We start from the raw sequence: 72,089 nt of genomic DNA on the forward strand, positions 1-72,089 counted from the left end.
CAGAAGCTGTTTCCTTGGGAGCCGAGAGGGGTGGAGTAAGCCAGCCCCTGCTTTCTCTCTCTCTCCTGTATAATCATTGATGATTCATATGAGTCAGCACAAGTGATTATGCTATTATTCCTTGTCCTTTATATTAAACAACAATAACTGCCATTAGATTGTATATCCTATAACAGGTGTCTCCAACCCACAGGGCCACTGACCAGTGGGACTGGGGGGCACAGCAGGAGGGGGGGCAGGCAAGCAAGTGAAGTTTCGGTCACATGCCTGCCTGAGCTCTGCCTGCTGGGCCCCATCCCCAGCCCCACTCCGCACCATAGAAAATTATCTTCAGAGAAACCTGTCCCTGGTGCCCAAAAGTTGGGGCCTGCTGCTCTCTAACATTAGTAATAACAAAAACAATCCTTTATTTTAGAGTATTACTTTACAGTTATAAAATGTTTCCCATTCATTAACTCATTTAATCTCAAAATAACCCTATTAGGTGGTCAGGGAAGTTATTATGACCCTCACTTTAGATAAAGAAATTGGGGTTCAGAGAAGTGAAATTATGTTTGAGACCTGCCCAGGTTAAAAGAAGAAAAAGGAGGAGAAGAAGGAGGTGGAGGAGGACAAGGAGAAGGAAAAGAAGAAGCTCTGGCTGCTGTAGTTCAGCAGATTGAGCACAGGCCCACGAACCAAAGAGTCGCCAGTTTAATTCCCACTCAGGGCACATGCCTGGGTTTCAGGCAAGGTCCCCAATTGGGGGTGCATGAGAAGCAACCACACACTGATGTTGCTCTCCCTCTCTTTCTCCTTCCCTTCCCCTCTCTCTAAAAACAAATAAATAAATTATTTTTTAAAAAAGAAGAGGAGGAGGAGGAGAAGAAGAAGAGCAGGAGGAGGAAGAGGAGGAAGAAGAAGAGGAGGAGGAGGAGGAAGAGAAAATTAAAAAGCAGGACAGGAAGTCAAACCTTCAGACTCCTTTTAAACTGTTTTTTCTCAAATAAAAAATGTATTCCATTATCTCCTCCTGGATTGAATAAACCCTACCCCACAGTGCAGAGCACAGGAATACCCATTAAGCACTCTTAGACTATATGATCTTAATTTTCTGGGCTTTTTAAAGGGCTACAGGATATTTATACATATATAAATATATATACAAGGTATTTATAAACTGAAAAGTGCTGGTTAAATGTAAGACATTATTGTCCCATTTTTCTTATTTCATATGTCTCACATTCCTAAGACACAGCACAGGTCTTTACAATACTGGTGGAGTTTGGGTTTACTGACCCATTGTTTGTGGATTTCACATTTGTCAAGTAAGAGCAAAACCAGACTTCAAGGAGCAATTAAGCCATCATAAGCCAGGTCAGATATGCTTTGTTAAAAGGGATGGGAGCCAGACATATCCAGCTATGTGTAAATTATCCATGTCTGTTATGAAGATTGTATCACCACTCTTTGTTCAACTTGACCCCAACTATTAGCCTCAATTCCTCCTTGGGCCAATACCCTTCACTTCCACAGTTTAGGCCCATATGGCTAAATTTCTCATTTCTGTTAGGGATTCTGGTCACCTTGACCTGGGCCAAGCAATTTGTTGAATTTTATTTAAAGGTAGATGATTTGTTTTCCTCAGTAAGCAAGTCTAATTTACGGAGACTTCAACAATGAGAAGATTACAGTCCACTCATGAAAACAAAGGCAACAGCACTGCTCTTTGTGTTAAAACTGCAAATAAGGTGGCATAGTAGAAGGGCATGGCTTCCTCAGTCAGGAAGAACAAGGTTCCATTCTCGGTCCTGTGTTCTAAACTTCAAGGTCAAAGTATGCTGTATAAGAGCTATTTTTTATGGAATGCTTACTATATTCTAGGGTCTATATTAGTCTTTCACCAAGAGAATTTCACAATGTCTCCATTAAAATATGCATTCGTTCACTAAGTATTTACTGAGCAACTACGAGGTTGAAAGCACGGGACTCATGGCATTGAGCCTGATACTGGTCGTTCATTTGGGAAGACACATACTGAACGAGAAATTACAAGTGCAATAAATATCGGTAGTGAGAAACTCAGAATTCTGTGGAACCGTGAAATAGAGGTACCTGGGCCAGTTTGACAGTCAGGAAAGACCAAAGGAATGAGTGAAAATTAGCCAGGCATAAAAAAAAATGGGACAAGGGAGGGGCAGGGAAAAGGAAGTATGAAACTTATGCAAGAAGAAAGTGTGTGACCCATCTGAGATCATGAAAAAAGTCCAGAATAGCTGGGGCATGGAAAACAGGGACCATGACAAGGGGGTGTGACTGGAGAGGTAGACACAAAGCTTTGTTAAACATATAAAGAATTTTGGATTTTATCCTTGGAGCCATAAAGCCATAAAAGGATTAAAATAGGGCAGCTGTAGAATTAGATTTGGGATTTAAAACGTTCCTTCTGGCTACAAGAGAGAATGCTTTTGAGGCAGGGTGAGGAGAAGACAGTATAAGGGAGCAAAAGTGAGAGGTAGACAATTGCCTGAAATGGTAGGGATAGAGAGAAGCAGACACACTTGAAAAGTATTTGGTACATAAGCAACAGGACTTTACTGATGGTGTGTTGAATGAGAAAGCTCTAAAAAAGGGGCAGAAGTTTTGCCCAAGGGTCAGACTTGATCCATTGGATGGTTCCCTTTATGAAAGTAGAATACACTAGAGAGGAAACAGAGTTTTCATGGAGGGAAGGGAGAGAACTGTGGGCATGAGAAAAGAAAACTGGGAGGAACAACTGGGTAGCGTGATAGATTGTGCAATTCAGGGTTCCAGGGCAGGAAAAGAACGCCTCAAAACCTCTGGCTATAAGAACCTGTGGGGGTTTCAGGAGTGGAAGAAACTTCCAGCCTCACAGGAGAGTTCATTGGAGAGACCCACAAGGCCCTAGAATGTACACAAACCTACCTACCCAGGGATCAGCACCAGAAGGGTCCAATTTGCTTGTGGGTAGCAGGGGTGGAGGGGTGGGAGAGTGACTGAAAGCCAGATGAGAGCCTAGCAAGTGGTACTGCTCCCTCTCGGACTCCTCCCCACATACAGTGCCACAACCCAGCGAGCAAATTGCCCCACCTTCCCTCTTTGGACAGGATATGGCTGGTGTCTGGGTGTTCTACACCCCACAACTTCCCAGGGAATTGAAGAGTAATCAAGACCTGACCTCCAGCTTAGGTCTGGTTCATGACCATTTCCCTTTGCATTTCTAGCTCTCTAATTTCAGCAAATATTAGCCAGTGAAAAGCTATTGATGTTTTCCTCTTACACTCTAGATACCTGATTCATTTAATTCTTTAAAATAAACTTTTATTGTGGTATGAGCCTCAACATGATATCCACCCACTTAAAAAATTTAAGTGCACTATGCAGTATTGCACAGCAGATCTCTAGAATGTATTCTTCTTGCATAACTGAAATCTTACACCCATTGAACAGTGTTGAAGAAAGTTATATCAGATAATCGGGACGGCGTTAGACTCGAGGATTATGGGCCCTTCTTCCATCGTGTGTGCCCTGGGGCAGCCTGGCTAATTACCTTTAGCTTAAGTTTCTTCAAGGACAATAGGAGGATAATGACCATTTCCCTGCCTGCCTCACATGGTTATGATGAAAGTCATATGAGACCACATTTGGCTTCCCAAGTATTATTACTACACATTTAAGCACTCTGAGGTGCTATAATGCTAATGTGTTAGAAGTATTTACATATTGGGAGGAATAATAGGATAAATCAAAAGTCAAAAACTGGTGACTCATAAGAACCACCTAGCCACTAGGTGTGTTTTATTTGGCCTGTGCGGTGTTTTATGTATTGGAGCCAGCACTTACAAATAAGGAGAATGGATAGTTTAAAAGAAAAAATAACAGAATTCCGGTTTATCTTGAAAACTGGAGATCTAGCAACACAGGGACTGCTTTTCCCAAGGGCAACATTTGGCCAGGGCTGAGTAACACCTGCTCTTTGGACAACTCATGAGCTCTACCGTTCACTGCAGTCCCCACCTGTCACACAGGTGTACATACACTTACACACACCTGTTGCACTCCTTTCAGTTCATTGCCTGAATCCAGCAGCCATTTCTCTTGTGACCTCCTGGTATAGTTAAAACAGAGCAAGAAAATCCTTGGTTCAAATCCTGGCTTTTCCATTTAATACCTAGGTAACTATAGATAAGTAATTAACCCATCTGAAATTCCCAGTCTTCTCACTTTGCATACAGACACAAAGTTATCTAATACGTAGAGTTTGTGAGATTTAGATTTAGTGTTCACACAGTGTCAGGCATGTCGTCATTAAGAAGATGTCATGTTATTTGAAATAGAATTTATACTGGAAGAAAATTACAGCAAAAGGAAGGTATCTTTAGTGGTAGAAATTTAAGCATGGGAGAAAAGATATTTCAGATGCAGCAATGTCAATATACAGGACCTGAGCTTTATGGGAGACAATACAGTTGCTGCTAGAGTTTCAGTGATTAATACAAATAAATAATGAGGTGTCACAATAGCCAGACTGTCTTTGACAACCCTCAACTTTCATACTGCGGTTACAGAGACCTCTCTGTGTGTTTGTGTGTGTGTATTTGTTTCTCCTTCCCAACTCTTGTGTTTTCTTATATATTGTGCTCTTCTCAACCTTGCCAAGCCTTCTGCACCTCAACTTTCAGGATCCAGTGTGCATGTCCACTTTCTGAGACATCATCCCTGACACCCTCAGGTGAGATCAGCTGCCCTGTCCCATGTGTCCCCATGGTGCCTGAAATTTTCTTCTATCACTAACAATAATTACACGGGACAGGACATTTTCTTCATTCTGTACCTCACTCAATATTGTGAGGCCCTCAGGAACAAGAACACTGTCTGTGGTTACTAATTTTATGTGTCCAATTAGCTAGACCACAGTACCCATATATGGTCAAACATTATTTTAGATATTTCTGCGATGTTTTTGCTGACATAACATTTAAATCAGCAGAGTCTGAATAAAGCAAATTACCCTCCAAAATGTAGATGGATTTTATCCGAACAGTTGAAGGCCTGAAGAGAAAAGACTGGCCTCTCCGAGCAAGAAGGAATTCTGCTTTTGGACATGAACTGCAAACTCTTCCCTGGGTCTCCAGCCTGCCAAACCTACTCTGCCAATTTTGGACTCGTCAGACTTTACAATCTCGTGAGCCAATTGCTTCAAATGAATCCTCTCTCTCTCATCTGACTAACACAATGACACAATGTCCTGTTAACCTTTATTCTACATTGGCAACATGCAGTAAGCACTCAAGAGTTGTGGAATGAGTGAGCAAATAAATTGATGTATGACTGTATGATATCATGGAAAGAATTTTTCATTGCATGAAAGGTTAGGTGAGTCTATCTCTAAGTTCTCTTTTGACTTTAAAAAGTTACGATTCCATTCTCATTCACTTAGTGGAATAGCTTTCTGCTCTGGAATTAAAAAAAAAAAATTAGGCCTCTTCCTTGAGGGCAAATAAATTTAAATGCTAAATCCACCTTTTCAAGTGCAGTGCCTGATACTTAGTAGATACTCAGCGAGTCAGTAGAATGAGATTAGATCCCTCTGCACTATTCCTGAAGGTTCTGTCTGTCAGGTTCTAAAGGGGTCTCCCAGACCCCTCAGGTCTCTTAAGAAATAACGAGCTGTTTTTGCTCATTTGTTATATTTTCATAGTTTTTAATGCATTGTATTGATTTTTGCATAACATGTTTAATAAAAATCCTTCTGAAGTTTCTTACTGCCAACTACCAGTTATAAACATTAAAATAGATCAAGGCCAATGTGGAGGCTATTTTTTAATTAATTGAATGGTGATGAAACCAGTAAAATAAAGTCAAACTGTCTAAATGGGAAAGTTCAAACTTAAAAAAATCATGTGGACTAAATAGTTTCCATTTGCTTAATACATTACTAATTGTAAAATACTGCATTTTTTCATGGCATTTAAACAACTGAGCTATATAAGGTATCATTGTTAACCTCATTTTATGAGTCACAAAACTGAAATCCAGAGTTAGTAATAACTAACACATATCATGTTTACTATGGGCTAGACACCGTTACATGTTTTAAATATGTGAACTCATTAATCTTCTTAACAGTCACAAGAGACAGAACTATTACTTTCCTCATTAAAGATGGAAAAACTGAAGACAAGAAAGGTCAGGCAACCTGTCTGGGATGGTTCATGTCACGCCATGTAGCAACCTGACTGCATCCCGGCACGTCCTGCTCTTTGGCTAAGCACTATATCTGGGTGTGTTTGCAAAGGTGTTTCCAGATCAGCATTTGAATCGGCCAGTAGACAGAGTGAAACAGAATGCCCTCCCTGTTCGAGATGTGCATCACGCAATACTTTGAGCATCTCACAAGAACAAAAAGACAGAGGAAGGAAATATTCGACCTTTTCTGCCTACTTGTGCTAGGACATTGGTCCTCTCCTGCCCTCATGCTGAGACTTACAGCATCAGCTCCCCTAGGTTCTCAGACCCTCAGACACTGTCTGAATTACACAGCCAGTTTCCTCGCTCACAGAGGGCAGGCGGTAAGCCTTCTCTTAATAGGATCTGTATCTCACTGGTTCTGTTCCTCTGGAGACCCCTGACTAATACACTGTGCAGGGTCAGACAGCCCGAAGTTACACAGCTAGTCAGTTGGGGGCCGAAACTCAAACCAGATTTGTTGAGTCCCAAATTCCTGTTCCTTGGATCAAGCTACCCCCAGATCTTTTTACCACACATGAAACTCTTAGGCAAAGGTCTGAGGCAGCTAATGGGCTTGATTTGCGTTTTTCCTCCAATAAATCGCTTGGAAGTACTAGGTAGGAAACCCCCTTCACTATTAAGTCATCTTAGACACAGGAAACACAAAGTCTGTCTTTTTTCTTTCACTCACCATATTTGTATGAGAATTATTTTCTGGACACGGATGGAGGTTCCTCACTTGGTGCAGGAACATTGAAAAGGGAGGTCAGTCCAGGGTTCTGACCTAAGGGACACCAACATGTGGGCTTGTGTCCCATGCATTTGGGGTTTCGGTTACACTGGGGTTTGAACAGCTCCACTTCAAATGCTTTGGTAGGTTTAATTGAAAGGCATGTTAGTCTTTTTGTTAAAAAAAATAACCCAAAAGAAAGAAAAGATTTAGGGTTCAAGGAATATTTCATCTCCGTGAGACCATTGAAAGTCTAAAATATTTCCCAGCAAGATCCATTTGTTCAGCTATTAATATACTTTATTATTTTTCCACCATGGCAAGAATCTAGCTGTTCCTCTAGTCATATGTCTCTTCAATGGAAAAAAGAAATCATTATCATTTCAGGCTTCAAAAATCCTATTTTCCTTTAAGTGAACAGAAAAGGGGAGCAAAAACAGGCTTTGCTATGTGCAAAATCCAAACTGAGTAGGTAGGCTTAGTTTTTTATCTCTGTTTCCCATCTATAAAATTGAATTGAAAATCAGAAAAGACAAATTTAGAAAATACAACTGACCCTAAATAAGATTAATATGAAGTACTCAGAGTGAGTGACCTTTGATTTTAAAGATTAATTTTGAACTTCCCATGATGATCAACAATATTATATATTAGGATCTAAAAAAATCTTGTTTTATTGCTCTTCTTTCCCAACTAGGATGCAAGTTCCATGAGCTCAGTGAGGTCATTACTGGCTCCCCAGACACCAGAAATCCATTGGATAACCACCCCCCCACCACCACCACCCTAAGCTAACCACAGCGCTAAGGGCCTGCTACCATCCCCACCCCACCCCGGAAAGAGGCCCTTGAAGCCTGGGAACCCAGGGTCTTGTCCATCAGGCACAGGGAAGTCACAAAACTCAACCCCAAGCACCCCTTTCTGCCCTTCCTCTGGGCCCTTCNACCACCCTAAGCTAACCACAGCTCTAAGGGCCTGCTACCATCCCCACCCCGCCCCAGAAAGAGGCCCTTGAAGCCTGGGAACCCAGGGTCTTGTCCATCAGGCACAGGGAAGTCACAAAACTCAACCCCAAGCACCCCTTTCTGCCCTTCCTCTGGGCCCTTCTGTCTCTGTCTTCCCCTTGGTGCTCAGGCCTTGCTTGGCTGGGTCTTCAGCTGGCTCATGGGTCAGGGCACCCTGACACAGCAGTCTCTCTGGCATCCCAGGAACTCTGCCTGACCCATCTCGGAGCTTCTGGAAGCAGCAAGCTACTCACTCACCACAGGCTGGAGGAGAAATATCATCCATAAACAACCCTTCGGCACAATGGAGATAGGGTGAACCTGTTCATTCTGGGGCCCCTGACCCAGGGGGAGACACAGCTTCAGCACACACCTCTGGCCTGGCTCCTCTGAACCGGTGTCTACAGGCCAATCCCAGCATTACTTCACCTGCAAGGGAGGAGGGGAGTGAACCCAGAGACAAGGCAGGACTGAAACAGACGGGGGGAAGGGGCACAGAAACATCTCTAAAAGAAAAGGAGGGCGGAAAAGGGGAGACCCTGCAGGCTTCCAGTTCTACCAGCTGATTCTAATTTCAGCTGCCCTTCTGTTGCTATCCTCATCTTTCTGTGGTATGGTGTCTGCCCCTCCCATCCCCTCCCCCACAGCTTATCCCCCTTCCACTACCAAATCCCCTCTGCCAGAAAACCCAGCCTAAGACGTGCCTATTTGCCTGGCAACTCCATGCGGACGCCAGGTCCAGACCTCCAGAGCACTCACTCTCATAAGACCTGTGAGCTGTCAAAGGCGCTTGCTTACTCAATTAAGGGGTAGCCTTCATTCCAAGAAGGCCACCCTGGCAAAGCCCCAAGTGCTCCAAACCCCACCCCAACCCCCAGCTTTGATGCTCTGATGACCCTATTGTCAGATCAATAGCCCATCTGCTCCTTGGAGGAGCTTCAGCCATCCTGCGCTAAATTAAAACAGATAGGATCAATCCGCGGTTAATTTCTCCCAACCAAACAATTTATCTCCCTTTTGGATTCCCTCGGAGGGTGAATTATATAATCCTGACACACCATTAGAGCTCCCTGACCAAAGAAAGCCCGGCTACAATGCTTGCCTGCTCTCTTTATCAGCAGCTCCACAGTGTGACAAAGCCAGAGATTTATCTGAGAGTGTTACACAGACCTGGCCTGAACTTTGCTAGGTCTCTGCCAGGGCACGTGGAGAGGGAAAGGATCTGAATACCAGTGCATGTTAATAATCTTGCAGGAGGAACTGAATCCACATTTGGTAAGCTGAACATAAGCCTCTATTTTTGAAGACTCAGTTGCCATCATTGCTGTACAGTATTTGCTTCAGGTAAAAAATCAGGACACCTTGTACCAAAATGTCACTGGAAACAAAGGCTCTAAATCTCAGCTGGGACAAACTGGAGGTAGGACATAAAGAAATGTGCAGGGTCTGGCACAAATAACACCCCTTTTTATTACAAAATCTTTTATTACAAAATCACAAGCATGTAATTGTGTAACATAACATATCACACTCAAGCACACCATGTGACATTTTAGGTGAAATGTTCAAATTAAAGCTATAAATTATTACACCCATAATATTACCCTACCAACCACACTCAAGCAGACTTTACTTCTGCCGGACCCTATACATTCATAATAATAGACATTGTTAATAATAATATTATTATTGGGCACTTCCCATATGCTAACCCACATAATGCTAGAGGCTGTGTAACTGAGGCCTAGAAAAAGTAAGTGACCTCCAAGTTGACAGAATGACTAGGTGGTACAGTCAGAGCTTATTACCAAGAGGCGTGAGCAGAGAGAGGCTGCTCTTTGTTAAAATACTGGGGTAATTCCAGACTGGTTGATTAATAGCAGCTGCTCCTAAGCCCCTGAGTGTTTCCTTCTTGAAACCCAACAGACTCACCACACCTAAGTCCCTAAAAACCAGGAAGCCTGGCTTCCCTATAACATGGTAACTCAGGTGGTAACACGTGGTCCATTAAAAGGTCTCCGGGATGTGGCCCATGGTTAGGGCCAATATCTGTAATAGGTTTTTTCCATTTTTTATTTATTGATTTTAGAGAAAGAGAGAGGGCAACATCAGCTTGTTGGGCCAACATCCATAATGATTTTTTTTAATTTTTAATTTTTGATTTTAGAGAGCGAGGGGGAAAGAGAGAGGGAGAGAGAGACATAGACATCAACTTGTTGTTCCACTTATTCATGCATCCTTTGATTGATTCTTGTATGTGCCCTGACCAGGGATGGAACCTGCAACCTTGGTGTATTAGAACAACACTCCAACCAACTGAGCTACCCAGCCAAGGCTCATAATAGTTGTTATACTCTGATTAATGCCAAGGTTTGTTCCCAGGAATCTTCACTCAAACTCATGCTCTTAATCAAATTTCTCTTATTCCCAAGAGGAAAGTGGACCAATGGAAGGAAGTTGGGAAGATGCCAAGTGAGGGTGGAGGACAGATCTGGTAAAGCACCCACGAGCTCAGTCTGGCCCACCAGCGGTTCACCTCTCTGGAAGGGGTTTCTGCAACAGGGTAAGAATAATAATAGCCAATACCTATGGATCACTTACATTGGTCTGGCACTGTTTGAGCCCTTACAATTATCATTTCATTTGATCTTCTTGGGAAAGCTACTATCGTGGTATCTCATGAAGAAAGAAGTGCAGATGAGGAGGAGTACTATTATTCAGATGCACAAAGAGGGTCAGAAACTTGTCCAATGTAACAGAAATAATAAAAATGATGCCAAGAGTCAAACCCTCTAGCTTCAGAGCTCACACTATCAGCCAGTTCCCCATCTTGCTTTGCTGAAGAAGGAAGGAAACATGAAAGAAAGTCCCTCCTGGAGTGAAAGAACAGGCAATGAGTCATCTCGGGGACTTGTTTTGGTAGCATCAAGGCTACTTGCCCTCAACATTAGGACAATCCTGGGGAAAGTGAAAATTTCCCAACTATGCCTAAACAAGATGCTATGAACTTTTCAGTTTAAAAAGTCCCTGCTTTGATTAAGAGAAATCAAGCTGGATTTTTGTCACTTAAAACAGAAGGAGTCCTGTATCATACAACTATATAATCCACAGAGGGGAAAATTAAGAATAGCCAAGACCAGTTTGCTAAGATCTGGAAGCCAGCTCAAAATAGCTTGGTGAGGAACACCACTCATGAGACATCCCAACGAATAGTGGCTTTATCTTTATCAAACTCTGGCCAACCCTAGCACAAGAAATACCCTTTAGATGTTTATAAACATCTGAAGTGGTAAAAGAGCCTTAACTCATCATCCCTAGAAAAGCTTGGGAAGAAAAAATGACATAAACTTGTTCAATGGGGAGAAAGGCAGAGGCTGAGCTCACAAACTGGGACCATAAAGCAGCAGAATACTGTAGGCTGTTTAATGGGAGAATCCAAAGGTGCTTTCTAGTTGTGTGTGTTATTCTGCACCAGTCCCGTCCAGTTGGAAAAACAGATGTTAACAGAGACAATTAATATGGGGATTTGGTTTAAAAGTTATTGGAGTACTTACCAGTCAAAAGTTGGAGATGAAAATACGGCAGCCAAAAGCTACATTAGGGTTGATCAAAGGGAAGGGGTGGGGTTATTGGAGGCCAGAAGCTGGGAGAAGTTGGTGCAAGGAGCTGGGACTCTGCCTGTCTGGGGTGGGGCAGAGGCGGGAGGGGGGAGTGCTACCTGGCTGCTTCTTTCCTTCCTAAGCTTGGAAGAAGGGCCCTGCAGAAGTGAATTTCAGTCCTGCAAGGAAGGACACTGCCAGGCTCCCTCTAAGGAGTTCAGTGAAGCTAGGAAAGAGGCTGGAAACTGGAATTTACTGTTGCCACTGGGATGGAGAGCTGCTTCTGGAATAGCATGGAGAGCAGCTACAATAAACAGAAAGAAGCAAGTCCCCATGCCCTTCTCCTGTTCCAGTCTCTCTCTAGGACCCCTGTTGGGAGAAAGTAACAGGGAGCCGGCAACAAAGGAGAAATAAAATTTGCAGAATCCAAACCCTACCCTTGCAAGCAGAATATGGAACTATGGACTTCTAGCTGAGAGACAATGATTTAAAAACCAGCATATCCTTACCCATCCAAAAATATTATATTTTCAGACTATAAGACACACTTCTTCCTCAAATTTAGGAGGAATAATAGTTGTTAATGCTGCTGTTGAGTTCTGTTTACATTTACATTAGTGAAATATTATGTTATTTATGTTATTAAATATTTTACCACATTTTTTGCTTCAAAAATTTTTTTCCTATTTTCCTCCTCTAAAACCTAGGTGCATCTTATAGTCCAAAAAATATGGCAGTCTAGCAGGCAAGGTTGCAGAATCATTTCATTCTGAAAACCATTGTATTTGATAAAATAATAATAACGATGATGGCTAGCAGTCATTGAGTAGTACTTGATCTATGAAAAGTATTGTGCTGTGTAGATAACATAGAATAGTTAATTAATCCTCACAACCCCATGTGCAGATATCATGGGATTCTTGTTTTATGGACAAGAAAACTGAGGTCAGGGATGTTTTCAAGATCACTCAAAATTCAAGCCTTTTAACCCCTAGTCTACATAATTAACCATCACACATACCTAGCCTAATTCCTCTATCCTAGGAAGCCTTTCCAAAGTGCTATTGCCCACTAGATTTGATTTCTCCTTCCTCCACATTCCTTCCTATTCCAGTTTTAGGTTATAGTGCCTGTCACTTGTTGAACTTATTTAAATCAAATCAGCACAGCCTTTGATTTAAGATCCATGTCCTTTTGACTCTCCTAATTGAAAGACAGTACATGTATCCACAGACTCCTTGATTAATCTTTTTTAAGATTTTTATTTATTTATTCTTAGAGAGAGGGGAAAAGAGGAAGAAAGAGATGGAGAGAAACACTGATGTGCAAGAGAAACATCAATCGGTTGCCTCTTGCATGCATCCCAACCAGGGGCCAGGCTCCCAACTCAGGTGTGTGCCCTGACCAGGAATCGAACCAGCAACCTTTCACATTGGAACAATGTGGAGCAATGCCCAACCAACTGAACCACACTCCAGGGTTCTTTGAGTAATATTTTTGGAGCCTTTACTTTATAAAAATCCCTCTTTGTCTCCATCTCTAGTTACTATATGAGGTATTCTGAACTTTATATGGATTATAGTCATGCACATATATAATCAGCCTTGGAAATGTTCAAGAACCACTCATGTCCCACATTGGACATCAACAAAGCCAAAGATGATCCGAGATTCTCTAAATTCTTCTGTCTACTGAGTTGCTCTTAAATAGAGTGAGCTATGTGCCCAGTTATCTCAACCATAAGACAAGCACAGAATTCTAGTCAACTCTAACCAAACCCCAGTAGGAAAAAGCTCTTCAACTTATTCTGCTTTTTCTTTCTTTTTTGTGTACTAAATCACAGCTTCTCCTGACATCAGAAACAGGGTACCTGGCTAGTATCAGATCCGGCAGGAGTGTGAGAATTCAATACAACACACATGCTGCTAGAGACCCGGTTTAGCCCGAAAAGGCTGTAGCTTGGTTATTCTAAACACCATAGGCACATAGCTAACATTTCAGGTGAGCCTATCTCAGGAAGAGCTTTAAAGTGACCATAGGGAAACCTGGCTAACAGATCTCTATGACCCACAACCAATTCATTCAAGGTCACAGAGACCAATACATCATTTAGACAAGCCATTGACCTCCGTGTACCTCAGTCTGACCCTCTCTAGCACAATGTCACCATTGTTGATTAGTAGGGTGAAACCAAGAGAATCTTACACTGAAAGTCAGATTCTGGGTTCCAGGCCTATATCCAAACCTGCTCCCTGACTCTGGAAAAGCCAATTCTCATCTCTGAACCTTCCCATGCATCAAAATGAAATTCTTTCACCGGTTTTGATTATCTGGGTTCCTTTGATTTCATGGCCATGGTGGACACAAATACAAATATGGATGCCTCCATCCCTTAAGACTAAAAACTCTCATTGTTATCTACCAGAGTCACACCCATGGAACTGTCGATGGAGGGATCATGAAAGCTCAGAGCCTAAAGGAACTCCTATCTAGATAGTGTGACAATTTAAGTTCTTCAAGCAGGTGTTCAGCCCAAAGTCACACCATGGGAGATTTTGGACTTCCTCTCCAAATGGCCAGTGCTGTGCTATTTATTCCATAATCACTGTTTCTAAGCACAAATGGCAAAGTCCAATAACAATGCACTATCATGCAGCAGTCCTGTCTCATAATGATACCCCAAACTGTAGGGCAACAAACACCTAAGCAATATTCATTTATTCAACAAATATTTATTAAGTGCTGATTCGATTTGACTTGAATTTTGTTTGTAATGCCAACAGCCAAAAACACAGCCTATGCTTAATCAATCTTCTGTGTTTGGGACACTGACCATCAGCTTGGCCCTCTTTGGCTACATAATCATTTGGTTGCTTGCAAGAGCTTGAATTCCAGAAACCACAAGGAGTGTGGAGTTTTTGCCTGTGCCAAACAAGTGTTCTTTGTGATACTGGAGAGGTAGTTAACTTCCTTGTTCTTATAATCCCTCTCAGAATTCAATTCCAAAATTGTTCTAGGAATCCAAGCTATGTAATGATTTCAAGTGTTTTAAATTGATTGATAAAAGTAAAGTTGGTCCAATCACTGGATCGAATCCTATTCCTTGCAGTGAGGGAAGAGTTTCCTAAGAAGGCAATGTGGGAGTGAAAGAGGAGCCGCCGCTCGGCAGGACCAGAAAAGTCAGTGGCCCTATACAGAAATGCCTTGTCCGAATGTCCTCCCCAAGTCAGTTATCTCTGTGTTCTTTTTCCGATTCACTGTTTCAAATCAGTTATTTATTCTTTCAACAAATTTCTATGAGCATCTAATATGTGCCAAGCACTATTCAGCACTGGGAACCCTGATATGAGTCAAACAGACTAGCTCCCACCTCCACAAATCTCATGTTCCTGTATCACCTCTGAGGACCAGTGGATGCCCTCCCTCTCACCAAAGCCAAACCCATCCCTCTGCCGCACCACGTTACTCACCTTGGACAGCCCCTTCCAAGTTGTGTCTCGATTGTGTGCTGTGTCAGTTGCCCTTTGAAATTTGGACCATCTCAAGGGCAGGTACAGAGAGTAGTTTCCTCTGTATCCCCTATGCCTAACATGAAATCTGTCATAGAAGTAGCAATCCAGCCTTACCTTACTCATCTAACTGATTTGTTTTGATTTCAACTCCCACTGCTATGATTAGACTGGCCTAAACCCTTCCCATCCCCCTGTGTATCCTCACCTGCCAAGAACATCAGTATGAAGCAGAGGACAGGTTAATAGTATTTCGGTCTTGGAAGCACACAATGCTGTACAGTTACATAGTTAACTCACATGTATAAATTTGTGCTGTCTCCCTGAAGCATAGAAAGGACAGCTGTACAGAGAGAAACATGTAAAACTCAGTGGGGAAAGGATGCTTCCCTTGGTCCAAGGCTGAAGGTAAAAATGAAGAGAGACACAGGGATAGTTATAGACCATTAAAGAGTCATGTTCCCTTCCTCTAGTTGACCCTTATGGTAGCTTGTTTGCTCAGACAACAAGAGCATCCTGAGGTCTGTGCTTTCTCAGAAAGTGGAAGTTAAAGTTACAAGGGCTACTAGACCTAGAGGCCAGCTGGGAATGCAGACAACCATTGGTGGAGGCATTTGCAACCAATGCCATCCAAGGTTCAGCAGAGAGAACAGTGGGCGGGTGGTTCTCCATGCAGGGCCCATTTCAGTCTCACATTCCCACTCAGAAAAAGGAAAACTATCAATTGTAGCAGACATAGTGGACAGATGGGTCATCCGGAATTGTCCAAGTCAATATTGGCTCATATTGCACTCTAGATAAATTGCCAGTTATGTCCCTAAGGTATATGTTTTGTCCCTTAATTCAGATCATGCCAGCAGGGCTGATGGAGAGGAGCGATGTCCCCAAGGAATAGCCCATGAATTGGGTAACCTGGAAATGCTGGCGAACAATGGTGGAGATGTAGGTATTAAATGCGAAACAATCCTAGAGGTCAGGTATTAATGGTCCTCATTTAAAAATAAGAAGAGGGGAACTTGAAGGTGTTCGTATCTTGCCCCAAAGCACACAGCTTATAAGAGCCAACCCCGACCTAGGATGACTAAATTCAGATTTTACCTCCTGCCACAGTCCCAGAGCAATCTTTGTCAACCTTCACGTTCAACAAACATTTATTAAGAGATTCCTTTCTGAAACTCGGAGCTTGGTGAGCTCAAAAGAAACAGAAACCATGGGTGTCCCCTCCTTCCTTCCTAATCGGTTAATGCATTCAGAACGTTAACTCGCACCTTCCTAATAGATTAAACTCCCCAGGCATGGTCATTCCCAGACAGCAAAGATTGATATGATACATCCAAAAAATAAAAAAGGCTTCAACTGGCTGTCAGAACTTTAATTAAAACACTTATAGATCAACTTCACGGCAGCAAATTGTCTGTGCCACGATTACTATAGCAAGATGGATGTTGGCTGGGAAAACAGACAGGGAACTCTCCCCTGCGCTAATGTGTAATTTCATAGCCATTGATTTTTTACTTTGGAAATTCTTCCCTGGCTCCTGGGACCTGGAACTTGTTCTGGGTGACCTGGCAGCAATGTTACTTTTTTTTTTCTTTTATGAAAGTGGAAGACAATTTCCTAAGCCCATTCATATTTTTTTCTTCGTTGTCCTGACTCAGAACCAAGCTGAAGCTGGGTGAGATCGCTGAGGGTTTCAGCTGGAAGCTTCTGAGAGCAAAAGGCAGGGAGTAGGATTATGAGTAGGGAAAGGAAACCATACAAAGCAAAAACAAAAACAAAAAAACAGAGGAAGGAAATGAGTAAGAAATGAGGAAGACAACTAGGAAAGGTGGGCTGAATATCTTTTTAAGATTGTTAAAAACATCTGAAAAGAGACTCATTTAAATTACAACTTCAAGGAAAAAATTATTACAAATTAATTGGATGACATTTTCAAAGCATTTATTAAATTTGCTGAACAATATTGCATTTGGGTAATGGCTCAGGGGTGGCCTGTCCTGTTTCTGGGTGCAGATAGGATGAAGGGAGCAGTAATAACTGATATGTCACTCTCCTGCCTCCCTTTCTCACACTGCATTTCAGCTCCATTCACAATGTCACCATCTCCCAACTAAGAGACCCCAGCAGGAACCTTGCACTGCTCTTGAACAAGTCTGTCTCTATTGCACTTGGCATCTCTGTGTTCTCACCCTTGCAGGTGCCAGCATCCAGGATGGATGTGGAGTCAACAAAAGGGTCTTCACCATTGTACCTGCCAGTGCCCTAGGACATGGGGATGATGTCCTCAGCAAGGGTGCTGCTTCCAAAAGCTCCTGCAGTTGCCAGAGTTCAAGGGACCCGCAGAAGGCATGTTCCATGAATCAAGGGATCACCGGCCCCCCCCCAAAAATGCTTCGACCCCACTCTGTTCACATTCCCTGACACGTACCTTCAGACAGGTTATTTTACTTTCCTAACTGTAAAGCAGGAGTAAGGAATAGCTGCTCCACTGTGCTAGAATGAGGGATAAATGGATTGACATCAGCAAATGCATCAGGAGCACAGACGGTGACCGATCTCCACTGGCACCCCTCACCTCCCTTGCCTTCTTTTCCAGGAATAAGAGAACTGGACATCAAGCAAAGACACTTGGATCCCTTTGTCTCACAGTGCTTTAAGGAAAGAGTTCCTTTAGCCTCTTCCTGGGTGTGTGCTAGGCACTGAATATTTGCAGGCCCCCCAAATTTATATTTTGAAGCCCTAATCCCCAAAATGCTGGTATTTGGAGATAGGGTCTTTGGGTGGTGGAACCATCATGCATAGGATTAATGCCCTTCTTAGAAGACACGAGATGGAGTCTCTCATAGCCACGGGATACGGAAAGAAGGCAAGAAAGCAGCCATCCGTAAACCAAGAAGAGCTCCCACCTGAACCCAGCCATACTGGCACGCTGATCTCAGACTTCTCAGCCTCCAGACTATAAGAAATGAAGTTTTGTTATTTAAGTACCCAGCCTATAGTATTCTGGTATAGTTACCTGAGATGAAGAAGACAGCTGTCTCTGTGGGACTCGAGGTTGGGGCAGGGACAGATCTCTGCAAGGGACACCATGATGACCTCTTTTCCAAGGTCTCCCACCAACAGGCAGGGACAATTCACACACACACACACACACACACACACACACACCACTTTCTTCTTCAGTCCACAAAAAGAAAGAGAAAAGACCCTAAAATGAGCAAGACAAAGCGAACATCGTGCTAATTGTTTTGTACCATCTGCATGTGAGGCGTGCCCAGAATTTCTGACTCTCAGTTCAGGCTCAAGGATGCCTCTTGCAAAATGAGCCTCCTTCCTTCTCACTCACTGTGGCTGAAACCATCAAGCCAGAGCCAGGCCGCTCCACGTTAAAGTAAACCTGGGTCCCCAACCACACTCAGCCAGGTGATTCAAACACACAGCCCCTCGCCCACTGTGATCTCTCTAGGCGGCTGAACACCTGTCCTTCACTTTAGAGACATATAAACCCAGCACGAACTCCTGCAGACACAAAGCAGCCGGCCATCTGCACAAGGTGGGAAGGACACTGGTTCAGACTCTACTAAGAGGCGGATATCATTATGTAGCAACTGTCCCATAGTGACAGCACCATTTATACCAGTCCTGCTGCCAGGTAGAGTTAAGAAAAGAGAAGCACAGTCAAGGGACATGGCCAAGTTCGTACATGTAGAAATAGAGCTAGGCAAAAACTCTGACCCTAAAACCCATGACTTACCTCTTAGAGAAAAGAGAAGAATGTAAAAAGAGAATTGAGGGGGCCTGTGTACTTGGCTGCAAATATAATTACCTCTTCATTTGCATCTATCACTAACTGAAATTTGGCATTTCCTTCAAGTTTGAATGTAAGCAACAAACCACAGAGCTATTAACAGTAACTGTAACTGACATCCAAAGAAATCACAGGTATTTTCATATCACACTACACTGTTGCAAATATCACAAAATGTCATTTATACTCATTACCACTTTGGAATTATGCTAGTTATTAAACTTGCTGCCAGGTCTTGTTATTTGATGTGTTAATAAAGAAACCCACGTGTTAGTACAATATAACACAAATGCTTTTCTAATATTTTGATGGCTGTATTTAAATGGAATCAGTTTTATTTTCAATTCTATAATATATATGGAATAATATGATACATATTGTAATAGGTGTTTTAATACATAGTATTCACATTAATTATAGTATGTATTATTGATATATTTAGAAATATTCTCGAAACAGGTTTATAGGCTTTACCTAACTAGCAAAAAGATCCACGGACAAAGCAGTTTAGAATCTCCACTATAGAGAGTTTTTTCAGGAGAGACAGCTGGGTAAAGACACCAGGGTTGGGGGGACACAGAGAAGTTGGAGGACACGAGGCCACCGTGCCCTGGGAGCAGTCATGATGTTCGTATGTAGGTGGCAGCGAGCAATGACAGGCTTCTGCGGGTTCATAGCATTAACTCTCCTCCAATTTGTAATTAAGATTCCGGTATGAAGATAATATAAAATGTTTTCTTGTTGGGCCCAAGCCCGGTCACCAACCTGCAGCTACTGTTTAGAATCCCAAACGGACCTTTAGCAAAAATTCTCGACTTTCAGCCCATTTCAGCCCCCAGGCAGCATTTGGGCTTTCTGGTTCCCTTCTGGGTCTATGACTAGCCTAGTTAAATCACTCATTTTTTGTTTAATTCAACAGATTTCAATTAGGATGCTAGGGCCTCATAATTGCTTGATATTTTAACTTTCTCCAAAATCATTAGCATCTTAACTGAGGCCTCCAGTACTTTGAAGCAAGGGTCAAAATCTCAAATGCCGTGCACTAAGCAGAGGGCGTGACTTGGCTACGGAACCTTCAGACACATTGCAGTGCGCATGGGGGTTTGCCAGAGTCCTTGTCCATCTCCTCATCTGTGTGCTGCTATATTGGAATGCTGACCAGTGTTTCCGGAGCTTCCTATAGGAACCTGAACTCCAGAACTTTGTATACTATATGCGGATTTTTAAATGCTATCAGCCAAATTCAGCCAGCCATTGAGGGGGCAACCACTGGCTTAATAATGCCTGGGCCAGGAGAATCTTTCTAACACCAAGGACTAATCATTTTGACATTGGCCTCCCTAGGTCCCTCTCAAGTGCAAGAGCTGAGCAGCACTGGATGCAGTCTTTCCTATGCACAATCACATTTGCCCTTAAAGAGTTAGAAGGAGTGTTAGAGGCTCCATTCTACAGACTAAACACTGACGTTCAGAGGGGTGACGTGACAAATGCAACATCAGAGAGCTAGAGAGGAGCCGAGTTCATCTCAGATGGTCTCACTTCCTAAAACACCCACAGAAGGTCAAAGAAGAGACTTCCTGGCTTGGGCTGGCCATTTCTGGCCTCTAACTTTCACAGAGATATATTGAAATAGCTTTAAACAAAAGCCCAGTGACATACAATTTTGGCATCTCGTACACTTGTTTCAACTGCCTCTAGTATGTTATGTTCTAATCAGTTGGTTTCATGCTTTTCAAACGTTTGTCTATATCCTGGTGTGCTCTGATCAGAAAGGTAGCATGGAACAACTTTGATTTTTCCATTTGCTCAGAGATTGTAACAGGTTGATCACATCAGCAGGGCACTGTGAGTCCCTCCCCCATGCCTCCTCCTCAGAAATATCACCACCGCTTGCCTGCTTCTCTGGAAACGGCCACTTGCCATCCTGATAAACCTTCGGTTCCCAGTGTAACCCTGATGCAGTTCCCATTTTCCCACCGAATTCAACTGCCCAAATTTGGAGTCCGTACTTGACCACAAGCAGATTCAATATCACTTTGTGGGATTTTCCCAGCTTTTCCTTGCATTAGGGTTGCAAAGCTTGTAACACCAGCTGTGTCTGAGCCAGCCCTCCAAAAAAGGCAACTGTGCTCCTGCATAGAATCACGAAGCAGAGGCTGCTGCCAGCTCCGCTCCTCGAACGGCCTTTTCAGGATTCTGGGGCTGCTTCCAGCCCTTCCTCCCTCTTCCCCTGGTTAATGATAGGGCCCCTCAAAAGGCTCAGAATCCTTTAAAAGACCAAAGAAAAGAAGAGAAAAAAATAATGCGTGCTTTTCCTCTCTCATTTTTCTGGGACTCCATTTTTATTTTCTTCATCACCAGGACCTTGAATCATTCTTTTATTCATTTAATCAATACACATTTATAAATTGCCAACCATGTCCCAGGCATTTATGCTAGGGTTTGGGAAAAACAAACGAAACAAGACAGGCTATTATTTCTGCAGGGACTCATCAAACCACAGGAGAGGCAGATATGGGATACTAGTAACAATCTGACCCGTCCACGGTAGCATTTACCTTACCCAAAATCCTTGAGGCCAGAGAACTTTCAGAATTCAGAAATTTTCAGACCTTAGTGAAAGGGTCAGGCCAGTTCCTAGCCCATCTGTTCATGACCCAGTCAGGCCAGTTTTCTCACCTACCACATTGCCCATGACTCAGTTGTCCCGACTTGCTTGACAGCCCGAGGCTCCATCGGAACTCTTTCCCACCACACAACAGACACCTGGCGCCAGCCACCGTGGCCAGGGGTCAGACTGACCCTCCTATACCTGGGAACAGGCCACCCTTTACCTAACCTTTATCCTGACTCACACATCCTGAAACCCTAAGGCACCCGCCTGGAAGAACAAGAGACTAAGCCCTCCAATATTGCCCCACAAACCCCACACCTTTTCCTTTCAAAACCCCACTCCTGCCTTCCCCTGGGGCTGCAGTCAGTCCCAACTCGGCCCACCTCTCTGCGCAGCATCAGATAAAGGCACTTGGATCAGATCGCCCAGTTCCCCCCACCTCGTATTTCTTACACATTTCTAATACTTAGAGATTTGATAGGATGTATATATTGTGTATTTCACAGGACCCTGTTATCAACTCTAACTTACACAACACTTACAAGTAGCCTCATATCAGTTAGGGTCATCTTTTGCCCCCAAATTTATTTTGGCTCCCAACGTACAATTTCAAAGACCTTGAGGTTTTGGAATTGCAAGTAAAGGATTGAGGAAGTCTAACAGCACTTACTGAGTGTCAGCAATGCCCCAGGAAACCGGCATGCCTTATGTCCTCTAACCCTCTGAACAGTGCTTTAAAGTAACTATTACCCCAGGGTAGTGTCCTCTCTATTTTAAGAAAAGGAAGCTGAAGTTCATGGAGGTTAAATAACTCTCATAAGGTCACAGAACAAGTCAATGGCAAGCCCTCGTCTGTTGGAACCAGAATCTGGGATGTTTCCATGAGGCAAAACCTCTGTCTTTCTTGGGAACCACTTTGATTCCACCAAATGCCCCTCCTGCCCTTTCCATTTCCGGTTCCAAAGGCCTCCCTGTGTTCCCAGAGGAGCCTCCAGGGCAGATAAATCCCACCAGGCAGGTTTATTCCAAGTGACACACCCCAACTGACACTCCTTGGTTTGCTCCTTGTGCCTCATTGCAAAACACTTTGGAATCATATCTGTCTGGGTTTGAATTTCATTCCTGACTCTAACTCGAGCTTGGGAAAGTCACTTAAGCTCTCTGAGACTATTTCTTCACCCTTAAAGTAGAAAAAAATAGTCCATATTATTAGAGTTACTCTGGGGATACAATGAGCTAATTTATACAAAGTGCTGACTACGATCCCTAGAAGACAGTAAGTGCTCAACAAAGCGTAGCAACTACTGTTGTCATTATTGTTACTTTCGTTATCATTATCACTGTAAAGTTATTGTTTGAATGCGTTCAGGGTCCCAGGGAGCATGCAAAGTGAATTAGATGTAGCAGCACAGAGAAATGGATTCCACTCTCGGGACCTGCCAAGCTCGCTGCGTTTTCTGAAGAAAGCTGATTGTGTGATCTGTGGCACTGGGAACCACGCTGATGAGTTCAAGAGCAGACACTTCACCCATGAGCAGTCGACTCTAGTGGCTTCTGGTTTTGAGTTCTCTGGGTACAGAGCACTTGCCCAAAAGGCACAACAACTGACTGAACCCATCAGAAAGTCTTCCTGAAGGAAGGTTGGATGTGAGATATATGAAGGCAAAGCAGATGGCAGTGGAATCCGAACCCAAGGGACAGACCAGATAGGAAGCAGAACCTGGGGACAGTGAATACAGACTCTGTTGGGGAGCAGAGGGTCACTATCAGGGGCACAAAAGAAGTCAGGTGTATGTCTATATCCTCAGGAACATGTGGACAGAGAAAGCACTGCAGGCCAGTCACCAAAATGCCAGCGTAGGGCTTTGATACGGGACCCCTTGCACTCCAGAACTGAGGCACTTCACCTCCATACTGGGGATCACAGATCCCCATGCCTCCTGGGGCCGATTGAGGAACAGAGGTGAGGGTGGGTGCCGTATGAGGTCTGCATCAAAGGGGACGGTGTGGAGCCCTCCAAAGGGGGGCAGCTAACGCATTTTAGACAAATTGGATGCTGTGGGAACACGAGCCAAGGATGTTCAGTCTTCGGACTTTCCAAGAGAAACCAAAAATCCAGATACCCTTGGGAAACCACCAGTGCTTTAATGTTGAACATGAACTTTGTTGTTTTCTTTTTAGGATTGTGCTCACACACACACACACACACACACATCTTTGTGTTAGATTTAGTCTATAGGCCTCCAGCTTGAGAATATGCCTCATACTGTCAGTCATAAAAGAAAGGAGATTTTTAAAGCAATATCCAAACTCTCTTCTCTAACTGATGGGGACAGAAAAGGAGAAAGAAAGGTGTGCCATTAGACACAAGTCCTGGAGCAGAATTCAAAAGGAATGCCTCATCGAACAATACACATCGTTCCATAAATCCAAAAGGAGACCAGACATTCTTTTCTGGTCTAAATGGAGCAACAGGGACCAGATTTGCCCTCTCACCTAAAACATCTGAAAAACCAACATATATATGAAACAGCATGTTTTGAGACTTTTAACACAAGACAATAAAGTGACCTGTGACAGAAGGGAAGTGATGAGTTCAGCCTATGGTTGCCCCGGGTCACTGACTTGGGGGAGATTCCAGCTCCCAGCACAGGGCAAGAAGCCCAGCGAAGCCTGGTGGTCCCACCAAATACAGGCGATGGAGCTGAGAACATGGGGAAACCCAAGTGGCTGGAGTTTGGAGGACAGAGTGCAGGAGCCCAGAGACAACAGAGTCACCCCAGAGCGCTAATTAGCACCCCAGCTGAGTACTGATCCGTACGTGGGGGTAAGCTGAACACCAGAGGCCAGAGGGAAAAGTAGAGAAGTCATTGTCCTCGGCTGACACGGGGCCAGGAATAATCCCTTTACCCAGTAGCCAGAGTGGAAAATCTCATAATTTACAGAATATTGGGTAAAATATTTGGAATAGTTTTGCCTAAGTAATGAGGGGAAAGAGCCCTAGATAAAATGTTGCCCTATGTTGCTTAACAAAGCTTAAAGGCAAAACCCAGAAGGATCAAACAATCTGTTTCATTTTGGCAAATGCATACACCTGTGGAAGCATCACAACGATTAAGACAATGGTCTTGACTGTCACCCCCAAAAGTTTCCTGGAGCCCAATTTACAACCTCTTCCTTCCTCCACTCCAGGGCTCTGGGTTCTGGTCCACAGTCCCCAGGCAAACAACGATCGGCCTTCTCCTCCCTATAGACTGGTTTGCATTTTTTTTTTTTGACTGTGTAGACGAAGACCCAACAGTATGTACTCTTTCTTTCTTATCTGCTTCTTTTTTCAGTGTGGTGATTTTGACATTCATCTATGTTGTTGAATATGTCAATAGTCAATCTTTTTACTCATTAGAAAACAGCGAGAGAGAGGGAGGGAGAGAGGAGCAACTAGTACTTCCATCAATTGAGCGGTGTGCTACCATGTACGCGAGGGCGTAAGGAGAAGAGTGTTATCCATCCAAAGGGAATAAACATTTTACTGCCTCAGAGCTGAACATGAGAGCATATGATGTTCTGAAAGTCAGGAGGCCCTGGGGTGAAGGGCACAGGGCCAGTTTGGCCACTGAGAAGCAAATGCAAAAGGCCAGAGTGGCCAGCCCTCCAAACAACCAGGAGGGAACAATCTGGAGCAAGTATTCACACATCATTGTGTAGGAGTTGATGCAGAAACATAGTATTTTGTCACTCAACCTGGATCCCAGGTGCAACAAAATTTCACCTCCTGGCTCTAACTGTTAAATAATAATAACCGGAGAATTGAGTTAAACATGATTCTGAGGTTTCACAGAGATTGGGTATCTCAACCCTAAGGTATTCTCCAGCGGAGGTCTGAGGAAATCTGGGTATAATTCCATCTCATTCGGTGTTCTTCTCCTCAACCCCTCCACCATCCTAGGAGATACACAGCACGCTCTGAGTAAGAGTAAGGCAACTCTCTCTAGCCAATGCTCCCTCCATCATATCATTTCAAGTGCTCGGGCCTCGGTGTCTTCATCTATTCCAAGGGGTTATGAACTGAATATTTGTATGCTCCCAAAATTAATGTGTGAAAGCCCTTACCCCTAGCATGGTGGCATTTGCAGGTGGGGCTTTGGGGAGGCAATTCAGTTTAGATGAGGTCATGAGGGTGAAACCCACATCATGGGATTAGTGTCCTTATGAGAACAGGAAGAGAGACCAGAATGTCCTCTGGCAACCTCTGCACCATGTCAGGGAACATCGAGATGATGGCCTTCTGTAACCCGGAAAAAGGAATCAACAGGCCTGTATCAGCCAGTACCTTGATGTTGAATTCTGAGCCTTCAAAACGATGAGAAATAAATGTCTGCTGTTTAAGCCATACAGTCTGTGGTATTTCTTTATACCAACCCAAGCTGATTGAGACATATGACTATGTTAAACAAGATGATCTAAATTTGATAAAATAAACACTACTATCATTGTCCAGAGTGATGTTTCCCTGTAGCAGACTTCTTAAAAATCCAAGAAACTGATGGAATTTTTTAAACCAGAAATTTAATCAATTCACATTTCAAAATAACTAGTTATTTTCCATATTAATTAATTCCTCATATGTATGCACTCCATTCTGCTCGGAGTCATTAAGCACTTTGCAAGGATAAGGAAAAATTGCTTTTGACCTTTGGGGAATGCAATTTAGGGTTTATTGTTTGGAAAGCACCAGGTATAGAATGATTATACAGTAATAAATTGTGTAATTGCATTTAATCTGTGCCTGGAGGCTAGGAAGGACTGCAAGTCAGTACCTTGCAAACAGAAGACTTGTGAAGCTGGGAGGCGCAGAACCAACCGGTGCCAGAACACCTGTCCGTGCCGCAAGTGCTCCCCGAAGGTCAGAGCGGTGCAGAGCCATCAGGCTTGGTCCAGTCTCAGTCATGGCGACTGAAGTGACAGGGAAGACCAGGAGAAATGACTACAACTAGGGAAAATAGGTCCTAGGACTAAAGATCAAAAGATTTCAAACTGTGCTGTTTAGGTAGAAGAACACTAAATGCCAGCTTTGGAAATGTGTTCCCAAATCCAGCCAATAAAGTGGGTTGGAAAGAGCCGTAGAATAAGGGGAATGAGGTAAAGAGCTGAGGTTTCTATTCTAAACCAGTTGCAGGTATGACCTGCCATGAGGGGTTGCCCTCTTCCAAGTTGGGGACAGGAAAACAGTGATTGAGATGTGAGTGCCTGAGTCAGAGGACCTGGGCTTTCATCCAGATGCGGCATGTTCTCTCCTGCTGAGCTTGAGTTCTCCGACTCTTAGTTCCTTGGTCTGTAATATGAGGCCAGTCCCACTGGCCTCCTCTTAAGGCTGTAGGAATTTAATGAGATGATACATCAAATGCCCTATGTTGACAGTGGTAACAATAAAAATAAATCTCCACTTAGGCCAGAAATAAGGTGTTCAGCATAAATGTATTGTTCAGGAAACAAACATAATCTTTTTTCCTTAGCAATGATTTTTACATTTTCATGAAAATCTTTCAAATAGCCTACAGACCTCTTCATAATCTGAAACAAAGTGTGAGATTAAACATATTATTTGACTAAGAGAGTATGAGGATTTGCCCATGGCTGGAGGATTCCAAACACATCACAGGATGTCTCTGAACAGCGATCGCAGCATAATTTAAAAATGCACATGTCACAAGGATGATAGCAGAGGTATATGTGAAAAGTGCGCCACAAAAGTATTCACCAAAAATAAATTAGAGTTCGTTTTTCTTGAGATTTCAGGACCATCATCATGAAAGTGGACTGTTATACCATAACATGATACAGTTTCAGCCGTGGGGGTAAATGTGGAGACGTGCTGTGTGGTCCCATCATGGGAAGGCCATCATCCTCTTAGGAAACCAAATGCCCATAGCAGTTACCACAGTGCTCTCCCTAAAGTCACTGCCTAGGGAACATTCATTGGACGGATATCACACTTTCTGAGAATAGTGACTTTGTTTGTTTACAAAAAATATACGTGCTAATTATGAAAATACAAGTCATACTACATACATATAAAGAAATGTCTCATACCCTTGAAGGTGCTCTCACAAAAACATCATAGACTGGGTGGCTTCAATGACAGAAGTTTGTTTCTCATCATTCCAGAGGCTGAAAGTCTGAGATCAGGGCGCCAGCGTGGGCAGGTCCTGGAGAGACCTGCCTGCCTGAGTGATGGAGTGCCATCTTCTCCCCGTATCCACTTCTTCCTAAGCTGCATGCCTATCACCACCATGTCTCTAAGCAGAGGTGAAGTGTGCCACGAACCAGGAGACTTTCGATGTTTCTTCCAATACAGGTAAGAGTAAAACTAAAGGTCTCATTGAATGGAGTTTAGGGTATATGATCTTTCACAAGGAGCCCGATATGTCAGCCCTTCCAACTTGTAAATTTTACTTTAGAGAAACTGCATCTCTTTGGGAATGGTCTGGGGATGGCAGTGCACTTCACCCTCAGCTGACCCTCTGCAGCTGTATTTATTTGGTTTCTGCTAAAATGCACCGGTGTCACATTAGCACTAAATTAGACCCTATTTTTTCACATTTATAAATGTCGAAGACCTTATAAAATAAGTGCAGGCAACAATGGAAGGGGAGAGAGCACCGGCAAATGCTTTTCCATGAGACCGTTGTGCTTGTCAAGGTCTCCCGAGGGTTGTCTATGAAAAGCGGCAGAGGTTCTGCAATTCGGGCAGAATAGACACGCCTGCACATTCCCTGGCCGGCATGGCTGGGACGGTGACATCGGTCAGACCTCTGTAGGTCAAGAAATCAGAGAGTTGGGGCAGACGCTATCACCCACTCAAGAAATTTAATACCAACTTTCTCAGTGCTGTTAACAAAGTGGGTGAGCTTTGACACGTTATTTGAACCTGGAAATCTCACATCAGAGGAGCCTATGAAACCTGACTTCCTGATACCATGGAAGACGTAAGGAGAACAAAACTGCAAAGTGTTAGTTCTCCTTGAAAGAAGTCTAACCCTGTAGGTCTAGAAGTGCAATCTCTTCAACTAAGGAGGACTGTGATGAGGTGTATATGATACATACAAAATACCTAGGGCAACCACTAGAAAGTCTACCCAAAGATATACTCAGAAACATTATAAGTTCAAATGGGAGTCTAAAAAGTATTCAAGTAATCCACAGAAATGGGAGAAAAAACAAAGATGACAAACAGGAAAAAAAGTAAACTAAAAATAGTGGTAGACTTAATCCCTAATATGTCATTAATTATAATAAATTTAATGAAATAAATATACCAATTAAAATACAGGACCCATCTACCAAAAACTCATCTAAAAAAAAACATGACCCATCTATAGGAAACTCACTTTGAATGTAAGTAGTAAAAAGTTTCTAAAAAAGACATATTATACAAACCTAAACCTTAAAGAAAGCAGGAGTGACTATATCAAAAACATGTATGAATGACCCATGAACATGGACAACAGTGTGGGCACTGACTGTGGGAACAGTGGGTGGGGTAGGCTGGAGAAGGGCAAAGGAGAACAACTGGAACAACTGTAATAGAATAACAATGAAAAAGTCAATATCTATCACAATTTTTTTAAAAGATCTCTCTAGGTAACATTACACTTCATAATGAAAGACTGAGTGTTTTTCTTTAAAGTTGACGGAAAGGCAAGGATGGCCACTATTACCATTCTTGTTAAACATAGAGCTGGTAGTTCTAGCCAGTGCAATAGAGCAAGAAAAAAAAATATGTGCATACGGACCAGAAAGGGAAAAATAAAACTCTTCTTACTTGAAGGTGATATGATTGTCTATGTTGAAAATCCCAATGCATCTTCAAAAAACATTCTTATAACTAAATAAGTAAATTCAGCAAAGTCACAGGATACAGAACCAACACACACACACACACACACACATACACACAATGGAGTTCTATATACTAGCAATGAACATGTAGATATCAAAATTAAAAATATAATATCACTTACAATCACTCCCCCAAAATGAAATACTTACAAATATTTTGTTTATCTAACAAAATAAGTATAGAACTTGTATGCTGACAACCACAAAATGCCAATGAAAGAAATCAAAGAATATCTAAGTAAATGGAAAGACATACTGTATTCATGGACTGGAATACTGATTATATCAGTAATGTCAATTCTCCCCACAATTAAAAACAGGTCTAACATAATCCTATGTATATCTCAGGAAGACTTTTTTAGATATAGACAATACTACTCTAAAATTTATATGAAAACATACAAGCCCAAGACTGGCTAAAATAATCTTGACAATAATAAATTAGGAGGCATTACTCTTCCCAGTGTTAAGTCTTAATATACAGCTACAGCTTTCATGACAGTCTGGGGTGCTGGCAGAAGGGCAGACACACGGATCAACATAACAGAAAAGAGGACACTTTGGTAGACCTATGCTAATATACCACACAGGTAGTTCAGATGGTTAGAGTATCATTCCAATACACCAAAGTTGCAGGTTCAATCCCTAGTCAGGGCACATACAAGAATCAACCCATGAGTGCATAAGCAAGTGGAACAACAAATCAATCTCTCTCTTTCTCTCTCTCATTCTCTCTCTCCCAATCTCTCTCTCCTTCCTTCTCCTTCTCCCCCATCTTTCTTTCTCTCCCTTTTTTTCTTTCTTTCTCTCTCTCTAAAATCAATCAATAATTTTTTTTAAGTTGCATAACTGAAACAAAGACATGAGTACCAAAAATAAAATTTTCTTAAAAGGCATGAGTGCCAGTAGTTGATCCCATGAAGCCAAAATAAGGGAGTAGAGATAGTCAGACAAGGAAGGAAGAAGAGCTGATGTAGAATTATTGGACTCTTTATGACTTAAAGCAGCTGAGGCTAAATCCCACCTTAAAAGCACAGTGTAGAATAAAGTTTGGAATTGTCTCTCTAGCACAGAAGATGGGAGCATTTATATGTTGATGACTTTGCCCATGGGTGGAAGGTTACCTTCAGGTGTTGTCCCCTGCATTTGAGCCTACACCTGCTTCTGAGTCTTCAAAAGAAAGCCTAAAGGAGAAGAGCTGAAGGGTGTGGCTAGCAGGGAGGTGGAAAGTCCTCAGCGTGCCCTCAGCTGAAGTCCCAAGGGGCTGAGGACACCAGTAGCATCTGTAGCAGTAAGTCTGTCTAATTCCAGAGGAGAGTGTTAGTGAGAACAGCTGGCCACAGGAACAAGGCACCATCAAACATATCACCTTTCAGTATTAATTTAAGAAGATATTCTCCCACTTGCCTTACCCTTTCACCTTTTCTCAACTGTTTTAGGACTTGAGAGTAAAAGGCAACATTAGCTAATGCTCCTTTTCTATACCCTTCAACCTAATCCCAGTGCAAACTAAAACCCTAACCCTTAACCCCGCCTTAAACTTCACACTCACTGTCACCCTCACTGAACTTCACATTTACTCTAACTCTAATCCTAATCCTTCCCCTAGCCCAAACACACACAAACCCACAATCCTAACCCTCATTCTCACCTTAACTGTACTGACTGCTTTTCTCAGGACTACAGTTCACACACACCTCTTGCTTCATTGATTGTTGCATCAGATAGTGGACGTAGTAAATGATAGGTTCTAGACACCCTGCATTCTGTGATTTTCATTGCAGCAAGCAATTAAACAGGCTGGATTCAAATCCAAACTGTCTTACCTTGCGGTTTGCAGAAGCTGAAGTCTCTACACAGGGCTTTCAGCTTCCAGCCACAGCTTTGTCACCAGGCTCACTGGGGTCCCCTCCCTACAACACAGATATATGAGCAAACTGCCAGGGATTCAGGACATGTTTATGTTCATATTTTGGAGCTCTCTCCCTTCCAGGATTCTCTCCTACCTTGCTGACCCTTCTACCAGTCCTGAACTCTTTTCTCCTCCTGTGCACTTTTTGCCTCTTTAGGGTTGTTCTATGGCATCTTTGGGTAGCTGTTTTTTTACATAATACATACTGTATATTTTTGTCCACAGTATTATTTGTGCAATAGCAAGGATACTTCATCATTACTGGAGGCTACAATTCTCTGGAATCAAGCTTAATTTATCATAGAGAACTCTCCTTAAGCTAGAGGTCTGGGGGAGGAGGCAACAATTCATCCAGAGTCTAAGCTACCTGCTCCAGGAGTTTACTCTCCCTTCATGACCTTCCCCAGCCCAGGCTCATGTCTGCCATTTCCTCATAAGGATGGCTTGCTACTGCACACATCCAGCCTGTGTCTTAGGGGATCGGATAACAGTCCATTCATGATGGGAAGCTCATATTTGTTATGTTGATCAAGGAGGACTCAATAGCAGCTCAAGGGGGTTTCCTCAAAAGACTATTAGCAAATGTGACCATGGCTTATGCCAAAGTCCCTGGCGATCTGCTGTATGGTTTTGTGTGGGCCTTTCAGGAGACCTACATAGTATCCTAATTGCCATGAACACTATGAGTCCAATTAGATCTTTCTGAGACTTTCCAAAGGGGCCAATCAGAGTATGACACTCCTTATCTGGGGAAGAGTAAGCGAGGGATGGAAAGAATCTAGGAATGATGTGTCGGTAAAACTCTCTGCATGTGATAGGAAATGACCACAACCAGAAAGAGTTCTCTCTCCGACCTCCAACCAAAAGCCTGACATTGAGCTGGCACTCAACCTGCGTCACAACACATGGATATATAAATGAATGAATACATCGTTATGATCACTGGGACAAATTTAGTACCGATCCTTTATAAATATTACATAGTAAATCACTTATTCAACTCTAATACATTTTAGGCAATAACAAATTCTGCCCTATAAAACTTTTTGAAAGTATCAGCATCCCTTTGCCCTAAGCACTTGTAAAATGTCAAAGGCTGGTTTCTTTGTTTCTTTACTTATTATTCATGCAGTCGTTCATTCATTCAGTACAGGTTGTGTGTCAGGCATCACTCGAAGTGCTAAGGAAGTGTATATGAATGAACGATTTTGTTCTTGACCTCAAGAAGCTATCAATCTAGTAGACAATACATCGTGGACCCATTTGGCCAAAAGACAGAACTGAGCTCCAGGCCCAGCATCCCCCTTCACAGCTCTCTCCTTGACCTAGAAGAGCACTTCTTCCCCAAGGATGTCTTGACTCACTAAACTTGTCACTATCCCACCAGAAGAAAGCAGAAAGGTGAGGAACATTGGACTTACCAGAAAAACATACACCCATAAATAATGCGAATGTCATACAGCAAAAATCACAGCAAGAGCATGGAAAATATGATTTAGCCACATTTTCCAGATTCTGAGAGATCTCTCATGCCCCCGTGATAGTAAATATATGCATAAACGAATAATAGAAAAGTTGGTTAGACAATCTCCAGTTTGAAGTTAAATGCAGGTAAACCCTAATACCTATCAGCAAGTTACATCCTTAAATATTTTTTGCTCTCTGGATCCTGGAAAAGAAAAAAGAAGGAGAAAGGAAGAAGTGGAATAGAAAGAAAAAAATAGAGAAACAGCAAAACAGATCATGATTCAGTTGATACAGCAGATTTCACCTTTTCTTTTTCTCCTCAAGTGATTTGTTTTTGCTTACATTGCAAGCTTGGCAACTGATCTTAGGAGACACCCTGAGCTCTCCTGGAAAATTCTGCTTCCTGGATTTGACCTCATCTGTGCCTCATGAACTCTCTGTCTACTAAAGATCACCATGGATCAGTGGATTCACACCATTCATTCCATCTAATTCAAAGACAATCTCATTCACACCTCACATTTAGACTGCCTTGCTAATTTATAGTAATTAGGACAGTTTTTAAAAAGCTGATTGGTATTTTAGTTTTTAGTCCCATTTTTAAAATTATGACTGCTATTACTATGATTCTGAAATATCCAAAAGATGAAAAAAACAAAATTGAAAAAGGAAATAATTTATTTTCCATAACTGTATAAATCCTTCTGACTTCTCATATGTATATATCTATACTTTGTTTTAATTTTTAACTTGTTTTGCATGGTTAAAATATTCTATATATAACTGGGTGCCCCTTTTTAACCTTTTATTACAATTGAGCATTTCCAAACTATTTATAAATCACTCCCCATTTTTAAAGACCGCATGGATTTACATCAACTGAGTGTTCCCATTGTTTATAGCCATTCATTAAATTCATTAGATATCATTTAAGCTGTGATTCCACCCTTGTCCATAGGCTATTGTTCTCTATGTTCTCATGAGAGGCTATTACCAAGGTAGTTACATGTCAACTACTTGTCTATTGACTCTGTATAATGAGTCTTTAGGGCAGGGAATGGGCTTTTCCCACTCAGTTCCTCCAGTACGCAGCACAGAGCCTGAGTTGCAGCAATAAATGCTCTTGTGGAAAGAATAAACCACCTGATCACTCAGGTGCCCATACAGTACCCTACAGGAACTGAGTAGAATTATTAAAAGCAGTGCTCATGCTAATGATTTAGAGCAAAATTGGCTACTGGTTCCCTGGGAGCCTAAATATACCAAATTTCTCATGGGATCTTCTCAGCAGCGCATGAGCTGACCCATAAAAATACCTCTTTTCCCTTGGCAGTGTAATAATGTCTATTTCTAAGGAGGTAGCTTATTATAGGAATTCCGAGTACACCTCAGTCAGGTACAGTTGAGCTTCCCACTGGTCTCTCTGACTCAAGAGCCTTTAAGCAGTGAAGGGGACTTGCTGCAATGCTCTCCCTGTGTTTACCTGTAGACCCTAGAGATCTGTTTCTATAGCAGTCTCCCTGACTCCCCACATGCATTCCACACCCCCACAGTGAGTTTTTTGAAGGCAGGAATCAAATCTTGCCCCTTTGGGTTTCCCAGTACCTCTCACAGTGCCTGAAACAGTAGACATGGAGTCAACCTATATGACTCCAAATTATGGGATCTTCCATTTACTCAAGAAATATTTAGGGAGGGTCTCCTGTGTGCATGGCTGTATGTTACCTGAGAGGGACACAGGGGTGATCAAGACAGAAGAAGCAATTAGGTGGCAGCCGTCACAATGACTAGAGTACGTTAATAAAATCCTGGCTTAATCTAAGAGATCGCAAAGGTAGCTCAGAGGTAAAGGTGAAATAACAATCTAACATAGACTCCATTTGGCTGAGAAATAATATGGCCTGATTCTTCAACAAAGTGTCTGGGATGCACAGCTTCTTACTTAAGGGCCCTGGACACTTTGGTGGCATAGGAACCAGGGCTCCATCCTGAAGCATTTTGAGCTGCAGCGCCAGTGACCAGGAAGGAATCGATAGCTGTGATCGGGAAGTGCTCTGTATGACTCTGGCAAGGTCAAATCCGATCCACTGATCACTGTGATTAACTGGTCCCCTCAGATTTGTACTGTCATCCTTCAGGCTGATGCCCCGTGCAAAGCAGACATGTTTGAATAGGTGGCTTGAATTCCCTTTGACACAGAGAAACCCCAGAAATGTGGAAAAGGGTCCATCAGTGCCCCAGAAGGGCAACATTCTCGAAGTGAAAGGCCATACTCATGATCAGAGAAGGTTTAACAGCCATACTGGAAGAAAGAGGAGGGATTAAAGTTCTACGGGTCCCTGGACATGTCTTCCTCCTGGAGTGCCTCTTCCTCCTCCCCTGCCATGCCTTCCCGGGACGTCCGCCTTTCCCACCTTCCGTGACACCTGATGTCCAGGGGTTCTGAGAGTCTGTTTCCACCCACACTTTGGCCCATCTGTGTCACATTACTCTGACTGAGCCTCAGTTTGCTCATAGTATAAACAGAGATTAAAATGCCAATGTATTCGTTTCCTAGGGCTCCCATAAGAAAGTATCATAACCTGGGTGGCTCGAACAACAGAAATTTATCATCTCACAGTTCTGGAGGCTGGAAGTTGAAAATCTAACTAAGAGTTGAACATCTAACTAAGGTGGGTTCCCTCAGAGGGAGCCTCTCTCCTCCCAGTGGCCTCAGGTGTCCCTCCCTGATGACAGCATTTTAACATGGTCACCGTTATGTCGAGACCCCATTTCAAATGATGTCTCATTCTAAAGTCCTTGAGGTTAGGACTTCACTTATCTTTTTGAGGGGGATGTAATTCAACCTGTAACAGCCAACTTCATAGCTCAAAAAAAAAAAACTACTCTCTGTCTTGCTTTTTATTTTCTCCTTTGATTTTCAGCCTTACCCTGAAACTCCACTCCCAATAAGCCTTCCCCTATCACATATTCTTTGTCCAGCACTTTCTTCAACCCAGTCTGTGCAAGAATATCAGGGTCCAACATAGTGCTGGGCACTTACTAGGTGCTCAGTAGACATTTTATAGGGCCAGAGTTTCACTTTTTATTAAAGTACCCTCCTACTTACTGATGTTTTTTAAGGACATGGTTGTCAGTGAAATGAATGAGAATGTAATAGCATACAGTTTAATAGAATGAATTAAAAATACCTTTAATATCGAGTCTATGGATTATGAGATACAAAATACTGTAGTGTTTACACATACAACATGTTAAATTGTAGGCACATTCCTTGCATAATTTTGAGAGAATAAAACAAGAACATCCATGTAAAGTTTGACACTCAGCAGACCCTAAGTAAGCAGACTGAGGTTTATTTTGCCTGTTGCTAAGTCCTGGGCCCTGCTGTCCACGAGCTCTTTGTCAAATGGTTTGGTTTACATGACATTGGGAAAGGACTGAGGTTGAGAGAGCAAAGGGCACCACAGAAACCCTGAGGGGGGGGGACGCTCTGGGAACACTCCCAGGAACCCAACAGGAGGAGAAAAGGAAGCTCGAGATAGCCCTCAATAGCATGTACTAAGCCAGAGAGACTGGGAAATGCATGTTCTGGATCATCTGTCAGCGAACCTCTGCTGGAGAACAGAGCACCTCTTCCTCGGTATGGAAGGTCTGCTGGAGAGCCGAGCAGGACTGATCGAGGAAGGCCGTGTTGACTGGTACGAGATAGGACTTTGTTCTGAAGGTGACTGAGGAATCGCCAAAGAATTCAAAGTGGGGAGTAAGTTTATTCATTCATTTACTCAAGCATTCATTCATGCAACAAATATACATTTTTAGGCTAAAGTCATGATGGTTATCAAGTGATGAAAGATAAAAACCATATACCTCTTATTCTGGATAGATTAAGAGTTGTATTTATGGTATGGATTTTTAGTTATTTCAAGTTAAAGATTCCTAATGTTCTAGGCTTCAGATTTTTCCTTCGTAAAGTGGTGGTGATAGACAAGATTGCTAAGGTTCCTTCCTGGGAGAGTTTTGCAAATTCTGGAGAATAATTGCAAAGTATAATTTACATTGGAAGTTTTTTTATGCAGTGCTGAAAAATAAGAACTATGAAGTTAGAGAGACTTATTCAAAGTCAAGCTTCCCTACTAGTGATTACCACTCATTACCTTTCACCAAATTACTTGACTTTTCTAAAGTTCAGTACCCTTATCTATAAAGCAAGATTACCAATACCTACCTCAGGGGATGTTGTAGGTATTGAATATGAAAACAATTTGAACTGCCTAGAACAAATTCTGGCATATATAAGTACTCAGTACGCAAATGACAGACATAAAGAATTTGTATATTGAATATGAATATACCTGTGAATTCTCTATGTCTGGCACTTATGTATATACCAGTGTCTGGGTTATACCATTAACGTTTTTAAAGAAAGCAGTGCATTACTTCTCAGCCTTTTGGTTAGGATCAAATGACGAAAGCAGTACACATTTTGATAATTGCACTTTCCAGTACTTCTAATATGCACCAAGAGACCAAAATCACCTTCCAAAAGTAAAACTTCCTTAAAGGGTACCTTTGACATATCTAGCTATATATAAAGGAACAGCTTGTAATAGTTTATAAATGTCTAATTAAGCAACAAACACATTGCAAATGTCCCACAGTTGGCAATTGTATTTGTTCATTGTATGCGTGAATTAATATTGTAATATAATTTAATGTAAATGATAATCTAATAAATATTAATTGAGATAAACACTAATTAATGTATGCAACTTGGCTTGCTAGGAAGAAGCAATGATTTACAATTGCTTAGTACATATGAAATATTTATGGATTGTGTGCTACCTGGAGAATTGAAGCATTCTGCGCTACTAGGCTATCCCTTCAACTAAAGATGCACTAATAACATTATGTGTATTGAAGGGACAAGGGGGTAGATAGGTAGAATATTTTCTCTTTTCTCTTATTTTCTCTTATGCAAGGTACCCTTACAAACTGGCCTTAGATTCCTCTTCAGCCAATATGAGACCTGACTTTAAGTCACATCCACACCAGTTCCCTGATATTTGCTCCAGGCCTTAAGTTGTCCAACTGCAGGAATCAGAATAGCTGGGCCTTTCTTATAATCTTAATATATCAAGGAAAAGACAAAGATGACCCTTGTACACACTCTCAATACAACAGATTTTACTTAACTACATGGTTTCATGCCTATCTAACTGCAACAGGTTTGCCTACAGCAAAAACTCATTAGCTGATGTCTACACCTTCGGGGAAGCCACTACATCAAAAATATGAAATGAAATGATCCAGTAATTTCGTCAAAGTGACCACTGTCTTGTGCCAGTAATGCAGAGACAATGGAAGTGCATAGCTGGAAAAGTCTCTGCCGCATTGCAGCCTTAACTCAGGAGTGCAGGTGAGGACATCCAAAGCCCTGAAGTTCATCTGAACATAGAAATGCACTGTGGCTGTGTGTGGGTATTAAATGTAGTCCACTGATGGCTGTGAGACCACAAAGCAACCCTGACCAGCGCTCCAGAATAGCAGCAGATCTTCCAATACCAGGACTTCTCCAATTAAATGAACAAGGGCTGATGTTTGCCTCACCAGTAGGCTTCTAGTAAACTGAATTGCAAGAAAAAATCAAAAGAGATTTCTTTCCAGGTTGTAAAGGAAAGAAACAAGTAGTTGTTGGGGAAAACGATGAAAAAGAGAAAAAATTCTCAGGTAGATATTTTGACACGATTTTGCTGCATGGGGTAATGAAACAAAATCTTCAGTAAAATTTACCTTATTTAATGATGCTTCTTTCATAGCTACTGATATACCACCCTGCCCTTTTTTCAGACACACTGAAGACTGAACTCCATGCCCCCTTTTTGGTTGGTCAAGCGAGGTACTAGTTTCCTAGGGCTGCTATAACCAAGTATCACACACTGTGTGGCTTAAAACAGCAGAAATGTATTGTCGCACAGTTCTGGAAGCTAGAAGTCCAAAATCAAGGTGTCAGCAGCACCACGCTCCCTGTGAAACCCTTAGAGGAGAATTCCTTCTTGCTTCTTCCTAGCTCCTGGGAGTTTGGATGACATTGGAATGACTTTGATTGGTACTGGAATTCAAAAACTCCTTGGCATTCAACCTATGCCTCCATCATCAGGTGGCATTCTTCCCTCATGTGTCTGTGCCTATGGTCTCTCCTCTTGTTATAAGCACATTATTCATATAGGATTAGGGCCCACCCTAATCCAACAGGGCCTTATCTTAACCTGATTCCATCAGCAAGGACGCTATTTACAAATCAATCACATTCATCAGCTTTAGGGGTTAGGACTCCATCATATATTGGGGGAAAGGGTGCAGTTCAATTCATAACAGGCCATATGAGTGTTTTTTGCCAATTCTACATGTGAGCAGGAGTAGCATTTGTCTTTTCCAGATCATAGCACTTAACTTTTGGGGTAAAACCTAATATAGTTATTTCATCTTTCTGTGTTTCCTTCCAATATTCCAGGGGTGCCTATTATGTCTGTTAGCCTGAGTTCTGGAGTGAGAAGAACATGGAGCTGATCCTTAATAGACATGTGATGTGAGTAAGAAATACGTATTTTTATTGTCTTGAGCTATTGCCATTTGCAAGTTGTTTACTACTATGGCATAACTTTGACTACCCTAACGGATACACTTTCAGTGTAGGAGACTTGGCTCTGGGAGGAAAGTGAGACAAAGCCTGATCAAAGAAGCTCAGAGACATCCAGGTCAATCTAATTAAAAGACACTAAAATTTGACAGGGGAAATATAAACAGCAAAGTCCCTGGAAATTTTTCAGGTAAAAGACTTGAGCAAAACAAATTAAAAAGTCAGTTCAGTATGAGATTTTGTTTCTGTCTTGTTGTTATTAATGAAAAGAGCCCTCTTTTCTAGGGTTTATAGAATGAGCAGCTCTGTTTTAACCTTCACAACGGCCCCATGAAGCAACTGCCTTCTTGTATGTATAACTGTCTACCTTGCTCCAGAGAGACACAGTCCCTGCATCCTAGGAAGTTATCAGGAGCAGAAAAATGGTCATGTAATTCAAACAAGAGGAAGGCTGTGTAAGAACTAAGAAAGGGGCAGGAAGGAGCACAGTATAGTAAGGAAAAGGAGATTAATCCTGGCAGAGACAGTGGTGGGGAATCTGGAACATCGTCTTAAAAGGAACAGACGAGTTTGCATAATGGGACTTTCACAAACAGTGGAGAGAGAACTTTTAGAGGGATTTGAAAAAGAAGTGATGGCAGGAATAAAAACATGATAGTGAGAAAATGCAGGGACTATCCTAGCATCAGACATTGTCTGAGGGTTGTCAGCTATCATTATAAAGCTTTTATCAGATGTTGGTGCCTGTTAGAAAAGTTTGACTGTGGAGATTTTGAGACTGTTAAGACACATTTGGAGTAACTTCAGGGGGGTTGACTGGGATGTATAATGCAGTCAGAATTTATCATGAATGCTTGAAGGGATCCTGAGAGAGGAATCACCCTATAAGATCAGGGCATTAGAAAGCCTTCCCCAAACCCACAGTCAAGCCTTCAGATGAGGCTGCAACCCAGTAACCCAGTCAACAGCTTGGCTGCAAGCCATTAGAGAGCTTGAACCAGAAGCACCAGCTGAGCTGTGCCCAAATTCCTCACCCACAGAAATGGTGAGATAATTCATGTTTATTGTTTTAAGCTGTTGGATTTGGGGGTTATTTGTCATACAGCCACATATAAAGTAATATACCCAGCTGTTCCACAGTAGCCAGACAGCCTTGGTCAAATGACTTGACCTTCTGGGCCTTGAACTCCTCATTTTAAAATGGCCTTAAAAATAATATCTAACCAGTAAGGTTGTTGTGAGCTATAAGATAATACATTTATACTACTAGAACAGTGCTGAGATCATAGTAGATACTCAATAAATATTAGCTATCATTTTTATCATAACTTACAGCAGACATTAGCAGGTGTTGGGTAACACCACAGCTGATGTGGCAGCCCACTCAAGACTCGAAGCATTGCACATGTAAAAAAAAAGAAATCTAACTCAAAATGCCTCAAAATTCCTTAATTCCATAAAGGAAATCAGCAAATTAACAGAACTAGGTCCAGCAATGGGAGTTTGAGGAAAGTTATTAAGGTCTCTAAATCCTCTTCTCTACAACTTCTCAGGCTCTGCCTTAGGCTGTCTTCCAACCTGACAGCCCAACAGCCACACCAATCTTATGTTTCCTGCACTTACTACAAAATCCAAAAAATGAGGGAGCTTCTCTTCACCCAATCAGTCACTCCAAGGCTTCACAATGAGTGGGCCGACTTGGGTTCGATAACCACGCACAGACCTATCCATTTGGTCATAGGAAACTCCATCCCTTCCTGGGCTACATGTCTTTATCCACCAATCACAATGTGAAGATGCCAGTGGTACAGCATTATTAGCACTGGAGGAATTACTGTTGGACACAGGTGGCCAATCTCATTAGACCACACACTTGCTGCTAATGGAAGAAAGACAGAACATGATCCTCAGGAGGCCAGGGTACTATAGACTATAGCAGACTATTGCTGCAGTGCAAATAAGAACTCAAAGGAGTTGTATTAAGGCAATCAGCAGCGACAGGGCAAGAGAACCAGTATGGGTTAGAGTGAGCATTGGAAGCTGTACAGAAACACAACAGGATTTGGTACCTGAGTGTCTGAAGTGCATGAGGATGAAGGGGGAGCTAAAGAGGTTCAAGACTAGGCCAACGAGAAGAAATGACACTGATAGAGCTGAAGATCTCAGAAGGACACAGAGATTAATAACAGATTACACATCTATTGAGTATCTACTAAGTACCATCCTTCTGCTACATAGGTTTCTATAAATTATTAGAGCTTGGCAAGCTTTTTCCATTCTCAAAAGTTTGTGTTTCATGGTCCCTTTGTTTTGCATAATTTTTCATGGTTCTCTGAATTGCTCATTCTTTCCCTGACCACACTAACTACCAGAGAGAATCCCCCAAATTTTCTACAGCAATGCCCTGCATCTTAGAAAATAATATCAGAAAATATTTATCTTCCCTTACCAATGTTAAAATAAAAGTTCTATTAATTCAGAATACTTTTTTATCTTTTCCTTACATGAAACAAAATCCTATAAAATAGCAGGAGCATAAAAATATTTTTCAGTGAATGAATGAATAAGTCAGTGAATTGATTGGTAATCAATAATCAACTAGATAACTCCAGGCTCTGCCCTTATGAAGCTTACATTGTAGAGACAGCCAAAATTAACCTAAGGGTGACTGGATATCAATTTAATAGCCAGCTATATAATAAAGGCAGTACCATTCAAGAATGCTTCTGTACAGCAAATCCCCATCATCACTTCCCCTGTTAAAATAAATAAGTAGGCTGAGTGTAAGAATAGATCTTCTAGTACCTAAAACCACAGCCCTGAGCAATTGAGAGCCTCCTGTATTTTCACTTCCTTTTGAGAGCACTTTCTCTTCAACTTCTGTTTTGTTTCCTTCTGAATTTTTGATCCTATTTCGATCCCAAGTATACTGTCTCCATTTGACAGATGAGAACCATCTTAGCTGTAGAGAGGAAATAGGACTTTGTAGAAGATGTGTAATAGTCATGTTCTCACGCTCAGTTCTGGATGGAGAACAGATTCCTACACATATTGGCAGCAAACGGTCTTTTATTGTCTGGGGCAGGATTTGAAAAATAGTGGTCTGTGAATGGTTTCCATATGACAATGACATGCAGTGAAAAGGAGGGACAGGTCTAGGTGGGAATCAGGAGGCCTGCACTGTCTCACTAAAAGCCAGCTTCTGAAATAAGCATGAATGTCCACTCATGACAGAAATGGAAACTGACACTCGGAGAGGTTAAATAACTGCTCACACTGCAAAAGCAGTTAAGTATTAGAGTCGAACGCCTAATACTGGCCTTTCTGACCCCCAAGTCCTTGCAGGAGGGGAACAACACTCGTGATTGAGCACTCCTGTGTGCACTGACAAGTTCTTCCAACCTCAGACACAACTATGCCTGCTTGAAGTCATTGCTCTTGGGACTCTCCTCCTCCACTGAATTGCACCAAACCCCAAAGCACACATTATCCAAAAGGGTAGTTCTTTAAAAATTAGCTCTAAAGAGCTGCTGTACAGCATCATGCCTGTAGTCAACAATACTGTATCGTGCACTCAAAAACTTGTTAAGAGGATACATCTAATGCATCTAATGTTGGGTGTTCTTGTCACCAATAAAAAAGGGACACGGGAGCCCTGGCCAGTGTGGCACAGTTATTTGGAGCGTCATGACATAACTGAAGGGTTGCAGGTTTGATTTCTAGACAGGGCACATGCCTGGATTGTGGATTCAATCCCTGGTCAGGTTGCATAAAATCCCCAGACTAGGCACATATGGGAGGCAACCAATTGATGTTTGTCTCTCACATTGATGTTTCTCTCTCTCCCTCCCTCTCCCTCTAAAAGAAATGAAAAAAATGTCCTTGGGTGAGGATTAAAAACATTTTAAAGAGACTCAAGAAACTTTGGGAAGTGGAGGATATAATGATGGTTTCACAGGTGTTTGCATATGTCCAAACTCATCTAATCAACTGTACACATGAAATATGTGCAAGTTTTTTATATCGATTACACCTCAATAAAGTTGTTTTAAAATATGCTACATCAGAGTAGGCAGAATACCAAATTCCAACCTGCTACTGGTAAGGCCTCTTACCGCCTGAGGTTGTTGTAATGGAATAGTGGTCACCAGAGCAATAACTGCCTCACTAGCCAAAATCCTTCCTCAAAGCATGGCTACTCTGCAGAGGAAAATGGTCTCACTCCTTCAGGGGCAACATTAACCAGAGGGGTTCCAGGCTGAGACCAGTGTTCAGTGTCATTGCCATGGTCAGCCACTGTTTCCCTGAGCTCAGCCCCGTGTCAAAGTGGCTGAATCTGGAAGAGATGCTGGCATCACCCTCAGTGTGAAGTAATTGGCCCACTGCCAAGCTGATCTAGCTTCAGGCCGTCAACCTAGGTCTTTCCATCCTTAAGGAGAATTTCATTTGGAGAAGCCCATTGCCTTTTCCTGCAACTAAACCGTCAGCAGGTCCACCCACCTGGTAATCCTCTCTTAATTAGAATCACAGGGAAAAGGGGCAGGTTTGCCATCCCCTCTCTTTTAAAGAGCCATGGGTCCCTCATGCAAATGTATTCACCTCCTCCTTTGCAGAGACCAACTTTGCATACTATCGATCTAGAAAGTACCACTCTTGATAAAGACACAAAAGTTTCTACTGTACATTATCTTTAACTCGATGTCTATGTTTCTCTCACTATATATTTGCATAGTTAAGTGGTCCACTCAAATGAGCCTTTACAGGAAAGTCAGCTTTCTTCGATTAAGGCTTTAAAACAAATAAAAATACACCTTCTACCTTAGTACAGATCAATAGACATTTAAATGATCTTTATGCAGCTTGTGCTGAGCATCAGACATTGACTAAGACATCCCCATCTCTGTCTTTCAGATTACAGAGTTCAGTAAGTGGGTAAATACCTGTAGACCTCAGTGTAATAAAACATAGTAAATGCTATAGGAGGAAAGCATGCACAGTGCTGAAGGTGCACCAAAGAGAAATCGATTTTATAATGGGAAGGAAGGGCAGGGACAAGTGAAGAAACAACATTTAAACCCAGAGTCAAAGGCACTTGATCAAGCAGAAAAGATAGGACAAATATTTGCAAAGGCAGAAGAAGTTCACATCCCATTGTGATGGCCTTTTGGACACATCAACTGGGCTAGACTCACAGCTTCGGTCATTTTGTAGATGTGACTAACATTCATAATCTGTGGACTTCAAGGAAGAGAAATTTTTTTTAGATAATTTGGGTAGGCCTGATTCAATTGGCTAAATGAAAAAGCAATCCTGAAGCTTCCTAGAGAGAAGGAAAATTTTCACTTATCAACAGAAGCTTCAGCGCAGGTCCCAAAATTCCAGCATTAGGGCCTGCCCTATGGAGTTGGAGTTGCCCAGCCATCCTTTACAATCACATAAATCAATTCATCACAGCAAACCCACTTCTCTGGTTGAACTCTGACTGCTACACATTTTGGTACCTGGAAGTAGGGTGCTGCTATAACAAATACTTCAAAATACAGAAGTGGCTTTGGAATTGGGCAACTAACGGAAGCTTGAATAATTTTGAGGAGCATCATAGCAAAAGCTTATACTGCCTTAAACAGACTGTTGGTAGAAATACGGGTGTTAAAGACTCCTCTAGTGAGGACTCAGAAGGAAATGAAGAGTGTGACAGAAAAACATAAATTGCTAAAGAGGACAGGAAGCTATGTACACAAGCGAAGACGCCATCGCAAAACAGAGCAGAGCTTCTGACAGCATCAAATGTCTTCATTGGTTTGGGCTGCTATTTAAAATATATATATACTGGGTGATAAAAAAACAGAAATGTATTCCTCACTCTAGGGCTAGAAGTCCAAGAGCAAGGTGGCAGCCACTTTGGTTTGTAGTGGAGACCCTCTTCCTGGTTTGCAGGCAAATCCCTTCTTGCTATGTCTCCGCATGCCATGTCCTCTCCTTTGTCTTTGCCTGTCTGTGGCCACTAATTCCATTCAACAGAGCTCCGCCCATGTGACCTAATTACCTCCCAAAGGCCCCACCTCCAAACACCATCAGGTTTAGGGATTAGGCTTCAACACTTGAATTTGAGGGGGACACAAACACTCAGTCTCTTAGCCCCAAGACAGGAAGGGCTCCAAAGTTGGAGCTGAGGACCTGCTTTGAAGGAAAGCCCTCATGGATATCCAGCCTTCGGTTTGTAATGCTTGGAGGGCTACACCTGGGCGTGAAGGCAAATACAAATTCCAACATGGCTGTACACACGCTGCAACCAAGCCCTGAATGAGCCCCATTCTTGACCGGATGATGACGAGTTGCTGCTACCCTAAATGCCTATTGAGATCGAATGAACCTCCCCAGAGGAACAGAGCGTTATCGGGCACCTCTGTAGTGTTTCACATACAATGCTAGGCCTTCAATAGGAAAATAACAAAAAAAAAACAAGATGAACGTCACAGCATACAGAAATGGACCCATCAATAACTTGTATTCATTTTCTAATGCCATATAACAAACGACCACGCACTCAGAGAGTTTAAATGAAACACTCATGTGCTTTCTCACAGTTTGGAAAGGTCAGAAGCCCATGCACAGCATAGCTGGCCTCACTCCTCAGTGAGGCTGCCTTCATGTCTAGAGTTTAGGGTCCTCTTCCAAGGCCAGATAGACTGCGGGAGGAGCAGAGGGCCCCATCTTCCTGCTGGCTGCTCGGCTCCTAGAAGCGCCCCTCAAGTCTTCCCTATGACCATCTCACAAATCGGCAGCTCACTTCTTCAAAGCCATCAGGAGAGTCTGTCCTCAATTTGCTTGAGGACAGAAGAAGAAGAAGAAGAAGAAGAAGAAGCCTTATCACAGCAACGACCATCCCACCGCGTGCGTTATGTAACGTAGCCCAGTCGGGGCGTGAGCTCCCACCACGTTCACAGGGACCACGCACACACAAGAGCCTGGGGATTCTACCTGCACTGTGTGTGGGTGGGGGAGGGGTGGCACCGGGGACCCATCTTACCATTCTGCCTGCCCCAACGCAGAATATTTTTTAACTATGATTGATATGTAAAATAGACTCAGTAACAAAATGGACAATTTCATCAAAGAAGTTGAGCCAATAAAATTTTCAAACAAAAATATGACAACTGAACAATGCAATAACTGAAACTGAGAACTTGGTAAGTAGGCTTAGCAATAAATTCAGGGCAATGGAAGAAAGGTGTAGCTAGCAGAAGATAGATTTGTAGAAAATATACAGGCTGAAGCAAGAAAAGTAAAAATTATGGAAAATACAGAAAAAGAACAAGATCATATGTATCATATCTATTTACATATGTAAATGATACATGTGTATACAATAAGTTATAAAGTGCTCATGTATAGGTAATTGAAATTCCAGAAAAAGAAGAAGGAATGAGACAGAAAGAATATTTAAAGACATATAAATTACAAAGGAAATCACATCTAAGCTCATCATAGTCAAACAACTGGAAAAATACATATATTTAAAACAGACAGAGAAAAAACACATTAACTTCAAAAGAGAAACAAGGTTTAAGGCTGACTTCTGAACACTAACAATAGAAGCCAGAAGACAATGGAAGAAAGTCTGTGAAGGGCTGGAAAACTAATAATTAATACAAATGCAGAACTCTGTCCTCAGAGCAAATCACCTCTAAATCGAAGGTGACATAAAGAGGTTTCCAGACAGGCAAAAACAGATCATTCACATACAGCAGAACTGCTAAAAAAGAAATTTGAGAAAATTGTTTAGGCAGAAAGAAAATGATGCCAGATGGAAACACAGAAATGGAGGCAGAAATGAAGACTAATAGAAATGGTAAATATGTTGGGAAGACTAAATGAACAGAGACTATATAAAAAAATCAAAATTTTATAGGCTTAGAATATATGTAAAATTATAATGAATATAAACTACCTATAAGAGGCAATAAAGAGTACATGCATTTAAAGTATTCAAAGACCTCACATTATTAGGAAGAGGATAAAATATTAATTTATGTGTAATTTAATAAATCTATAATTGATCTCGTAATCTCTACGATAACTACTTACAGTGTGATTAAATTCTTATAAAGGGGGAAAATAGAATTTAGTGAAATGGAATTTAGCAATATTTGCATATTTTTTAAAAAATAAGAAATTAAGCTGGGGGTGGGCTGGGAAGGGAGTAAAAGGCAGAAAACTGCTTGAACAACAATTTTTAAAAGATAATAAACATATTGATAGTTTATTTAATGTTAAAATAAATAATAAAAATAAATTACAAAATTAAACATAAAACAAGTGGCTCAAATAGGAAATAAATAATAATGTTTAAAAACACAAACATATTAGTAATCACATTTAATGTTAATGAACTGAAGTCTCTCATTGAAAAACCCAGACTGTCAAAATTGGAAAAAAAACTATATGGAGCTTCCATGTGATACACTTTAACTAAAAATGACACAGAAACATTAAAACTCAAAGGGTTTAAAAACAGAAACTGCAAAAATTTACCAAAAGAACCCTCATGTAGCTAGGCTAACATCACCCCATACAGACCCTGAGGTAAGAAGCATTAGCTTAGATAAACAGACATATCTTATGATACAAGGTCAATTTCCCAGGTGTGATCATTTTTAATTTTCATGCATAAAACACCAACTGTATAAAGTAAAACTTAACAAAAAAGGGACAAACAGAAATAATATCATAATGGGAGATAAATATGGCATATAGAACCACTCCCCCAATCTGAGGCCAGTCTCTGTTCCCTGACTATAACCCCCCTTTTCTCTACACAGGGGGAATCGTAGGACTTATTGGTTTGTAAACTTTCTTGGCTGTTTTATGTCACTACTTCTTCTTGTGTCCCTCAGGTCATCACTGAATACCCTTATTCTACCTAGCCTCCAAGTCTCAGCTCAAGTATCACCTCCTCCATGAAGCCTTCCCCTCACTTAGAACATGGGCTTCCTCTCAACCCAAGAAAGACATTCTAGGTACTTGGCACTTTCTACAATACCTTAAATTTAATTTACTTTTGCATGCGTGTTAATGCCCCCTCTTACTAAGGCAGGGCTTCCATGTGCTTCAACCTTCTATGGATTATGTCCAACAGAACATGGTTCAAACCACAGTGCGAGCTCACTGAAACCCATTAAATAAACGAATGATAAATTTCCTCATTTGCCTTTCTCCCAAAAATGTCAGCCAACTCCAAAACATGGGGGAGAGAAGGAATCAGCATATCTGTTTTTGGAGAAAATGGGCCTCTTTTCAGATGAGAGTTCCTCAAGCAGAACTATCTAGAGTTTTGTGGGTGACTGTGCCCTTCGAAAGGGGCTCTCTGGGGGCTGGGACAGAATTCCAGGGACACATACAACCTGTCTTGCCAAGACCTGAGGCACGGGCCATGTTCTCAGGCTAAAGGAGACATCACTTCTGGAGCTGACAGTTCTCATTGTCTTATGTCACTTCCAAATACTGCACTGATGCGACCGTGTTTCCTCTTCCCTCGGCCTCGATTGCCAATGCCTTCTTTACCTGAGTTAAACAGGGAGGACAGGTAAACGTGGCCGAGACGCCCCGTGACCCAGTGCTTCCAGAAGAGAGCTGCTTGACTTCAACGAGATTCGTTAATGTCTCAACGCCTCTGCTTCATCATTTATAAAGGGGAAGTAATAACTTATTATTTGGTAGGGTCGTTGTGAAAATTAGATGAGAAAACACGCATGAGGCCACCCCACAAGCCTGAGAAGAAAGGTTAGTTTCTGCCCTGTGGGGAATGTGTTCCCTGCCCATTAGGAGGCCATTTCCTGAGTTCAGAAAACCCTTCAGCACGAGAGGGGGAGGTGATAAACCCATGCCTATCGTCTCCCTGGAAAAAAAAAGACAGATTCACTCCGGCTGGCTGGCATTTCCAGAAGCCTCGCAGCTGTTCTGAGGATTTTGGGTGCACTGGATGAAACTGGATTTCCAATAAACTGTTCCACCCCAGGGCATCGCCCAGCCAGAGCCGCTGACTCCAATCCAAAAGCGAGCTGAGTGTGCCATCTAGGGGACACTCAGGGGTGTGCGGGCACAGCACCCGCTTTAGGCCCTGGAACAGAGATGAAGCCTCATTGCTTCGCTAAGCGACACCTCCTGAGGCTCTGCTGTGAGCCACCCACTGCAGGAATGGGCGCGACACAGCCCCTGCCCTCGGTGAGCTCACAGCCCAGTGGGGAGTTCGCACTCTAGGTTGACTTCAGTGTCCAAAGTGAGACCCGGCCCTTACTGTGGGGTGGATTTGCCCACTGACAAGTCGCACACCCAGGAAGAGCGGCTAAGCAGAGTCTCGCCCTCAGGATTTGCGTGTCAATCTCTGGACACTCGGCCACAGGTACACTGGACAGGAGAGGGGCCAAACCGAGGTCCAGTGAGATCACCTGGACCACACGGCTAGACAGTAGCAGAGCTACTGGGCCACGAAGGGATCGACCTACACCTCAAGCAGCCAGAGGCCAGGGCAGTGTGGGCAGAAGGGCCATGTACAGAGTTTTCTGGGTGGAGTGTCCTTCAAGAGCAGGTATGCAGAAGCCAGATGTTTTTATATTTTGTTGAGACTCTCACTTGCCAATGAGGTAGTGAGTGAATAAGAAACCTTGGCCTCAGGCCGGGATTCACATATCTCTTCTCACCCTGTAAATCTGGTCCATTCGGAGAAAGCCTCTCTGACTTTCAGGGCTGTGCCTTCAGTTGCCGGGAATTGTGCTTACAGTCCAGGAATCCCACAGCTCATTGTGGCTCCATGCAATTCAGGACATTAAAACCGGAAAGGTAAGCTCTTTTCCAGAAAGAAGGATGCCTTCCGAGGTACAAAACATTGCGCCTAGGTACAACATAGTTACCTTTTCAGACCTACATCATAGGTCTTTACTACATTTGTAGTACAATCTACAATCTACAGATTACTACAATCTACATTTATGGCCCTTTCAGTTCATCTACATGGTCATCACACAAACACGCATTAGGCACGTACTAGGTGCTGAGTACCGTGCTCAGCAAAGCACTGAAGATTTAGTGATGCCCATGGCAGCCACTGTCACTTGCCCTCACAGAGCTTGCAAGTCATTATCCAGATAACTATGTCATCCTGGTGGATGCAAAAGATGACTTCTCTGTGCGAATGCCAATGGGTCCATGGACCACAGACTGAAATTGCATTTGGAGTCAGCTTTTCTGCTCACTCCCTGTGGACCTACAGCCTCCTGTGTGCACTGGCCTTAGTGCTCTGCTCCACATCTCTGTGGTCTTTGTTTTTCATTTGTTTGCTTTGATTTTTGCTAGTTTATACTTGTCTGTGTCACCCACAAAGACTCTCAGCTTCTTGAGGTCAGGGGGGAAAATGCTTATTTCTCTCAAGATCCCTGTGTCTAATAAACAGAAGGTACTGGTTGACATTTTTTTAATAAAGGAAAGAACTGAATCAATCAGTTGATCAATCTCAAATATTACCAACAAAACTACATTCATAAAGTTTTTAACTTGAAATGTGTGATATTCTAGACACAATCATTGAGGATTGGTGAAAAATTGTAGCATAACATGTTTCCATCCAAGTATATCATTCATTGCAAGGCATCCATCCTTCATTGCATGAGCTATCACCTCCCAGACATTGTGCGGGCTGTTGTCTACAGCATGAGCCGAGTATTTTTATAACGAATCAGAACATGCTCAGGGTTCTCAGAGAAGACCTGGCCTAGTACTTGCAGGGATAATCAGGATGATTACTATAGGGATGGTGAGGCTCCTCTATGCTGAAGGCCAAATGAACCTGAAATCCTACCCTAAGTGTTGGAAATGAAGCCCTCTCTGTTCCACGCATGGGGCAGGGAGGGGCATGGATTAGGAGGATGTCAGAAGACTGGGTCACGAATAAACAGACATTTGCCACAACACACTCAGCGTCTGTACACATAAATGTGAAATACCGACAAGTCATTTTTGGTACTCCCCAACCTGGCTTTCCCTGAAGCCCGTTTGGGATAAGCAGGCCTGATATTTCCTAGCTGTTCATGCTCTTCCAACACCATCCACTCAGAACCCCTTCAGTCGCTCTCTAGGACTTGGGCCCCATCACGCTTTGAGCGGACAACATGCCCCCGTCCTTGCAAAGTCACTGTACGTTCCTGTCTAGTCATAAGATTTTAACCAGAAAGGCCGGTTAGTGCACAGGACGCTAAGATTTCGTGAGCATCTGTCTGCTATGTGCCCAGAACTGAGCTGGGCTCCTCCTCACAGAGGAAGCGCATTCCACCAGGATAAAAACACGATGTGGTAAGCATTCGAAACTCCATTTTATATACATCAGGAAACCGGCGTTGAGAGAAGCTAGTCCTACTGCCTGGGGTTCCCGGATAACGAGCAGTAGAACCAGGACCTTCATCTAGGTCTACCTTCCAAAGACCATTTTCTTGCCCCCATGCTGATATTTCCCAAAGTATCGTGTGTGAACTATAAATATTTCATTTTATCTTCATTTTGTTTATTTTTGTGCTTTATCATCCACTAATGGCAAGCAATACTGGTTTTCAAATTACGGCATGTACAATTTCCTCCTTAAAAAAAAACACAACTAATTTGTAATAAGAGATTTCAAGATACCAGTTATATAAGTAATAGTACAGTGGCTGTGTGAATACATGAAACACCGTGAATGTGACGCCGAGATGAACCTGATCATAGCACAGGTAGTACTGAAGCAACGAGTGGACAAAGACTTACAGGCTGGTGTTGTTTGGAGGGCGATTCAGCTCACTGCTGTGGCCTGTTTCAGCATAGACAGATCTTACTCCAAAGGTCCTTTTTTTTTCCTACCCCAAACATCCCAGTTGAACTACTATTGGAGGGATCCTTAAAAGATCATCTAATCTGATCTCTCTTCATGCTAAGAGGAGCAAAGTGAGATCCAGAGAGAGGAAATGATTTACTTAAGGCCACATGGCAAGTCCTCAATACAGCTGTGACCAGGGCTCTGGCCCCTGAATCACGTTTCAGAATTGTTTCTAAGATGTTTTGGGAGTGGAGGGGGTAGGCCAGATAGAGGGCAAAGGGGAAAAATTGGGACAACCATAATAGAATTAATAATAATAATAATAATAATAAAGGCTGTACAAACAATGTTATTTCCACCCTATAGCTGATGCTTAGAGTCAGTTTAGTTGGTCTGGTTATGAAACATAATGTAAAATGAAACATTTAAAAAATCATATGGTTGGCCTTGGATGAACTCATATGGAGAAAGAAGAGACGGGGGAAAGACATTTCGGGCTAAGGAAACATCCAGAACAAAGAGAGAGTCATGAAAGAAGTCCAGCTTAGTGTGTTCAAAAAAAAGAATCCATCTGGTGTGCCTTGAACTGCCGTGTCAAGGGAAGTAAAAAGAGAGAATGAACTGTTTCTTCCCTTCAGCTCATTGAAGGGCACTGAAAATACAATGGTGCTCATGGCACGGTTCTGACCGCAGAAAACGTAAGGTCTAGTTGCTTCCACGACAAAGGAAATGGGGGTTCCCAATGCTGCGCGGGAAGTGTCCTGAAGGTGTAAGCACAGCGCCCTGCGCAAGCACTGAGTAGGAGCTCATTAACCAGACTTAGGGAGGTTTCTTGAACGAAGCGGCAGCTAAGCAGGCTCCTGGTAGAGAAATAAGGCAATGGTAAGAGAAGCCGATAGAACCATTCAAGAAAAAGAAAAATCAAAATAAAGACACAGCAGTTAGAGAGAACACGGCTCGTCTGAAGTACAGGCCAGACTTCAGTCGGTAGATCCTAAAGAATGGAGAGGTGATGGTTAGAAGCGATGCTGCAGTAAAAGACATAGACCAGGTTGTGCTGGACCTACAGGCTGTACTTGCTATTTGGGGTATTATTCTAGGGGGAAGGGGGAGCATTGGCATCACTTAAGCAATTGAGTGGCATGGTAAAACCCATGTTTCAGATAGACCAATGTGACTGCCGAGTGGTGGGTGGAATGGAAGAGGAAAAGGACTACAAGCAGGGAGACTAGTTGGCTAGCTGTGGCAATGTTCTACAAGACGGATGACAAGGGCATGAACTACGAGTTTAGGAGAAGGGGATGCAGTCATACAATACGAATAAAGTGGGATCGGCACGTCTTGGGCGTTTGTTAGCTGTCAAGAGGGAGAAGTCGAGAATAACTCCCAACTTTCCCACTAAGGCCATGGGTGCCATAATGGGTATTCGCCAAGATAAGAACTTCTCAGTGCACCATACATGTCCCTGAAAGTATAAAGGCCTGAGGTGCACCCTAGTATCCCTGTTAACACCATCTGAATAATTTTCCAAAGAAAAATAATGTTTTTGAGAATTCCACTGGCAGTGATTTATGAGCCTAACTGAAGGACTTAACTGAATAGCTGACATAGGTGATTACACCAGTCATTTTAGAGAGTAAGGGGAACAGATCTCCCCATTTATATCTTGTCCCATAATTTGACTTCCAAGACCTAAATAAAAATCAAGACATACAAGATTGAAATGCTCTCTGATCTTGACCAAGAATGTGAAGGGGAAAGGAAGTGAGAAAGCAAATCATTAGCAGTATTTCAGCAGGATCATTAGCTATCCTGGATACCTAACGCAAAACCCAGTCCTGATGAGTGAACCATGAATAAACAACAAACCCTGAGCACAAGGACTTCCTCTGCCACACTGGCACATCAGTTTAAGCTTCATGCGCAACGTGTCTGGCTACTAGAGTTCTGGCTCTTGCCAAACCTCATCAATGTGACGGAGCCATTTTACAGACCTCTGCATTCCTATAGGTCTTTCCACCCTCAGCTCTGTCCCCTCTAATGTTGTGTTTCTCTAGGGATGATAGATCGTGGGGTCTTGGGTCGGATTCAATCTATGCTAGGACTTGGAGACATTTTAAACAAGTTAGAATCCATGTGTTGTTTTCAATTAAAGGTTTAGTAAGGCAAAGGAATACCAGTTCAGCCACCAAAAATTTGGGTCTGGGGCAGCTTCTTTAGCCTCTTGACAGGCGGAGTGTGTTGTGGTGAGCCTGGCTCCTGTCAAAAGCAATGAGAGAGACAGTAAGGGACATTGGGAAAATTAGGCTTGGCACCAACCTAAGCCACTGAATATCCCAAATGCATGGTGTGTGAAGTGAGGTTTGAACATCATGGCCGGGGAAGCTATGAGAATTCTGGAGAGAATTCTGATAATTGTGAGTAGTGATTGAAAAGATCAGTCTTAAGACAAAGATGGGAGAAATATTGGTGGCCAGATAGAAGGTAGAAATGAGTAAAGAATGTACAATATTTTTAGACTTTTATATTATTTTTGAAACTGCCACTTGATAGTGGCTTGCTCACCAAATTCACTCACTAAATGGATATTTACTGAGCCTAAATTTTGTGTGTGTGTTTAAGTACTACAAACACTATAAAATACTTTGATATAAAGAGAAGATTGGTTATAGAGAGGACACCAGAACCTCTAGTCCATATTATATTACCGTTGAGAACATCACAAAGAGTTATAGAAGCAGGTCAGGGGCAGCTTCTGGGAGTAATGATGCTTTGGCTGTGTCTGAAGAGAGTGTACAAGTTCATGGGGTGAACACTCTCCAGGATGGGTAGAGTATAATAATGGTAGGAGGAGTTAGATGTAAGGATTCCGAGGTGGGCTGGTATCTTTGCCTCCAGAATTGCCCAACCCCACCCATTCTCCACTCTAACCCTAAGCATAATTCCAACCCTGTCACTACTTTTGTACAAAATGTGTTAATGACTCTACTTGGATTCAGGGTAACATGCACCCTCCTCGCATGCAGCTTAAAATTAATGTGCTCATTCTGTGTGCCTTCATGTAGCACTTACTGTATGTCAGGAACTGTTCTTATGAGGATTACTATATGGGTCTTAACTATGAGCATCTCACAGGCTAGTGGGGAGAAAGATGAGTATCTAAGAGGTTCGGTGTAATGTAATCAGAGCTATCACAGGTATGTACCTACAGCACTGTACTGCAGAAAAAGGACTCACATCTTCTTCACACTGGCAGTGTCAGGGCAACACCATACAGTGGAGACAAGCTTAAGAAGGAGAATAGGAAAACATCTACAAAGCAGGGAACAGCACACAGAAAACCATGAAGGTAAAGCAAACTAGGTTCTCAGTGGCGTCCCCAAGGGTCCACTATTGCTGGAGATCAGAGACAGGCAAACATGGGGCTATGGGAGAGGAGTGGGCTCACATAGGCAGAGACCAGCTCATGATCTTGGCCTTCATGCTAAGAAGCCTGCCCTTATATCATGTCAATATCGGAGAACCATAAAAAAGTCATGGCCAGTGCTGCAGAAGGTAGCCTGGACAGGAGCCAGGAGAGAGGGTCAAAGATCACAGAGGGGCTCCCGCTGTAATCGAGGTGATCCAGGACAAATAAATGAACAAACAGATACGTGAATGATCCTATGGACAAAGGGCTCTAATAACATCGGCTGGAGTTTCTACCCACATGAAAAGGGAAGTGGCTTTCTCTTTTCTCCCCTGCCCTAGTTATTCATGAATGGTTTCTCTCTTGTGCACACGTGTAGCTCTTGCTCAGAAACTGGGATTTCAGAGCTACAGCCTGAGCGTCTTATATTGTGCTGGTTATATTTAAACAATTCGTTCTGCGAGGCAAGTGTCCAAACCAATTAAGTCAGGATCCCCAAGAGTCCTTGGCAGAGAATAGAAATAAACAGCCAAAGTATAGTTTGGACCAAAACCATCATCAATTAGAGCCATTCTTGGGTTGCCAGGACTGTAAAGGGGTAAACAGGAGGATGCTGAGATGAGGCAAAGGCCTGAACAATGGGCATGCGTAATGAGCCTCTAAGCAGGCGGACACTGCTCTCAGATGCATCACAGTAATTCAGAGGCCAATGCTAGAGCCCTTTGGTTCATCGATTACTGGTATTAAGTATATGCACATCCATTATGTGCGTGCCATGTGTGGACAGCAGATACAAAGAGGAATTAGACACAATCCCTACCCTCAAGGAGCTCCCGGCTAGTCGAAGCTAGGTGGGAAATCACTTAAATGCACCGCATTGTAGTAACTGCTGAGGCTTATGAAAAATAAAGGAGTGCTTCATTCGGCCTGTGAGGAAAGAAAGCCATGACTTGGGAAGGAGTTTTCCAGCAGGATCTAGAAGGGTGAGTGAGATATTGTGAAGACAAGGAAACAGCTCACACCAAGGCACAGAGGTGTGAATATCAACTCGGGCTTGGGAGCCTTGAAAAAGAACTTGACCAACACTTAAGGCTGTGAGCCCTATTTAGTATCCCTTTGTCTCTCTCCTTTTGCTCTCAGGGCAAAGCCTCAAAAGGCAACCTTCTACCCTAGGATGACAGACACTGACTTCTGGCAGAAGAGAACTACAAGTGGGGTCATAATCAGCATATCAGAAAACCTCTGATCTACTCATTGTTAAAAATGAAAGAAGTTAAATGTGATCTACGGGGAACTTTCTACAATACATGCCTGAGATTATGAACTTGGTCAGTTGCATGATAAACTACGGGGAAAGTTGAACTCCTTTCCCAAGCTTGCCAATTACTTGGCTGCACGACCATAGGAAGCTAAGAAACTCCCTGAGCTTCCGTCTATTAATCCATAAAAGGGGATGACTATATATGTGACAATTCCCACTCCACAGGGCTATTACAAGAATTAAGAACAAAATATGTGAGATGATCCAACACAGAGCCTGACACCCAGCCAATAATGAACAAACGTGAGCCCCTTACACTTTTCCACCCCCTTGAGTCCTGGGCTGAGATAATACACACATCTCACACAAATAGATGTTCACGCATTCTTGGTTTAGACACCTACCAAGTTCCACACAGTCCCCTAGGTCTACTAAAAGATAGCAGAAGAAGGACCATGATAGCATTTACTGCCTGTCAAATACTTTCCATTTAATTTTCACAACACCCCAACGAGGTAGCTGGAGGTTATGCATCCCCATTTTACAGTTGAGAAATTCTGAGGTTCCGAGAGCTGGAATGATGTTTGAGCTCACACAGCCAGTTAAGTGGCAGAGTCAGCAACTGACTCCCAATCGAAACAGACACTGCAGAGAAGGCCACTCCAAAAACCGAGACTGGGGTGACCTCAGCTGCCTTTGCTCAACAAACCAGACCTAGAAGAAGTATGACCTCTTCCACACACCCCGGCGTGGACTTGTTTCCATTCCTGCCCAGTTACATCCGCCAGTCTCTCCTGCACATCAGACAAGACATCCACGTGACTCGCTCTGTTCCAGGTGATATTTTTCTAGAGCTCTGTTATTAATGATAAATTACAAGAATAATTCTCATGACTCAGAAACAGAATTTATTGAGAATGTACCCAGGACAATAATCAGTAGGTGTTCTTAATTCCTAAGCCCATTTAAAGAAAAAAATAAGTGAGCTTCATGAGTGAGCTTCATGAGTGAGATGTGGGATAATTAGAAGTAAGCAAAATGTTTTCTGTTTCTCAGTATGTCTTTTTTTTTTTTTTTGGCCACTTTGGGTAGGCTTTGTGCCTTTTTTTAAACTTCCAGATTTCATACTTTCTGTTCAACTTTTGCAACTTCCCAAGAGCGTGGTTTAAAAAAAATAGAAAAAAAAATAGAACCTGAGCCTGTCTGTATCACTTTCAAGAAGGTACCTCTTGCAAAAGGAACTTTGAGCCATAAAAAAACCTTTGCAAGCTTGCTGTAGCTTTTCCCTTCCCTTCAAAACCATCCTTCTTCTTTCTTTCTTTCTTTCTTTCTTTTTTTTTTTTTTTTTTTTTGCTGGTTAAGTGGGTAGTCTTTGGATGATTGGTGTTGCATGTCTCTGGGAGAAGCTCATGCCAGACTAGTCAAAACATAACGGCTGCTGCGATTGGCTTGCAATGGCTTCCAGTTCACTCTCCACAGCAAAGAAACCACACGCATGCACACAGGTCTCCTCTAATTTTGACACTGGAAATCTCTATGCAAAGTCTTTCAGATTTTAAGAAGCACAAATAATCACGAAACAGCACTAGGTCATCATGGATCCAAAATAGAAGCCTGAGCACGCCGCGTGCAGTGCTCACTGGCTGCCTCCTCCACCTCTCAGCACCCACGGAAATAAACTCCGGGCGCTAACACGGCGCACTGTTCACAGTGGTCTATCTACTGGAAACATCTGGCCACTCAATGCGAACCTCCCAAGCAGAAGAACTGTAGTGCACAATTTAACTGAAAAAAAAGAAGAAGAAACCATGTCCTCTCCCAGCTTTGCTCCTGACTGGCCGAGAGACTTGGCAAGCCCACTACACTGTTCCTTTAGCTTTCATTTTAAAACAATTCCAAAATACAGTATTAGACATTGCCTTATCTTCTTGAGCAAAAGATACTGAATATTGACTTTTCTGGAAAGTGCAAAATCTCCATTCCATTCAATTCAACATATTTGAGGGCAGAGCACCAAGCACTGGGGGTTCAGGAGCAAAAGATGCTGCCCCTTATGGTATATATTTGTGTCACTTGCTAATAAGGCACTTCCTAATCAATGTGCTGGGACACCCAGGACAGCTGTGCCAAGATGTGCACATCTCAGTACGCAGGGAGGCTGGGCAGGGTTGCGCTGGCCAGAGCCCACGGATGCTCCACTCTGCGGTGAACAACCTGCTCGGTGTAACTCAGTGTGCTGAACACACACCATCTTCCCTGTGAGTACCGTCCTGCAAAGAAGCTTAGAAAGAACTGGCCCAAGATTACTCACACGCCGACGTGCCTGGGGTTATTTTCCCCAACCCTGAATAAACCAACTTTTATCCTTTTGAAATCACATGTCTATTTTTTCATAGTTTTCTTTTTCTGTTTCCTTCCAGTTAATTGCCACATCCTACTGTCTTAACTGTTCCAAAGTTCTTGGTGGCTGTTTCTAGTCTTCTTTTAGAAAAAAAAAAGACATTAAGCAAAATCACATTACACTCAACAAACACTTCCTGAGCACCTCCCTTGTGCCAGGCACTCTAGGCTCTGACAGAGGAAGGGAAAGTATAAACGAAGAACAGACACAGTTGCATTTTTCAATGGGGTTGCAACTAAAATTTTTAAATACAGCGAGTGTCAATAGTCCTCTTAGCTGACTAACAGCTAGGCCCCCGAATCCTAGGGCTTATGTTTGAGACTATTGCAAAGTGCTTCATGGGTTTGAAAATAATCCGATGTTTCCAAAATTTGAGCTGAGGAATAAGCGTCATTTGCACAGACACCCTCCGACTGCAGAAGTGAAAAACAGACACACAAACCCTGAAACAGAACCAAATTCACAGTCCTAGCTCCATGCATCGCTAGTTGAAGGCTTGACATTTCAAGTTGGTTCATCTCTCTTAGTCTCAGAATCCTATCTTAGGAAACAAGGGAAATAATACCTACCTTCGGGGTAATTGTAAAACTGAGGGAAGATACATACAGCTTGGTCCAGACTCTAAGTTGGTATTCAATAGATGGTTGTTTTCCTTTTTAAGTTCTACACCTTATTTTTAGAAATTAACCTATTGATGCTAAGAAAAGAATGTTTTCCAAGTACATAGATTTAAATACTAATTGCTGAAATGCTTAAAGAGTAGGGAGGATGTTGTCAAGTATATTTCCATTAACCACCAACTTCTCGTTTCTGAAGTGCTTTTAAAACTGCCTGGCTCGGCTTTCTGCCTCCACATAGTGGACAAATACACATCTTGTTTCATCACATCAGCATTAAAATCGTTCTTTGGAACGCCTCTGCCATGCACGGTATGCAGTATGTCTTCAAAGTTTGCTAAGGGAGTGGAGAGATGATGGGACACAGCTTTTGACATTGGTCAGGGAGCTCGTGCTAAGTCAGCTCTGGCCAGTTTCCTTTTTGATCACCTCCTGGAGGTAAGCCTGTTTCGTTGTGAAGGGTCCCAGGCTCCTAAAGTGGAATCACACGGCAGGCTGATATGGACAAAAATGCATGCTACCAATCCTGCCTCTGATATGAGACAACACTGCCTACCCTCTTGCAACTCCCATGTTTCATCTACAAATAAGGGTAATAATGAAATTACTGTGAGAATTCACCAAGGAAAGGCCTGCAACATGCCTGGCGTTGCACTTGCCCTGCACTTGACATGCAGTTGCTATCAGCTTCCCAACCCACCCTGTGTATTTGTGATCATCTTACCCCAAATAATTCAACCTCTCTGGACCTCAGTTTCCCCACCAATAGGTTAGGAATGATAACACCTACTGTGCAGAGTCTGCTGAGGTGTCTGACATAGAGTCTGTGGCTCTTCTTTCTTCACTCTACAGAATTATTTTTATAAATTTCTGATTCATTGGAAATTCTAATCACTGAAGAATGTGTGCATGTGTGAAAGAGTGTGAATTTCATTTGCAAAAAAGCCCCTGTATATTTATAAACCGTAAGAAAAGCTGATTGTCATCTAAATGCCCCCTAGGACTAGTTCCCATGTCAGAAAGTTGGAGCCCTCATGGCCACACTCATTCTGAGTGGCTGGATATTCAGGCCAGAGCTGAGAATCTGCACAATGCTACCCAGTCAGAGGCACCCACTGGGAAGGAGACGGCCCGACCCCAAGTCATGTGGGAGATGTGCACATGCTGACCAGCAGAAATAGCAGCATCAGATAATGCCCAGAGGCTTGCTCGACAATGGACTTCATTCTCATTCATGTGAATGGAGTGGGGAGAGTGCTGTCATCTCTTCCTGCAGTTTACTGCGTTTTCATTGACAAAAAATAAGAACACTTTTGTTTGCTAACACACTGCCCTTTGCCAGCCAGTGATATCCCAGCCACCAATCTGCCCCAAGGAGAGGAAAGGTTACTTCCTCCACCATCTCCTATACTGACCACTGCTTCTGCCAGATCCTGTCATGTGCTCGCGAGAGAAGACAAAGCCGGAGACACAGCGGTAAGGAGAAAAAAACCACTTCTTGTTGCTGCCCAACATCTGTATCCAAAGACTAACCCAGAGTCTGGTGATGCTATCAGGCTCCGTGGTCAAGGCCCTACCCTCGGTTATGATTCATGGAGAGAGCAGGGGTGTGAGGTATTTCTACATGTGGTCACAAAGCAACACATCGGCAGCACCCCAGAGCCTATTCTGTGAAGGCTCTTCAGAAACGAGAGAAACCAATTACAGCTTTGCCTAATTACAGTCCTGTGTGGAGTTCCCACTCTGGTTGCCTCCACTGAATGTGAACCCCCACTTCAAACAACATCCTTCAAAAGATAACACGGAGGTCCACCGTGAGCTGCCTGAAGTCACCCAGTTCGTAAGCGCGGAAGCCAGAACTGCCACCAAGAGAAGAGAAATCCTTGTCTAGAAACGCAGCTTTCAAACCACTGTTGGACAGACGTGCTCAGAGTAGACCTCCAGAAATCGTTCCCCTTCCTCCAGAAGGCAAACATGCTGGCCGATCGGTGGCTCTACCACACTCCAGGCTCTCCTGCCAGCGCAAACCGCCCTCCCGACAGAAGACCATGGCAACCACAATGACGACAGTGCTTGCCACTCCCTCTTCGCTGAGTGGCCATTGTCCAGCCAGATAACATCCTCAAAGCTTTAAATGTTGGGTACAGGGTCACCCCCCTCACACTGACCACCAGAAACACAATGAATGAGCTCCCCCAGACTGGGGCCAAATCCCAGGTGTTAAGGGTAAGATGACCGTATAACCCATCACCCATACCCAGCAGACTTTGGAACAACAGGGTGTGCTGTGAATAATGACTCCAGGATGGACGAGCCAGGGCACAAAGCCACTCTAGGTTAGCAACCAAAGCTCTGAGTCCCAAGAAGCGTTATTTTTCAAGGAGCAGACGTGAAGGGAAAAGAAAGGCAGACGTAGGCAAGGTCCTTTGTGAGTCTAGGCCTTGACTGAACACCTGGAAGAGAGTGTGCTTAAGGGGATAATGGATCTAAGTCTCCTCCACGCCTTCAAGTCCACCTGCCCCCTCACTCACTTCCACTCCGGCCCATAAGTACCTTCCCCCTCCCAAAATGCTCTCTCTGCCAGCTGTCCTCTGATTAATATCTTTTACCCTTCAAGTGCCACTTTACAGCATCACTATTTTTCAGAGAATGGCTTTACCTGACCACCTTGGCACAAACCCCAATCTAATTAGGGTCCATGTACCTGCTCCTGTCTCTTTCATGGCACTTACAAAATAACTCAAAATATATTTCCTTGTATGGCTTCTTTCTTTTTAAGTTTATCTTGAATATGTCTTGTGAATAAAAGTAAAGCAGGGACCATATCTCCTTTGTTCATTGCTGTTCCTCGAGGCTCACAGGGCAGTGTCTGCTAGACAGAATTGTTAACTGAACAAATTAATCCATTGATAAGGAAAAGCCGTTGAATTTAATGAACATTTACTACATGCCATTTAACTGTCACAGCAACTCTTGGAGACACATATAATTTCCAAATTGAGGATAGAAAAACTGAGACTCTTTCAAATTATTTAGCCTACACAAAGTAGTCCAGTGACCAGATTACCTGAGTCAACTCTCTGGGCTCATTTTGTGAGGAAATTCCTGGGATTCCAAATCTGTAACAAGAAAGTAACTTGATGCAGAATTAATCATACCAATGAGTGGTACTTGCAGTTCTGGGTGATGTTTTGTCCCAAATGAAGGATTCATTCTGTGCCCACCACCATAAAACTCCTATCTCTAGGGCCTGGGCATGTCCCTGCCTCGTACTCTGGATTACATGAGCCTGGTTAATCTCTGAGGATTGTATTCCTTTTCCCTGGTGTACACACACACAGACTGTGTCCTTCTGTTACTCTGCTAGGCACAGAAAATACATTTTCTCTTCTAAACCTTATCCCAATTGTATGCGGCAATTACCATTTTACAATTGGGGAAATTAAGGCTCAGAGAAGTGTACGAACTTACCCAAGATCACACAACCACTCAATGGCAAAGCAAGGACTTGAGCTCAGGCTCTGAACTCTCATGTGAGAATAATTAAGTCATAGGTTTTCATAACTCTGTCCCAATCCTGACCATAAGGTCTGGTCGTTTTCACCGACACTCCAATAATTCCCAAGTTCCCTCAATGCTACAGTCTTGACTTCATATGAAAAAATCATCCCTCTGCAAACAAAAAGGTCACCCAGAAAGATGTGCCCAGGAAAGGTTCCCCGTGTCGTGTTCATCCACGGAAATGGGAAATGTGGACCCAGGGACCCCACTGTGAGAGTGCCAGTCCCGTTTCCATTGGCCGTTCTCATCCATGGTAAGATTAGGGTAGTTTCCATTCAAAACGGAGGCCTTTCCATGACCTCATGTCTCACACGGAGGGGCACTTAACTCCATTGATTTAAATAGCAATCTTTAAGTAAAGAATAGACCTTTATTTCATAGCAAGCCTGGAAAAAAATGCCTATTTCCTGCTTCCTATCACACAGGCCTCTGGGCACCTCCACTGAACTTCCTCTTGCTTTCTGTGCACAAGCGTTTTTTCCACTGGTTAATTTCTTCCCAGGTGTGCTCCTTGCTGGGAGGTGGGGGGAGCCGATTACCACCGACCCCTGGGACTGCCAGGCCGGAAGAGCCTTCCCAGTGGGTATATCTCAGAGGAAGGAAGAGCAGATGTGTGACCTGAAATGAACTGAGCCTGGGGGAAAAGCCTCAGGTGTTGCTGGCACCTGGTGCTGTAGACAGTACCTATTAGCTGCTGCTGCCCAATGAGCAGATGCCATGGGGAAACTCTGTAAATCACCAAATGTTAATAGATCGGTCAGATTAGAAGTTATTAGTTACTTCTCCTGGCTCAAGGCAGCCAAGGACCTGTGAGACTACAGACTGTGGGTTCAATCCCCAGTCAGGGCACCTACCTAGGTAGTCTAGACAGTGGGTTTGATCTCCAGTCAGGGGTGTGTACAGGAGAAAACCAATTGATGTTTCCCTCTAACATAAATTTCTCTCTCTCAGTCTCTCTGTCTCGCTTACTCTCTCTTTCTTCCTCTCTAAAGTCACTAAGCATGCATCCTCAGGTGAGGATTAAAAAAGGAAAAAAAAAAACACTACACAAGCTATATTTTGTATTTCCAAGAGCTAACTATCTTTTATTTCCTCTTGGTATATTTTTTATTTTGCAAATATTTTTCTAATGATCATGTGTTACTTTCATGATTATATTTGTTTACAATTATTAATCAAAATAAAATTATATTTCTATTCATGAGAAGGCTTCATAAGTTAATTAGAATGTCTGGTTTAATCATAATAATTTGAGGAGAAAAATGAGAATGGAACCCTCATAAAAGAAGATACACAAATCCATTCTCTCATACAAATCGGAGGATGACGCCTCACTGTATAAATCTAAAATAGTTTTTCATGGCACTTAGAATACATTGCTAATTCCTTATCATAGCCTAAAAGGCCCAATATAATCTTGCATCCACTAACATCCTTGATCATACCTCCTGCTCTTTGTCTCCTTTACTCACTGCAATTGGATTCCTGAAAATAACAGCTTACCCCTGTCTCAGGACATTGGCACAAGCGTTCCCTCTTCCTGGAACACTCTGTCCTCTGTCTGCACACAGGTATCTCCTTTATCCATTCAAGTCTCAGCTCAAATATCACCTCCTCAGCAAGGCCTTTGCTGACCACCCGAAATGAGCATCTTCTCACCCTCCCCAGAGCCACCCTCTCAAACAATTTTTATCTTGTCTTCTTGATGATATGCATTACTAGTGAAATTATCTTATTTGTGTATTTGCCCCAAACCCTTATACACATTAATAGAAAATAGACTCATGACTGTTGTACACACATACAATAAACATACATCAAAGATTTTAACTCAGTAATTAATGAGGTAACCAGTGAGATGTTACAACCAGTGCCACGAGAAATCCAAGTGCCGCACACTGATGTTCAGCTAATGAATGCTGACCAGACCGATATAAAACTGATGCAAATGTGTACCATTGACAGTATGATAACCAACTACATTCCACTAGACAGTATACATTTTTAAGGATGGACATTAATCACGTGACTAACAGTTTTCTGCAAATTAACTGCTCGTTCTACAGATCTATAAAGTAGCCCAGTCCAAGGCAAACACAAAGACCTCCCACTCGTACGGTATCAAACAATTTCCAGACACTAAGATCCATTGATGGGATGTTCAGGAATCCCTCTTGCCCATTTCAAAGTCATCTATGGTGTTTCTCTATAATACTTATTACTATCTGAAACTATCCCGTTCTTTTGCTTTGTTCCTTTTTCTAATCTCACTGCCTTGGAATGTAAGCTTCACAACAATAGCCGAGACCTTGCCCACCTGATTCACCAGGATTTCCCCAAAGGCCAGCACCGTGCCCGATTTATACCAGGCACTCAGGAATAGTGGTTGAATAAATATATAATGAGTAAGTACATGAGAAAAAGTCACACTCACAGTAAAAATAATGCAAATTAAAACAAGACTGGCAAAGAATCATAAAGAGGTCTGCCAAGTGCTGTTGAGTGTACAAAGAGAAGGCATTGTGGATTGCCACTGGTCAGCACCAGCACGAATGTCTTTGAAAGTGTGATGGTGTTTCCTAGAATCTTCTCCCTGTGTGGTTCAGAGTGAGAGCCTGCCAAAGAGGAGGACTCATGGAGAACTGGAAGGCAGAAATGAAGCAGAAGCCAAAGACCCTAGGGGCCAAAGGAGATAACATTCTAGACCTTTCTGTGAGCTCCCCTTTTGCAATCCTGATGGCCAGTGTGGCAGGTTCTCCAGCATCTCTGCAGGCTCCAACTTCTCTACCAGTTCCATGGCTTTTGGCTGAAGTTGTTAGTGAGGGCTTTTTGCATCTTCCTGGCTGCAGCCTTCCAAACCTCCCCTTCCCCACTCTCCCACCCTCGTGTGAGCCCTAATACCTGTATTAAAGACTTTCCCCTAAAACAGAGTGAGCAGTTCTATTTTCTTCACCAAACCCACATTGACACAAAAAGGAATTTCATACACTGCTGAGATGAATGCCTTTCTCTGTCAACACACAATGAATATTAAGTTAGTTACTCTGAAAGCAACTGGATTGTTAGGCAAGAGTCCACAACTTTTGACCCAGGTATTCCACTTCTAAGAATTAATCTATTCTAAGGAAGCAATCATTAATCCAGACAGAGATCTAGGGTTATGTAAAAGGATGTTAATAAGAGCAAAATTGAAACCTTCTTCCCCAAAAAATGAAGACCAAAAAGTCCAACAACAGGAAAATAGTATCAAATTTAAGATGCATTCATGAGACATCATTAATTACCTTATGATGTGGTAAAGTCATCGATTGATATATATATTCTTTAATATATTACATTTTCAGTTCACTTTGGTTTTTCAGACTGAGTGAAAATGTAATATATCCCCATCATTTAAATTAAGCCTTATTTTACTTAACAAGAATTAAGTAAAGATGCAACATGTCAGCTATTACATAAAATATTTCAATTTGCTAAAATAAAATGCATGCCGCCCTCCGTTGTACTGTACCTTAGTGACTCCAGGCAGAACAGTTAACTTTTTGAACATCAGTTTCTATGTCCGTCAACAGGAAATCATAATACCTGCCATGACTTTCCTGAAGAGTCAGGTGGAGTAAGCTTTTTACCTGAAGTGCCAGACCCATGCAGGGGCCTCAGGTACTCCATTCTCATTACGCGCATGGTGGTTAGGAGCAAGCCCTCTGGGGCCAGGATTCACATCCTGGCTTTGCCACTTACTGACAGTGTCATACTAGGAAAGTCATTCAGCCTCTGTGCCTTAGTTTCTCTGTCTACAAAACAGACTTAAAGCTAACAGTACTTCATAATGTTACTATGAGAACTAAATCAGATAATTTGTGCAAAATCTAGGACAATACTTAGCACATGGTAACTGTTAAATACTTCTTCCAAGATTAAGCAACTTACCCGGGATCACTCAGTTAATACTAACAGAAACAAAAATACAAATTGCAACCGTGAAAAATTGCATTTTACAGACTTTATCTCCTTAGATGGACACAACGACACTACAAAGTAGGCATTGTCACCCCAATCCTACACCTGAGGCAGCGGAAGCGCAGTACAGTTGTCACGTGTCTAAGGGCACACGGCTGGGTGACGGAGGAACAGGAACTTCACCCTCATCAGGCTAACTCCATCCTGCTAGGACCCTCTCCACTGGGCTGTAAATCACAGCAACCTTTAATGTCAAGTTTCTCATGTCGTCATGGACTCATGGACTCATTGCATTATCCTTAACCTCACACAGCATGGGATCTTTCTCCCCTAGTGATCAAGAACCAGCTCTTAAGCATTATCACTGTAGCACCCAGGACCCAGCACAACACCTGGCTAGCAGTAAGCCCCAATAAATCAATGTCGAATGAATGAAGAAATGCAGGCATGCCCGAGTTGATGGGAAGAAGACAGAACAAATTGTCCCCTACCTATTAAGGCTGGATTTAAGTAGCAGGAATAAAAGCCAAGGCAACTAGCCATGACAACGGGAGCCACTCAGCTCCCAGCCAACACGTGTATTCCCCTGACTAGTCTGCCGTCAACGCCAGTCAACAGTGCGAGCCTATGGCACACTAAGTGGAGAATTCGATCCGAAAGAAGCACCATCAGTAGGCACAGAGGCCAATGTTCTGATTAAACACAGCCTGCCACCGGCTGTTTGCCCGATTCCTTGGTTTTCATTAGGCAAACCCTGTTTTAGCAGCAGAGACACAGCCATGTGGTCCTCAGGCCCCATGGAGGGGGGGATGTACTCCGTCTGTGACAGAGTGAGGCTGGTCAGCATTCAGCTGTGCAAATTCCAGGGTGATCTATTAAAGCTGCCCCACTTAATTCCTCCAAGTCTCATTCAGTGGACTGAGGTAGGCAGTTCTAGGGTCAGGCTACAGGGAGCAATTCATCTCGACAACGTTCCGACTGGAAAGGCACTGACCCTCGGTACCAGCCGACGTTGCCCGGGGATCCGAGCTCAGGCTGCGGCATACACCATCTCCGTCCATCCTCCCCACAGCCGCCATCTGAAAAGTGCGCAAACCAAGGCTCAGCAGGTTAAGGAGCCCCTTCTGGTATGTGGTAAAGCTTGGATTCAAACCTGGAGTTGTCTGGTTTCAAAGATGTTGGCACTGGTGGGGCAGGTCAGGTGCAGGCCTGCCTAGCTTCAAATCCTGGCTGCCATGTGTACTAGGAGAGAGCCTTGGCAAGTTTCTTAAGTCTCTCTGTTCATAGCTGTCTCATCTGTTAAGTGGACACGGTAGTAGTACCTATTTCATAAAATAGGTGTGAAAAGTGAGATTGCAGGGAGAGTAAACAGTAGTTGTGAGCTGTTAACTGTTACCTCACGGAGTTGCTAACACCTCTGAGGAGTCAGAAGAAAGGAGAGAGTGAAGCCCAGAGAGTCAAACACGATGGGAAGAGGTAACACAGATAGTGAGTATCCGAACTTAAACACTCAACCAAATGCCTCGGACTCTCACTTTTTATCTCCACTGACCCCAGGACAAACCAGCCAGGCCAGCACACAGATGCCTGGCGTACGGAGACTGAGCTCAGAGCAATGAGGTGACCACCCTACAGACACTCACGCATTGGAACAAAGAGGCAAGCTTAGTTTTCCTCCACCCCACAATGTCTGTGAAAGTCAATTCCATGGTTAAGATAGTCTGGGTCCAAATGCCACTCCTGTGGCTTATGAACCGTGAGATCCAGTTCTCTCATTCATAAGACAGAGACAGCAGTGGTCCCCTCCTCGTGTTGTGGACGTGTGTGTTAAGTAAGTTAGTTGGGGTTGTGCTTAAGACTGTGCCTGAGATTACTGACCCTGGCTGCAGCCAAGTTTCTTCATCCCTACTTGAGAATAATAGCCCCCTATCTTCTATGATGGTTGTGAATGTGAAGTGGCTTAATCCATGTGAAATGCTTAGCCTGGTGTCCCATATGCATTGGAAACACTCAGTAAATGTTACTTGTAGTAATGATGGTGGTGAGGGTAGTAAGGCCTGAAAGTACAAACCTTCTGGTAGGCATAATCTTGCCTAGATTGCTACCAGACCTTCACACTTTAACCCAAATGCTTTTCTTGTCTTGACTCCTTTCCTGAGAAATTCTCCAGGGGGAGGGAAAATAAGATGATAGCTCTATTCATTATCCCCAAACCATGGGAAGGGTCCCTCTTGCTAAAGAAACAGACAGACAAAGTTTGCCTGCTGAGTATTGACCTCCTAGAGCCGTCATGAGGATGAAATGACACCACACATGAAAAGACACAATGGATGTACTGTCACCTCCCCGCGCCTTACAAACTAAGCAAGTTTATAGACGACCACAGCAGGGGAGCTGAAGGTCTTCCATCTCTTACATTCTTTACATGGAAGATTGTTTGTCTGCATCTTCATTTACATATTGTCTTTGGATGGTGGTTAAAGAACAACTCTCAGACAGCAGCGCCCCATAATAATCCCATTTTAATTAAAGATATTAAGAGTCCGGATCTTCACCCAAGAGACTGATGCTCAAATGGCCCACCCCAGGTGACTCAAGAATGCATTTGTACTTTTCAAATCTGTGCCCAGCTGTGTTCTGGGCACTGTGGGGAAAAGCAAGAGTCAGAACATGCGGTGCCTCCTTGGCGCTGCGTAAAGAGCTAGGCCCTGCCTCCCTCTGTGGCAACAGCACACACCTCTCGTCCTGGTTCTCCGGGCTCCAGCTGCACTGATCTTCTTTCTTGTGACTTGAAGCGACCTCTTTCCCAACCTCACAAAATTCTGTGTCCTCTTTCCAAATGGCTCCCTTTCCCCTTCTTGCCACCCTTCACCCCTTCTCTTGCTTATCATCATTCAGCTCTCAGCTCTCAGCACAAAAGCCCTGCAGAAAAGCCTTCTCCCACTCCCAAGGCAAGGGAAGACATGTCTTCCGTTGCATGGGTTTATCGCACCCTCCATTTCTTCTTACAGGCCTTAGTCACAATCACGGCTACGCCCTTCATTGGGTCATTGGGTGTATAAAGTCTAACTCAGCAACTCGGTTAGACTGCAAGCTGCCTGAGGGCAAACGCACGCCGGCAGCTCTAGCAACTGAGACAGCAGTGAGACTCGGCTGCCACTTATTAATGGCGTGTCCTGATCTCAGCAATTAACAAGAATGTGAGATATTTTAGTGTCGCTGAGTTTATTTTTGCTTTTGCTCTATTTTGTGTTTTCAGAAAAGGAGTTGGTGGTCGATTAAATTCCATGAAGCAATTAAAAAACATTGATGGCATCTTTCAATATAACTTTTAAAATAAATTTATTTATTCTTTCACTTTGAATCAGTTTGGGGGGCCAATCATGCGGAGAGATTTAAAAACCCTCAGGTGTTGGCAGTATCTATACTGAAGTGACCAATCATTTACTCTTCGGCCCATTAAGTCTACTTCTAGAAATCCATCCCACAGAAACACCTGAAAAAGCAAGAGATAACGTACGCCTAAGGACATTCATTGCAGCATTATCTGAAAGTCAAACATCAAAACAACTGACATGTCCAGCAATAGGGATCAGCTCAACAAGCCCTGGCACTTTCCACAATGGAGCACAACACAGCCATAAAAAAGGGGCGAGGACCACCTGTGCAGTAATATGGGGAGTTTGCTGGGATGTATTGCTTGGTGAAACTGGCAACATGTAGAACAGTTATAATATGCTACTTTGGTCTGAGGGGAGAAAGTAAGAATCTCCAAAAGTTTCATATATTTGCAAAAAAAACAGAAAAGAGCATAGGAAATAAAAACAAGAAACTATCAAAAGAGGTGACTTTGTAGCAAGTGCCCTAGAGACCGTGTGGCGAGAAAAGAGGCAGAAACAAACGTTCCCTCTGATGCCTTCCTGTGTTGTTGGGCCCGCTGAACAATGTGAGGTCATCACCTAGTAAAAGGAATCTTTTTTAATTTTCTAAAAATGAAAATAAACTGGGACAAATAAATCTAACCAAATATCAATTTAGTAACATAACCACACAAACGATTATTTTCCCCTGAGGTGCTTTGATCACAGTACTCTGATTAAACGACTTTAGTGGGATATGCTCCATGGATAAAATATATATATATGTAAATTATATATATATATATATATACACACACACATACAAAAAATGTAAACTAAATGTGATCCTTTTATGTTAATAATAAAATTCATTGTCATCTTGAAACTATGTTCTTTATTTTTGTGCAATAAAACAAATGAGGAGTTATCTTAATGCTGATCCAAAAGCATAAAAATTTAATTGTAAAATAAAAAATTAACTATAAAAACTAATATTGGAATTAAAGTAAAAACAGTTAAGTAAACATATAACTTTATTAATTGTATGTTACCTCTCTTAGTCCCTAGAAATGGCCCAGCAACAATATCACCCCAGTAGCAATCAGCACTGCAATTTAGCTGCGCAAATTCAGAATTTGGCGGAGAACTAGCTGCTTTCAGGACTGGGTGGGGGAGGAAGGAACAAGGTGATTCTGGAACATGTTGCCATGTTCAAAACCAAAGAAGCTTTCAAATAGTAATTGGGCAGGTCAACGGGGCCCAGGAA

The sequence above is a fragment of the Sturnira hondurensis genome, unplaced genomic scaffold, assembly GCF_014824575.4.
Source record: "Sturnira hondurensis isolate 20B ecotype Veracruz unplaced genomic scaffold, ASM1482457v3 Scaffold0006413, whole genome shotgun sequence".
NCBI classification, from domain to species: Eukaryota; Metazoa; Chordata; class Mammalia; order Chiroptera; family Phyllostomidae; genus Sturnira; species Sturnira hondurensis.